The sequence below is a fragment of the Malus domestica genome, chromosome 12 (genome assembly GCF_042453785.1).
Source record: "Malus domestica chromosome 12, GDT2T_hap1".
Lineage (NCBI taxonomy): Eukaryota > Viridiplantae > Streptophyta > Magnoliopsida > Rosales > Rosaceae > Malus > Malus domestica.
The window spans coordinates 13,051,692-13,123,780 of NC_091672.1; the positions used below are offsets into that span (position 1 = coordinate 13,051,692).

At 37.7% G+C, this 72,089-nt stretch overlaps 1 protein-coding gene across 1 annotated transcript; it reads right to left on the reverse strand.

Annotated features, from left to right (window-relative positions):
- Nucleotides 1-14,976: 14,976 nt before the first annotated feature.
- LOC139189819 (uncharacterized) lies at nucleotides 14,977-33,060 on the reverse strand. Its single transcript, XM_070809050.1, has 5 exons — nucleotides 32,941-33,060; nucleotides 32,548-32,704; nucleotides 30,587-31,165; nucleotides 29,265-30,442; nucleotides 14,977-14,997 (listed from the first exon to the last, which is right to left on the reverse strand). The coding sequence occupies exons 1-5, from the start codon at nucleotides 33,058-33,060 to the stop codon at nucleotides 14,977-14,979; spliced, it is 2,055 nt and encodes a 684-aa protein (XP_070665151.1).
- Between the last annotated feature and the right edge of the window lie 39,029 nt (nucleotides 33,061-72,089).

Consider the following 72,089-nt stretch of genomic DNA (forward strand, 5'->3'; position numbering starts at 1 on the left):
TAGGAGACATATTTGTTCGAGCAGCAACTGATGTTGGTTCTCCAAAAGTTCTTCTTGCATCTTTAAACCATGTTAGCTGAATTCAATAAATCATGTTAGTTTAATCCAACAAAGTAATTATTATAATTTAAGTAATTGTGTACCTCATTTCCAAATTGGCCAACTGCTGGTGATGCAGGGTCTAATTTAGAGTATACATTATGTACAGCACGTATAAGGTTACCATCATCTCCAACACCGGGTCTGTATTGGTATTGGGGATTCAAATAATATGTTGTTCAAAGAAACACATACTCTAATAAGAGAAATAATACTTATGCAACTAAAGAAATGAATTGCAAATTATGACATAATTTATACCTACTACATGCAAATTGTGGTATAATGTTTTATACCATCGGTCTTCAATTATCTTTATGACCCATCTTGCACCATGTTTTCTTTCCAATTCATCCTTCACTACACGCATCAACTCATATACTGCCCCCATAGTAGGATACACTTCTGTGTCAACGATCTGTAAAACTTTGTAAAGAGGTTCAAACACTTGGCACACATGTTCTGATTGAGTCCAAAAAGCATGATCAAGCACTATACTTTCCACCATACGACCTGCATTTGAGCGGCTCAAATTGTGGTTGGCCCAATCGTCACTACTGAATAGTTGCTTCAACCCTGCTTTCTTCTTAAGTAGGCTGTCTAATGCAATATAGTTAGTGGCGAATCGAGTGGTAGCTAGACGAATAATTTCTCCTTTGCAAAATTCACGCATCTTTGCCAACAACCAACCGTGATTGTAAATATAATTTGTGATCGTTCTAGCTCTTTTGACCACAGTAGCAACATTCTCTCTCTTCCCCATTGCCTCAAACATGAGATCAATACAATGTGCTGCACATGATGTCCAAAACACATTATGATGCTTCATTAACTTTTTTCCAACTTTGACAAATGCAGGACCGTTGTCGGTCACGACTTGGACAACATTATGCTCTCCCACCTCCATGATTACATCCCTCAATAATTTGTAAATATACTTGTAGTTCTTTATATGGTCTGAAGCATCAACAGACTTCAAAAAGTCTTTCCCTTGGAGTATACCATGAAGTTTATGATGGACAATCTGGTCGGGCCGGTCCATCCGTCACACATGATTATGCAACCATTAGTTTCCCACTTTGACCTTAACTTGTTAACATACTCGCCAATGTCTTTATACTCCATATCCAAATATTTGTTTCATATCTCATAGGGAGTGGGAGGTTGTACTCCAACACCGGCCTATTGACATCCCACTGCCATATTTTTGAAATGATGTGATGATGCCTTCGCAGCAGGGACATTTTCATAGATAAAGAACTTGCTAATTAGACGCCCCATTCCCTCCTTCACATTACCTCCAGTTAAATAACTCCAAACACTCTTTTGACGTGCTTTGGATGACTTATATAAACTTGGGGCTATTGGTGGTGTTGGTTGTGATTCTCTAAGACTGCCTCCCCGTCTCATTTGTGCACCACCACTTGTCCCGGAACCTTGTGCTCTATTTGGAATTTTATGAAGGTGTTCTCTTTCCCAAGCTGACTGTTTGGAGGCACGTAATGCTTGTTTCAAACTGCGTCGTTCTTCAGGTCCCATGTCATCATCACATTCGTCCTCATCGTCATCTTCATCACTGTCAACCGCTTTGCCATAGACTTCTCCCCGTAGCCCAGCTCGAATATTTTCCATTCCCTGTGTTATCTTTTCCTTCTGCTGTTTTTTATTTTTTAATAATGTGTTGATGAATGCCTTCACTTCTAGGGGGACATTATTGCATCGTTGGACATTTTTTGATGGATCTAATCCACTAAGATGGTACTTAAGTCGTGTCACTCCACCACTCTTTATTACCCGACCACAATATTTGCAAATTATGCCATGTTTGTTTCCGTCTATTGGGTCTCCATGTTCCCAAGCTGGATCACGTTTAGTAACTCCACTGGACATCTTAAACGTACCTATATTTACTTTTCATGAAAATTAGACAATTATTTTTTGATAAAATAAGAGAACCTAAATAATAAAGTTATTCTACAGAAGAATTAAATACGAATTAAAGAAAATGATTGTAAAAATTTAAGTAATTATACAAATAATATGGAATAATAAAACCTAATATTAATTAATAATAATCCAATTTGATAAAAAAATAATCCTAATATAAAACATGGTGATGAATAATAATCCAATTTGATAATAATCCAATTTAATGAATAATCCAATTTGATAATAATCCAATTTAATGAATAATAATCCAATTTGATAATAAAAAAACCTAATATTAATGAATAATAATCCAATTTGATAATAAAACCTAATATTAATGAATAATAATCCAATTTGATAAAAAACTAATCCTAATATAAAACATGGTGATGAATAATAATCCAATTTGATAATAATCCAATTTAATGAATAATCCAATTTGATAATAATCCAATTTAATGAATAATAATCCAATTTGATAATAAAAAAAACCTAATATTAATGAATAATAATCCAATTTGATAATAAAACCTAATATTAATGAATAATAATCCAATTTGATAAAAAAATAATCCTAATATAAAACATGGTGATGAATAATAATCCAATTTGATAATAATCCAATTTAATGAATAATCCAATTTGATAATAATCCAATTTATTGAATAATAATCCAATTTGATAATAAAAAAAACCTAATATTAATGAATAATAATCCAATTTGATAAAAAACTAATCCTAATATAAAACATGGTGATGAATAATAATCCAATTTGATAATAATCCAATTTAATGAATAATCCAATTTGATAATAATCCAATTTAATGAATAATAATCCAATTTTATAATAAAAAAAACCTAATATTAATGAATAATAATCCAATTTGATAATAAAAAAAACCTAATATTAATGAATAATAATCCAATTTGATAATAAAACCTAATATTAATGAATAATAATCCAATTTGATAAAAAAATAATCCTAATATAAAACATGGTGATGAATAATAATCCAATTTGATAATAATCCAATTTAATGAATAATAATCCAATTTGATAATAATCCAATTTAATAAATAATAATCCAATTTGATAATAAAAAAAACCTAATATTAATGAATAATAATCCAATTTGATAATAAAACCTAATATTAATAAAATAATAAATAACATTAAACATATTAAAATTATCCTAGGGAATAATTATACAACATTACTTAATTACTTAAAAAAATTAACATGTAATTGTTTACATTACTTAATTACTTACAAAAATTAACATGCAAGTATTAATTACTTAAAAAAATTAACATACGAGTCCACACAAATTTATTTGTTGTTGTATAAATTACAATAATATAAATTTAAGTTTGTAAACTTATCTTAAATATGGAACCCTTTGTGTTCAAGCTTTGGAATAAATCTGGAAGGCTTTGAAAATGGTAAGGGAAATAAAATAATAAATAACATTAAACATATTAAAATTATCCTAGGGAATAATTATACAACATTACTTAATTACTTAAAAAAATTAACATGTAATTGTTAACATTACTTAATTACTTACAAAAATTAACATGCAAGTATTAATTACTTAAAAAAATTAACATACGAGTCCACACAAATTTATTTGTTGTTGTATAAATTACAATAATATAAATTTAAGTTTGTAAACTTACCTTAAATATGGAACCCTTTGTGTTCAAGCTTTGGAATGGATCTGGAATGGCTTTGAAAATGGTAAGGGAAGAAGAAGAAGAAACGAAAATGCAACGATATGCCTCTGATACTCCACCTTTAATAAGGTGAAAGAATATAACAGACAATGACACACTGTTTTGCATGTGAAAGAATCTCACGGACTCACAGTATCACACGATTTCATTATGAAAGCACTATTATTTGTTGTCCCTGGTCTGAAATTGCAAAAAGTTATTTGGATCATTGGATCAGAGAGCTAGAGACATGTTTTGAATTATTTGGATCATTAGATGCTTTTTTTTTCTTACACGCCACTACACACACAGACAGTCAAAGAGTGAGTCACACTCACACTCCACCACACACGCACTTCGAGACCCCCTACACCACACCACACACGCACACAGAGACCCCTTACACCACACCACACACGCACACAGAGACTAAGCTCAGTCTCTCTCTCGATCCTTCCTTCTCTCGATCCTTCATTCTCTCTCTTCTCCTTTCTGAGTCTTCTCCTTTCCTTTTCTCTTCTCAGTCTACTACCTTCCCCCTTCTCCAGTTCTTCCACACACACACACAGACATCATCTCTCGAATCTCGATCCTCCTCGTCCGCGTCTCCCTCTGCTCCTCCCATCTCACCCGCCCTAAACCCAGCCGTCGACACCACTCCATAACCGCCTTGTAAACCACCTTGTTCCATGGAGAAGCCGCGTCGTTAATCCCAGTCGTCGAGTCGTAACTGTCGCGTCATCGCAAATCAATGGTTGTGGAGAAACTGAGCGGAGGCAGCGAACACCGGACGATGGACCGGAACTCATCGTAGTCGTCGGTGAGGAGGACGACGTTGTCCTAGCCGTCTTGGATTCGTGAGGAAGACGATGTTCCCAGGCTCCTACTTCTCTTCTTCTCGACATGTAATTTCATTTTTGTACAGAATTCGAATTTTCTGCATGTAATTTCATTTTTGTATTGAATTCGAATTTAGGGATTTAGGAATTAGGGATTCAGTTAATTTGCTTTGAATTCGAATTTGGGGATTTAGGGATTCAATTAATTTGCTTTGAATTCGAATTTGGGGATTTAGGGATTCGGTTAATTTGCTCCGGCATTCTTCTTCGATTAGCACAGTGCCAAAATATCGCGATATTATCGATATTATCGCGATATTTTGATGAAAATCATTTGGATAGTTAAAAAACTATCGGACCCTTAAAAAACGATAATATCGGCGAAATATCGCCGATATTATCGATTTTTTCTTCCTTGGCTGCAGTGACATATTCTGCCTCCGTCATGGAATCAGCAATTACATCTTGTTTCTTGCTTTTCCAACTAACAGCCCCACCATTTAGAGTGAATACATATCCAGAGTTGGAACTTCTATCATCGACGTCAGATTAGAAATCTGCGTCTGTATAGGCTTCCACTCACAACTCTGTCGCTCCTCCATAAACGAGGAACATGTCCTTAGTTCTTCTCAAGTACTTAAGGACCGTCTTGACAGCTACCCAGTGTTCTGATCCTGGGTTAGATTGATATCGACTAGTAATGCTCACAGCATATACGATATCAGGCCTTGTGCATATCATGGCATACATGAGACTTCCTATGGCGGAAGCATAAGGAATAGCACTCATCTGCCGTATCTCTTCAGGAGTCTTAGGTCTCATGGACTTAGAAAGATGAATTCCATGTCTTACAGGAAGAAAACCTTTCTTAGATTGTTCCATCTGGAACCTACTTAGCACCTTATCTATGTACATAGATTGGGATAATCCAATTAATTTCTGGATCTATCATGATAGAGCTTTATCCCAAGTACATAAGATGCATCTCCCAAATCTTTCATGTGGAAGGTTTTGGAGCCCTTCGTAGAAATATTGCAAAAGCAACTTCGTAGGAGCCCTTCGTAGAAATATTGCAAAAGCAACTCCTCCTTCATCTGATGCTGTAGACAAGAAGCAACAAGTGATTTAAATAGCTCATAATATGTAGGAAAAGACTCACCTTCATCTTGTTGAATTCCACTTATTTTTTTTACGAAGAAGAATGATGCGAGAAGTTGGGAAAAATTTCTCCAAAAACGCCCTCTTCATACTCTCCCAAGATGTGACAGTTCCGGGAGCTAACTCGTACAACCAATCCTTGGCTTTATCCATTAAAGAGAATGGAAAAGCCTTCATCTTCAAAATACTTCCGTCGACGTTAACCGGAGTCATGCTTGAACACACCACTTTAAATTCTTTTAAATGCTTGTTCGGATCCTCCATAGACAGACCATGATATTTTGGAATGTGGTGGAGCAAACTTGACTTCAACGCGAATTCCTCGGTCTTTCCTTGGGCAGCCGCGGGATATTGGATACACAAAGGTGCGGCATTATCTAATCCCGAAGCGGCGAGCTCCTTGAGTGTTCGGTTGTCCATGGCCATGTCTTGCACTACTTCTCCCACTTGTGTCGTGGCCTTCTCTTCAACCTCAACTTCTTGCTCTTCTAATTCAGGCTTGGGACTACGAGGATTAGACTCTTGCAATTTCTTTTTCCTTCTCAAAGTCCTCTCAAAATCACCGTCAAAGTCGGAGATATGCTCACAAACAGGTTGTGAGCTACGGGTCATAAACTAGTACCTGCACACAAGAGCAACAAAGTTAATAACCAACTTAAGAAACTCGGCACAAGTAAGGAATTAAGGTGCCTATACACGGCACACAAACAAAACACACACACACGGTGCAAAATTTAAAAACAAAACAAACAAGAAAAACTAAACAATTTAAACAAGACTCAAGACAAGGGATTAGCAACTTTGCTAATCCCCGGCAACGGCGCCAAAATTTGATGCGTAAAATAACTAAACACACAAATTAAACCCTCTTTTTATCAATTGTAGTAAAGTATGTAAGTAGGGATCGTTCTAGGCCGGGGATTAGGAGGGATTGCTAAATCACTTGGAAACTGACTTGAAAACGTAAAAACAAAGTTTAAAACACTAAACTAGACTCAAAGAATGCAAAACTATACTTTAAAATACTAAGATAAACAAAAAGACTCAAAACAGCCCTTAAACACTCAAAACTACCTTAAAAACACAATCTGGGCAATTTTGGGACTCTCACACAAACTTGGACAAATTTTGGTTTTTCTAATGAAGTAAAACACTTAAAAACATAATCTAAGACAAGTTCTAATTAATATGACTCAAAGAAATAAGATGGGGTTGATTTTTGACGAAAATAATTAAATTAAGACAAGAACAAAGTAAACAAATTCTTAGACAAATTTGGGTGAATCAAAACACTCTAACACACAACCAAAACAGAAATTAAACACTTTGAAACAATAAAGTAAAAGGGGGATTTTGGTTTTAATGAATTTGAAAACAAAACAAACTTTGTAAAACAAAACAGATTGTAAGTGAATTTGAATGAAACTTATGGATGGAAGATTAGCTAGGAGGTTCTTCTCCACATATGTCACACTTGCATACAAAACGATTTCCAGTTGCTTTTCGATAAGCTATGAATACTCAACGCCCCAAATTAACCGTGAATTGCACTAATTAACCCTCAGTTTTTTCCACAAGTTATTAGGTTGGATGATTGCATACGACAACTCAAAACATTCCCTACAAGTTCCCTACATGAATTGCATAATAGAGATACAAGCAAGAATCATTAAGTTCTATGAAAAACATAAGCATTGACGAGGCACTCGTTACTATGATTTGCATGAAACTTATGCCAAGAGTTTACTTAACGTGATTGTGACTAGCAACCTTCACTACTTGTGAATATAAGTTTATAACGATTAGGTGAAACTCCCTTATATTCTAGCGTCAAATTCATGCATGAAAATTAAGCGTGCACTCTTAACCAACATACACAAATTAGTTTTTATATGAACGGATAAGTAAATTGAATTCACAACTTATGAATCACAACTGGATGTAATCAAATCATATTGCAAGTATGAACATAGTTTCGAATCACCCCCTAACTAAGAGGGGTTTAGTTCCTCATACTCACAAAGCAAAGATACATAAAATTAGACATTAAAATCAAAGGAAAGAAAACACCTAAAATGCTCCAACTTGGTAGCAAGTGCATCCAAGATTCCTCCTTTCCCTTGCTTGCGGCAGATTGGGTTATGGACAGATTTTGGGTAGTTTTATGATGTATAATGGATGGGGAATGGTATGGAAGGGTTTAGGGTGAGTGTGGAGGAGTGTTTGATGGTTGGAGGGTGGTGGAGAACTAGGCAAAGAGGGTGGAAGAAGGTGGAGTGGCTGTTATGTTTTCTAGGCACTAGAATGGTGTTTTTTTGGGGTGTTTTGCTTCCTAGGGTGTGTATGGACGAATTTTTGTGATAAAATGATGAATATGGGGGATTGTCCTTTGGCCAAGGGGTGTAAACATGTATTTATAGGCCCCAAAAACCTTAGAAAATCAGGTTAGGTTAAGGATGAAATGCATGGCAATTTGTGTGTGTGGTGTGCAATGGTCCAAGGGTGAAAATGAAGTAATGATGCAAAGTGTGAAGGGTAAAATGGAGTGGTGTTGTAGCTAGGGAGCATGAATGATTGTGTACATTGCATAGAGATGGAAAGGGAGGTGAAATGTGTCAACAAATGGGTCAAAGGTGCAACACATGGCATTGGATTCCAAATGTGAATGATGGAGCATCAATTGGTGCATGTAATGGATGTAAATGTTGTCTAAAATCTAATGAGTGAAGGGAACAAGAGGTATCAAGCAATTGAGTGTAATAATTAAATGAATTGAAGCATGAAATTAGAAATTATGTAGGGGACAAGAGTGATCAAGCATGGCATGGAATCCAAAGGGAATTCTATGTGGTTTGCATGGCAAGGAATGCAAGTTGGGGTGACAGATTTTTGGGCTGTTTTCTTCATCTTTTGGACCATAATTCTTCATATTCTTGGCCTCTTTAGTTCTCAAATTCGTCCATCCACTTGGCCCATGCATTTGCTATCCATTCCAAGCCCGAAACATGCTCCAAAGGCCTCCAAAATGCATCTTCTTGCATACTTTGTACTTAGAGTCTGAAAACACACAAAAATAACTTTGAACACTAAAATAACTAAGGAAATACAACGTAAATGCACAAGAACAAGCTAACTAAGTCGCATAAATATGCTCCTATCAAATTCCCCCACACTTAGCTTTTGCTAGTCCTCGAGCAAACAAAGAAATAAAACGAAACAAAACAAATAAAATACAACCTAAACCTTCCAACATTTGCCTCAGGGATTCCAATGCATATGACATGTTAAAAATCATTATCCCCACAGATTTGAATCATCTTCACACTTAAACATGTACTTAATCATAGTCACTACTTACTTGTTCACAATTAATCAATTAAAACAATGTTTTTGATGTAGTAACATGCCTTAGAGAATTTACTCAATTCCTTTCAAAGTATGCACTCAATTTTCACTCAGATTTTCTAACTACACACCCTATACTAGTTATATGTGAGAAGATTGATGTAGATATGAAAACGAACGCTCACATATATGTATCACAAAGAAAGCAATTTTTGGAGTTAATAAGCAAGTTTAGATATGATCTCATGAATGGAATGCTACTACTTAGATGCGAGAACCAGTGACACCATATGCTCATACCAAATTCAAACTCCACATATTGAAACGCATGACACTCAAGATGAAGTTAAGGGTTGTAACGGGGCTTGGGGTGATGGCTAACAAATGAAGGATAAGGATAACAATCGTTCTTAAAGCAATAGCAAGTAAAGTAATAAAATTGAAACTTAGAATTCACTTAGATTGCAGAAATCAGCTTTTAGACACGAAGGGAAAATTCAAGCAATAATTAGGGCCGAATTCTATGTTTTGGACCCTTTCTTCAACAAGCAGCACTTTAAAACTCTTTTTCGCATATTTTTCAACTCTTTTTTTTTTTTTTTTTTTTTTTTTCAACTCTTCTTTTCTTTTCAACAAGCATAATAACTCACACTTCCCCCACACTTGTTTTCTGCCATACATTAATCAAAAGAAATTCAATTTGAATCAAGTTTTACTATGCTTCAAGAACAAGGGTATGGATGGTCCTAAACTAGGCTAGGTAAGGATAATGTGGTTTAACAAAGAATGTAGGCTATCAAGGCTCAATGGGGTTAACTTAAACATATAACGATATGGGATACATGGCAGTTTGGCTTTGGTGGTGGTAACTACGTAACTTCATCTTGAATATGTTTTATGCAAATCAATAGCATGCTTTGAATGAAATAGGCATGAGTTCTAGCATTTGGAACTAAATGATGAAACGCCTTCTAAGTAATAACCAAGCAAAGAATAATGAGATCATGCAACGACTTTAGAAAACAAGAATGCACAGATTTTAACTCTCCAAATAAACGTTTAAGCTCAAGTCTCACAAGGTTGTAGCGTTAGTTTGAGTTCTTTCCTTCAAGCATGTTACAAAAACTAATTTTTTTTCTTTTATGATTACATGTGATTTCATAAGTTATAACCACAACCACGCATAAATAAAGAGTAAATCAAACTTTCATCCATGTTTATAACTCTCTTTAACAGTCATGCAATTACAAACCGAATCCTCATCATTGTGTTGGAAGGTACCCTAAGACACAAATAAGCGCACAAAAACAACTCTTTTTTTGGATTTTCAAAAACAATTTTTCAAATTTTTATGAATTTTCGGATTTTTATGTCAAAACACACTGAAACACTCCAAAACAGCTTAAAAAATACTTAAAACAACAAGGAACAACACTAGAAGTAATGGGTGATAAATTTCTACGAATTTCATGCAAAACAATGGTTACCCCCCAACACTTAAATCAAACATTGTCCTCAATGTTTCAAGCATATACTCACACCAAAAACAAGCAAATAATAAACGACAAATAAACATGACAAATATGGCAAAGTAAAAACCAGACAAAGTAGAGTTTAAGAACACAAATCTGGTTTTGGAGATAGTTGATCTTGTTGACTTTCCACAGCTTTGATCTTGAACTGGATTGGAATTGTACGGCGAAGCTTTTCTCTTTGGCGATATTGCAATTCTTTATTTGTTCTCCAAGGAGATGTGGCAGCTTCTCTAGTTCTTCATCTCAGACTCCTTCCGCTGGGATGAATGTGCAAGCTGCATTCTTCTCTGCTTGTTTCTTCTGCACGACGGGCAGGCACGAGGTAAAGGTGTTGGTCTGTTTCTTTCTTCAATCTTTCCAAGTGCCCACCTCTTGCTTTCTTTCTCCTTGTTCTTAGTTGAGGATGAATCAGCACGTTGTCTCCACATGCTTCGAGGTATCATCTTCACTTCCCTTATACGTGAGAGACGAAGCGGAAACACAAGATGATGAGTACTCGAGAGCAGGTACTGGCTGGAGAAAGGACAGGGAGAAAGCATGATATAAGATACTCGTGCTCTCAACCTTTATGATATGAAATACTTGTGCTCTGGATGGGTTGTTTGCAGGGGTATCCCAGGGGATGAGAAATACAGAGTGACTCGAGAGGGTTTGTTGGAAAGCCATTTTAGAGAGGATGAAGGGTTAAGTGAGGCTGAAAGTTGGGTGAGACTGCTTCACTTTGAAGTTCAACATTTATAGAATTTTCTTAATGGCTGGGAAGGCATTGTTCCATTACTCGTGTCGGCAAGCCTGGGATAATTTAACAGTAGTTTTCACGTGCATTCCGCTTCTCCAAAAATTTTCGACAGATTGCGCGTGATTTACGCAACGCAGATGTGCAAATTGATAGATGCTGACACGTCTCGATAAAGCAGAGGCCTCTTTAATATCCAGAATTTACGCTTCGAGTTCTGAGCTTCGTTGAGGGCAGAGATTGCATGTGACAAGTGCTGACGAGGCTGAGAGAGACAGATGGTTGGAATCGGTGCTTCGACAGACTGCCCGTGATTTTCGCAAAGCTAAGTTGCGTGTGATGGGTGCTGACGAGGCTGAGACAGTTGACACTCTTCGGTATCTGGAATTGGTGGTTTGTGAGCAAGCCCAACTTTTGAGAAAGCTGGCGCCTCTTCGATCTCCAAATGGCTTCTTCGATTTCTGAGCTCACCTCTTCGATCTCTGAAATCCCATCGCGTGCTGATTTTTATAGAGGTATGCAGGACGTTCAAAGCACTCTTGAATTTCTGCCTGTAAAAACTCCCGTTTTGCACTTTTACGATCTTGACTTGTCCGATCTCCTCTTCTTTAACACCTCTGAAAAATGTCTGGCCATTCCGACCGTCGTTTTGACTTGAACCTTAGTGAAGGTGCAGCCCCTCCTTCTCCAGACAACATATGGCGTCCGTCCTTCATATCCCCTACTGGTCCTCTTACCGTTGGGGATTCGGTGATGAAAAATGACATGACAGCTGCGGTGGTGGCCCGGAACCTTGTCACCCCCAGAGATAATAGAATGCTCGCTAGACGGTCTGATGAATTGGCGGTTAAGGAGTCTCTGGCTCTTAGCGTGCAGTGCGCGGGTTCTGTGTCCAACATGGCCCAACGCCTATTTGCTCGAACCCGTCACGTTGAATCGTTGGTGGCTGAAATACAGAGTCTCAAAGAGGAGATTAGAGGACTCAAGCATGAAAATAAACAATTGCACAAGCTTGCACACAATTATGCCACAAACATGAAGAGGAAAATTGACCAGCTGCAGGAAACTAATGATCAGATTTTACTTGATCACCGGAAGTTTGTGGGTTTGTTCCAACAGCATCTACCTTTGTCTTCTGGGGCGGCACCGCGTAGTGAAGCTCCAACTGACCAACCTCCGATACCTCCTCCTTCCGTGGTCCCACCGACTGCTGAGACTCTGCCGATTACTGCAACTCCGCCGACTACTGCGACCTCTCCCAAGCAGCCTTTGTGAAGGCTCCCTCTTGTATTATGCTATGTTTCTTTATTTCCCAGTTTGCTGTTCATTTCCACAAAGTTTAATGTTAAAATCCTTTGCATATTTGTTAATGTTTCAAAATAGAAAATCACAACCAAAAATAATTAAACAAGTAATAAAATTGACAATCAAGCAGAATAAATGGGTTGCCTCCCTTAAAGCGCTTGCTTTAACGTCTTCCAGCCGGACGATGAACACAATTACTCCCCACTGGAGCCCATGGCATGCAGTGGGATCTCCTCCACAACATGCTCCACAAAGTGCTCGTAGTATGCATCCTTGAACGGAAATGGATAGTGATGTTTGTTGATGAGTGTGTTGTGTTGCCTAAGGTTCACGTTCCTGTGCCCACCGTCAGGGATCTGCTTGGGTATCTGCACCAAAGAAGGGAACCACCTATCAACTTTAATGGGAATTGGATTTGGATTAGGTGGCTTACCTATGTGATGTGATGAAGTGGTAGCAATGTGAACATTCTTCCCCATGGTGCTTTCGGCCAATTTGAGCACTGTGAGGGCAGTGGCCGTATGGTCCTTGTACTCCACTCCAATTCCCTCGTCTTGCATGGTTGTTGATGCATCCTTTGTGCTTGGTGCTGAACGGTCCAGTCCTATCTTTTCAATTTTATCAATGGCACAACAAGAATGAACAACATTAGGAGTCTCAATGGATTCAGAAATTTTAAAACTAATCATGTCACCACCAAATGCCATAGTGACTAATCCTTTGGCCACATCAATCTTCGTTTGAGCCCTTTTCATGAATGGCCTTCCAAGGAGGATGGGCAATGAAGGGGCATGGTCCGATTCATCCATTTCGAGGACATAGAAATCCGCCGGGAAGATTAAATGATCAACCTGCACTAAAACGTCTTCCAAAACTCCCTTTGGATAAGCATTAGATCTATCGGCCAATTGTATGATTACACCATCATTTTTCAATGCTCCTAAGTTCATAGATGCATAAATGGAATATGGCATAACATTTATAGAAGCACCTAAATCAAGCATGGCAGATTTGAAACGGGTATTACCAATGACACACGGAATTGTAAAACTCCCCGGATCTTTGCATTTGGGGGGTAGTTTATGTTGCAAGATGGCGGAGACATTCTCACTTACATGTACCACCTCTTTCTCCCGGACACGTTTCTTTGTTGTACAAAGTTCTTTTAAAAACTTAGCATACCTCGGGACTTGCTTAATCGCATCAAGGAGTGGGATATTGACTTGAACTTTCCGAAAGGTCTCTAGAATGTCCTTCTCGGCTTCTTCCTTCTTTGATTGCCTAAACCTGCCAGGAAAGGGCACATTTAGTGGAATAGAACTAGAAAAAGTCGAATTGGGACTTACCTTGGTGGTTTGGGACGGTTTAGGAGGACTAGATGAATTCGGCAAGGTTTGGTCATCCTTGGCCGTGGGCTTTGCTCCCTTTGCTTCTTCTTGCAGCAACTTGTCCTCCTCGTCTTGACTTGATTTGGATGTATTTGAGTCCGTTCCAACCTGTTTACCACTTCTCAACATGATGGCCTTAGCGGTTTCGAAACCTCCTTTTGGATTTGGAATGGTAGAACTAGGGAGCCTTCCTTGGTCTCTAATCTGCCCAACAACGTAGAAGCCCTTCGTAGAAATATTGCAAAAGCAACTCCTCCTTCATCTGATGCTGTGGACAAGAAGCAACAAGTGATTTAAATCGCTCATAATATGTAGGAAAAGACTCACCTTCATCTTGTTGAATTCCACTTATTTTTTTACGAAGAAGAATGATGCGAGAAGTGGGGAAAAATTTCTCCAAAAACGCCCTCTTCATACTCTCCCAAGATGTGACAGTTCCGGGAGCTAACTCGTACAACCAATCCTTGGCTTTATCCATTAAAGAGAATGGAAAAGCCTTCATCTTCAAAATACTTCCATCGACGTTAACCGGAGTCATGCTTGAACACACCACTTTAAATTCTTTTAAATGCTTGTTCGGATCCTCCATAGACAGACCATGATATTTTGGAATGTGGTGGAGCAAACTTGACTTCAACTCGAATTCCTCGGTCTTTCCTTGGGCAGCCGCGGGATATTGGATACACAAAGGTGCGGCATTATCTAATCCCGAAGCGGCGAGCTCCTTGAGTGTTCGGTTGTCCATGGCCATGTCTTGCACTACTTCTCCCACTTGTGTCATGGCATTCTCTTCAACCTCAACTTCTTGCTCTTCTAATTCAGGCTTGGGATTACGAGGATTAGACTCTTGCAATTTCTTTTTCCTTCTCAAAGTCCTCTCAAAATCACCGTCAAAGTCGGAGAATGCTCACGAACAGGTTGTGAGCTACGGGTCATAAACTAGTACCTGCACACAAGAGCAACAAAGTTAATAACCAACTTAAGAAACTCGGCACAAGTAAGGAATTAAGGTGCCTATACACGGCACACAAACAAAACACACACACACGGTGCAAAATTTAAAAACAAAACAAACAAGAAAAACTAAACAATTTAAACAAGACTCAAGACAAGGGATTAGCGACTTTGCTAATCCCCGGCAACGGCGCCAAAATTTGATGCGTAAAATAACTAAACACACAAATTAAACCCTCTTTTTATCAATTGTAGTAAAGTATGTAAGTAGGGATCGTTCTAGGCCGGGGATTAGGAGGGATTGCTAAATCACTTGGAAACTGACTTGAAAACGTAAAAACAAAGTTTAAAACACTAAACTAGACTCAAAGAATGCAAAACTATACTTTAAAATACTAAGATAAACAAAAAGACTCAAAACAGCCCCTAAACACTCAAAACTACCTTAAAAACACAATCTGGGCAATTTTGGGACTCTCACACAAACTTGGACAAATTTTGGTTTTTCTAATGAAGTAAAACACTTAAAAACATAATCTAAGACAAGTTCTAATTAATATGACTCAAAGAAATAAGATGGGGTTGATTTTTGACGAAAATAATTAAATTAAGACAAGAACAAAGTAAACAAATTCTTAGACAAATTTGGGTGAATCAAAACACTCTAACACACAACCAAAACAGAAATTAAACACTTTGAAACAATAAAGTAAAAGGGGGATTTTGGTTTTAATGAATTTGAAAACAAAACAAACTTTGTAAAACAAAACAGATTGTAAGTGAATTTGAATGAAACTTATGGATGGAAGATTAGCTAGGAGGTTCTTCTCCACATATGTCACACTTGCATACAAAACGATTTCCAGTTGCTTTTCGATAAGCTATGAATACTCAACGCCCCAAATTAACCGTGAATTGCACTAATTAACCCTCAGTTTTTTCCACAAGTTATTAGGTTGGATGATTGCATACGACAACTCAAAACATTCCCTACAAGTTCCCTACATGAATTGCATAATAGAGATACAAGCAAGAATCATTAAGTTCTATGAAAAACATAAGCATTGACGAGGCACTCGTTACTATGATTTGCATGAAACTTATGCCAAGAGTTTACTTAACGTGATTGTGACTAGCAACCTTCACTACTTGTGAATATAAGTTTATAACGATTAGGTGAAACTCCCTTATATTCTAGCGTCAAATTCATGCATGAAAATTAAGCGTGCACTCTTAACCAACATACACAAATTAGTTTTTATATGAACGGATAAGTAAATTGAATTCACAACTTATGAATCACAACTGGATGTAATCAAATCATATTGCAAGTATGAACATAGTTTCGAATCACCCCCTAACTAAGAGGGGTTTAGTTCCTCATACTCACAAAGCAAAGATACATAAAATTAGACATTAAAATCAAAGGAAAGAAAACACCTAAAATGCTCCAACTTGGTAGCAAGTGCATCCAAGATTCCTCCTTTCCCTTGCTTGCGGCAGATTGGGTTATGGACAGATTTTGGGTAGTTTTATGATGTATAATGGATGGGGAATGGTATGGAAGGGTTTAGGGTGAGTGTGGAGGAGTGTTTGATGGTTGGAGGGTGGTGGAGAACTAGGCAAAGAGGGTGGAAGAAGGTGGAGTGGCTGTTATGTTTTCTAGGCACTAGAATGGTGTTTTTTTGGGGTGTTTTGCTTCCTAGGGTGTGTATGGACGAATTTTTGTGATAAAATGATGAATATGGGGGATTGTCCTTTGGCCAAGGGGTGTAAACATGTATTTATAGGCCCCAAAAACCTTAGAAAATCAGGTTAGGTTAAGGATGAAATGCATGGCAATTTGTGTGTGTGGTGTGCAATGGTCCAAGGGTGAAAATGAAGTAATGATGCAAAGTGTGAAGGGTAAAATGGAGTGGTGTTGTAGCTAGGGAGCATGAATGATTGTGTACATTGCATAGAGATGGAAAGGGAGGTGAAATGTGTCAACAAATGGGTCAAAGGTGCAACACATGGCATTGGATTCCAAATGTGAATGATGGAGCATCAATTGGTGCATGTAATGGATGTAAATGTTGTCTAAAATCTAATGAGTGAAGGGAACAAGAGGTATCAAGCAATTGAGTGTAATAATTAAATGAATTGAAGCATGAAATTAGAAATTATGTAGGGGACAAGAGTGATCAAGCATGGCATGGAATCCAAAGGGAATTCTATGTGGTTTGCATGGCAAGGAATGCAAGTTGGGGTGACAGATTTTTGGGCTGTTTTCTTCATCTTTTGGACCATAATTCTTCATATTCTTGGCCTCTTTAGTTCTCAAATTCGTCCATCCACTTGGCCCATGCATTTGCTATCCATTCCAAGCCCGAAACATGCTCCAAAGGCCTCCAAAATGCATCTTCTTGCATACTTTGTACTTAGAGTCTGAAAACACACAAAAATAACTTTGAACACTAAAATAACTAAGGAAATACAACGTAAATGCACAAGAACAAGCTAACTAAGTCGCATAAATATGCTCCTATCACCAAACCGAGAGTGATCGTCGGTGAATGTGATATAGTAGGAGAAGCCTCCTCTCGACGTAGTAGACATAGGTCCACATACGTCAGTGTGGATTAACCCTAGAATTTCAGTGGCACGCTCTCATTTCCTAGTGAATGGAGATTTGGTCATCTTTCCTTTTAAGCAACATACACAAGTACCTATTTGGTCATTACCTAATGGGCGGAAATATCCATCTTTCGACATCTTGCGAATCTTATCAAGGTTCACATGTCCAAGTTTAAGATGTCACATCTTTTCTTGGTTAACTTCTTCTCTAGCCCTTTTGGGTTTTGAGGTATTCCCACTTTCAATACAGTGCATCCCACTACTTGTCTCTAGGTGAAAAAGTCCCTCTATCATATTACCATGAGAGATAATACGACCGTTCAAGTATAAAGTACAACTCATTTTGTCAAACAATATTGAGTGCCCATCTTGTAAAAGCTTAGAGATAGAAATCAAATTCTTTATACTTGAAGGAAAATATAAACAATTTTTAAGTTCCAAGACTTCCCCAGAGGGTAGTTTAAGCATGTAGGTGCCTATTGCTTTTGCAGAGATCTTAGTGCCGTTCCCAACTTGCACAATCATCTCCCCATTGCGCAGTGTCCTGCTCCCTATTAGTCCCTGCAACGAATTGCAAATATGTTGACTAGCGCCTGAATCAAATATCCAGGAATTGGAGCTCACTGTAAAAGCACTCTCTATGACAGAAATAATCCCTTCTAAAGTTCGTGTCATAAGGTTCGCAATGCGCACCCTGTATTTCTTCTTCCAACGTTCATCCTTTCCACAATGAAAGCCTTGGGTCATTTTCCCATCGATGGAAGTTCCTAAACTCTCAAGATCTTGAAAAATCCTTTCCATATTTTGTCCATGTTTGTGAACCAATGTCCCCTTTGCCATTTTGGCATTCAATAGACTACAAACATTTGAGAATCGTACATTACTAGTCTCAATGTCATGCATCTTATGCAAACTTTCACCCATGGCACAAGAAGTGTCCATGTGCTTATGTAGCTTCATAAGCTCCTCACTAAGTGAAGTGAGGATTAAGCATTTAGATTGTAAGTCATCCTCATAGTGTCTATCATAACTTTGACACTCCTCCTTTAAAGCTAGTTTCGTAGGAGGTACATGAGGAGGGGATTGCTTAAGCACATACAATATGTCTTTCACCTTTGAGATGTTCTCAATGTGGCGATACCAAGCAAGGAAACGTTGGCCCCTAAGGCCCCTTTTGTCAAGTATAATGGTGGGTGTAATTTTAGGCATGTCATTAACTACATAACATAACAGAAATCGTATTAGATTGTTGATTTTAAAACTACTTGATTGGGTCTTAAATTAAATAGTACCACCCACTATTTTTGGCAAATTCCACATCCCTCAATGGAATTCGAAAGTTATGCTGAACTCTTAGCGGGGTATGGGAGGCTCACCATTACCAAGCCCACCTCATGATGATACGATGTTGGTTAGCAAAAATAATGATGAGAGAATAACGCTTTAATCATTTACAACTCTTGTAATTACCCATCTAGTTTAGCCTCTAGAGATTGATGCCTCACAATGATATGATGTTGGCACCATTGCACTTAGTTAAGTTATTCCCACCATGCTAGTTCATGTAGGGGTTCAAGAATAGCCTCACAATGATATGATGTCGGCCATCCTCGTTGCCTACCTCACCACATCATGTATGTACATATGGACTCGTCCTGAATGTAAGCACATACTTTGAACTTCCCCATGATAGGGTGAAGTCGGTGCAGGAGTCACAAACGATTGGAGCCCACCATGGTGGAAGGCCTACGAAGAGTTGTTCAAAGCATCTCTCGGTTATCAACTTAATATTCGTTTTGTTGAGGGAGTAGTGTTGGGCTACATCACTTTTATTTTAATCTTATTAAAAGAACTTGGGCCTATCACAACCATTGGTCTAAGTTAATATGAATTAGTAGTATATAATACTCCCACTGTTTTGATGAAACAAGCGAGACTATATGGAACTACTAACGAATGCTTTGCATCCTCATATGGACTATATAGTCATATTAGGTCTTAGGATGTTTATGAACCGTTTGATTTGATCCAACACAAGCCTTGTGTTGGACCTTGGGTCTAAGGTATGTAGTTGTTGATTTTAGTTACGCGTTTAATCTAATTAAACCGTTATTTCCTATTGGGCATTGGACCTAACTATTCCAATTTGCATACAAATAAACAAATAGGAATACTTGAAATAAAGAGAAGGGCTTATGCCCTTTTACAACACATTAGATGGACTTATGTCCATTTACAACAAATTTGAACTAATCAAATTACATTCAAATCTAAACTACTTAACCCAAGCATTCATAATGTAAAGCGGCCAATCACATAGCTCAATTATCGAGGCCTTTGGTTCATAATCACTCTTTTCTTAATCAATCATATTAACTAAGAAAGCAACTTAAACCAATTGGTTTTCGGATTCATAGAATTGATTTAAATGGAACTAAATGAAATGAAAATCCAATTCTCATTCAAAAGACAAAACCATTTTGTTCTCATCATCTTTTGGGCCGAAAAATAATGACCACAACTATTGGGCCATAAATTTAAAATATAAACTTTTGGGGTCACTTTGTAAAAACACAAAAGTCCACAACTTCATGTAATTACAACTAGAACCCAAAAATTTCAACAATAATAAAAAACTTCATTAAAGGAGTAAAACAATTTGTCCTTTAGCGTTTTTGGGCCTTAACGTAAAAACATAAACTTTTGGGTCAAAGTGCAAATACATAAAAGTATCAAAACTTTATGTAATTGCATGAAAGCCCCAAAAGTACCCCCACTAAGGGGTGGCCGGTTTTGGTGGTGAAAAAGGAGGGGGGAAAGGTTTTTGGTGAAAATTTTAAAATTTGAAAGTGTTTTGTGCAAGTGGATAGGTAGGTGAGGAAAAGTTGATTGGGATGGTTTGTAAGAAAAATGTTTTGTCAAACAATAAAGGAATAAATCATCCATCACCAATCAATAATAAACCAAAACTTTATTCAAAGCAACAAACATATTGAATCAAAACACCAAAACTTTTTGTTCTTGGTAAGAACATCAAGAACATTGAAGAACACACATGAAAACTCATAAGAGCTCCATGAATGTTTTCACTCAATAAAACTCAAATTTTCACTACACAAAAGAGGGTTAACATCCTAGGGTACTTAGGGGTTCCAAAAGTCACTTTAAAACTCTTTTAACAAGACAAACATGAACCCAAAAATCCACTCTTTGGATTTGGCCGAATCTCCCCACATACATGGCACCAAATTTTAGTTCCAATATTCATGCTTAAATGAACTACATCTACAACATTTGAGATGCTAAATTTTCAAGCAAAATTTATATTCAAAAGCAAGAACAAAGCTTGTAACATTTACAACATTTAAATCACAAACCATGAAAAACACAAAACCCAAAAGGATTCACCATAAACTAGACCTAGGCTCTTGATACCACTTGAAGAGAAAAATTTTGTCCTAGCTAAGAACATGTGAGAATATTTGAACATATAGGCAAACTATTACCATATTAAAGTAGGCATGCATTCAAAAACAATTCTAAAACCCATGACTTTCAAAGCCTAGTGAATGGTGAACCAAGAGACTCTTCAACAACATTAAAGAGAAGGAAGGATTTAGAGATTCATTACCTTTGAAGTTCATCCTTGTTTACACAAGGGATTCACCCAAGTGGAAGGCCTTCAAGTCACCTCCTAGCTCCTTGGATCTTCCTTGTCATATTCTTCCTTTTGATGCTCCTTTGCTCCTTGAGGATGTGAGGAAAGGATCTCCAAGAACACCAAAGATTTGGTGTCTCTAAGTCTCCACACCAAGGATAAGGTGTGAAGATGAAATGGATGACTTAGAGAACAAAAGATTGCTAGCTATCTCTTCCCTAAGTGGCCGACCTCTTTTAGAGAAAAAGAGAGAAAGTGTTTCTCATTTTTGTCTCAAGAAAACCCTAATGAGGTAAAAGCTATAAAGATGCTTTTATATCTCTTTTCTTAGGTGAGTGGCAAACTTGCAATTAAGCAAAACTTCCCACTTCCCTCACTATGGCCGGCCATCTTAAGTGATTGGGCTATTTGTCCATATTTGTTTTAGTTGCATACAACTTAAACATAATGGACCTAGTGGACCAAACCCTTTTGGACCCCGAAGCCCAAAACTAACTTAAAAGCCCAATACGAACCTTTCGTATAATTAATCAACTAATTAATTAACCTTGACCATTTTCAATTAAACCATTTAATTGCTTATCCATTTCATTTATATTTCTTCACTTTCATCCTTACTCGGTGTACGATCCATTAGGTTCCAATTAGCGAGGCAGTGGGCGATTGTTACTCTTAACAATCAATTGTGAATTGAAACTTCATTTCAATTCTCCCTTTGATTAAGATTAGTGTTTGCTAAACTTCAGGGCTTCCACAAACCATGAGTGACACCTAGCAGCTTGTCATGGTTACCCAAGCTAAATAAAATTGGTTGGAGAACCTATCCAGTTACAATTACAATGCAATACGGTCCTTCTCTAATACAATACTCTTAATCACATTGTTTGAGTGATAGTTTGTTTCATGTCTACTATCCAAAGTAATACTTCTCTATATGATTCAATTGAATATGATTTGGAACATACTTCCTAAGTCATATTCATATGCTTTGGCCAAAGACTCCCGAATCATATCTTAGAGTATTCTCCTTCCACCATGGAAGGTTAGAGATCCCTTGTTGTGCATTCATATGCCTACATGACTAGATAGCTTGACCCCAATAATGTCGTGGACATTCTCGATGGAATGCCTTTGACATGATCAAAGATCAAGGACCTAACTATTAGACATCTATGATGCCTCAGGTCAAATGACTATTTTGCATATTGCAACCAAGGTATTAAATATCGATAATATCGGAAATATCAGTAGTCCGAAAACATGGAAATATCGGGATAATATCGATATCGATAAAAATAATATGGAAACCACGGAAATTGTAAGAAAAACTTGGAAATTTTTATTGAAACTCTGCAGGATGTTTATTTAGTCAATTATCTATTAGTTTATCACAAAAAATTGGAAGGAAATGCATTTCATGATGGATTTAACATTATCAAGTTGATTATATAGCGAGCTGGCAAACATTGTGAGTGTAGAAAATATGTAGTAATTAATGAAAGAAGTTTAAACACACCATAATAATTTATATATAATGAATTAGTACAATATTTTACACTTTATACATTGCATGGTAAGATACATGAGTGACTTAGTACCACATAGAGTTCCTATGAGGTTCAAATTTTTCACTATCTTCATCATCTCTATGTGTAGAGTGAGTGTATTGTGAAGAGTAGTTATCAAATGATAAATCTCCAAAATTGTTTTGCAAGTAATTGTTAATATGCCACCCATATGGATCCGAGATTGGTTGACCTTGTCCATAAGCAAAATCATTTGAAGATTGAGTCTCGGATTGTTTCCATGAGTCACTTGATTCCATCCCATCAGGAATCAGATATGAAGGGTAGGGAAATGGTTGGTTATGATTATAACCATAGTTACTACTTCCCAATCCAACAGAGTCCGAAGTTATAGATAACGAGTCATCTTCTTGACTTGACAAAATCCCCTTGCCTCTTTCTCTATGAGTATAGTCCTTCCCTATGGCACCAATTCCTGGTCCTGCCCGCCTACTGCCATGGTCTTCATCCTGTGTTGCATGCATGAAGTTTGCCTCACCAGTGAAGGGGCTCATAAATCCGGGAAGTGGTTCAACATAGTTTCCATATCCACCACCACTACCTCCAGCTCCTCTATATCCTTCATCATTCCCACCTCCGGTGGTAGGTGAGTCTTCTCCTGATCTTGTACTAGAGCTATCATTAGTATCAGCACGATGTTGTGTTTGTGTAGGATTGGAAGAAGGTTGAATTCCAGTGTTTCTTGGTCTTGGGCGCAAAAGTTCTTCCACAGAGTCAGTGCTGCTAGATCCCACCTCCTCCGCTAATACCCTTTCTACATTTATCCCTTCATTACGTGCTTCTTCAGCAACTCTATGAGCTGGGTTGCCTTCATCATTATCTAAATGAAGAGGTCTAATCCATTGATAAAGTTGGTTACCCTCTGTATCATCATCTTCATTAACAATATCAAACACATCTAATGGGTCACCACGGTCGACATGATCTATTTCTGCTTCCTTATCTCGAATTTGAAGCTTCATGTTGTAGTAGCAATAAACTAATTTTTCCAACCTACTATGAGCCAACCTTTTTCTTTGCTTTGTGTGTATGAGTGCAAATGTGCTCCAATTTCTTTCACAAGCAGATAAGGAAGCTGTTTGTGATAATACTTTGATTGCTAACTTTCTCACAGTTGGTGCATCGGTCTCATACATGATCCACCATTCAGCTACAATGAAAAACAATGTTGATAAGCCTAATAACTCCAACAAATTCTATTATAAACTTATCGTGAAATATGTTTACACTCACTAGGAGACATTTTTGTTCGAGCAACAACTGATGTTGATTCTCCAAAAGTTCTTCTTGCATCTTTAAACCATGTTAGCTGAATTCAATAAATCGTGTTAGTTTAATCCAACAAAGTAATTATTATAATTTAAGTAATTGTGTACCTCATTTCCAAATTGGCCAACTGCTGTTGATGCAGGGTCTAATTTAGAGTATACATTATGTACGTATAAGGGTACCATCATCTCCAACACCGGGTCTGTATTGGTATCGAGGATTCAAATAATATGCTGTTCAAAGAAACACATACTCTAATAAGAGAAATAATACTTATGCAACTAAAGAAATGAATTGCAAATTATGACATAATTTATACCTGCTGCATGCAAATCGTGGTATAATGTTTTATACCATCGGTCTTCAATTATCTTTATGACCCACCTTGCACCATGTTTTCTTTCCAATTCATCCTTCACTACACGCATCAACTCATATATTGCCCCCATAGTAGGATACACTTTTGTGTCAACGATCCGTAAAACTTTGTAAAGAGGTTCAAACACTTGGCACACATGTTCTGATTGAGTCCAAAAAGCATGATCAAGCACTATACTTTCCACCATACGACCTGCATTTGAGCGGCTCAAATTGTGGTTGGCCCAATCGTCACTAGTGAATAGTTGCTTCAACCTTGCTTTCTTCTTAAGTAGGTTGTCTAATGCAATATAGTTGGTGGCGAATCGAGTGGTAGCTGGACGAATAATTTCTCCTTTGCAAAATTCACGCATCTTTGCCAACAACCAACCGTGATTGTAAATATAATTTGTGATCGTTCTAGCTCTTTTTACCACAGTAGCAACATTCTCTCTCTTCCCCATTGCCTCAAACATGAGATCAATACAATGTGCTGCACATGATGTCCAAAACACATTATGATGCTTCATTAACTTTTTTCCAGCTTTGAAAAATGCAGAACCGTTGTCGGTCACGACTTGGACAACATTATGCTCTCCCACCTCCATGATTACATCCCTCAATAATTTGTAAATATACTTGTAGTTCTTTATATGATCTGAAGCATCAACAGACTTCAAAAAAATTGTCTTTCCCTTGGAGTATACCATGAAGTTTATGATAGACAATCTGGTCGGGCCAGTCCATCCGTCACACATGATTGTGCAACCATTAGTTTCCCACTTTGACCTCAACTTGTTAACATACTCGCCAATGTCTTTATACTCCATATCCAAATATTTGTTTCTTATCTCATAGGGAGTGGGAGGTTGTACTCCAACACCGGCCTGTTGACATCCCACTACCATATTTTTGAAATGATGTGATGATGCTTTCTCAGCAGGGACATTTTCATAGAGAAAGAACTTGCTAATTAGATGCTCCATTCCCTCCTTCACATTACCTCCAGTGAAATAACTCCAAACACTCTTTTGACGTGCTTTGGATGACTTATATAAACTTGGGGCTATTGGTAGTGTTGGTTATGATTCTCTAAGACTATCTCCCCGTCTCATTTGTGCACCACCACTTGTCCCGGAACCTTGTGCTCTATTAGGAATTTTATGAATGTGTTCTCTTTCCCATGCTGACTGTTTGGAGGCACGTAATGCTTGTTTCAAACTGCGTCGTTCTTCAGGTCCCATGTTATCATCACATTCGTTCTCATTGTCATCATCATCACTGTCAACCACTTGGCCAATGACTTCTCCTCGTAGCCCAACTCGAATATTTTCCATTCCATGTGTTATCTTTTCCTTCTGCTGTTTTTTATTTTTTAATAATGTGCTAATGAATGCCTTCACTTCTAGGGGGACATTATCGCATCGTTGGACATTTTTTGCTGGATCTAATCCACTAAGATGTACTTAAGTCATGTCACTCCGCCACTCTTCATTACCCGACCACAATATTTGCAAATTGTGCCATGTTTGTTTCCGTCTATTGGGTCTCCATGTTCCCAAGCTGGATCACGTTTAGTAACTCCATTTGACATCTTAAATGTACCTATATTTATTTTTCATGAAAATTAGACAATTATTTTTTGGCCAAAAAATATAGTAGTGATGACGGTTATATAAGAGAACCTAAATAATAAAGTTATTCTACAGAAGAATTAAATACGAAGTAAAGAAAATGATTGTAAAAATTTAAGTAATTATAAAAATAATATGGAATAATAAAACCTAATATTAATGAATAATAATCCAATTTGATAAAAAAAATAATCCTAATATAAAACATAGTGATGAATAATAATCCAATTTGATAATAATCCAATTTAATAATAATCCAATTTAATGAATAATCAAATTTGATTATAATCCAATTTAATGAATAATAATCCAATTTGATAATAAAAAAAACCTAATATTAATGAATAATAATCCAATTTGATAATAAAACCTAATATTAATAAAATAATAAATAACATTAAACATATTAAAATTATCCTAGGGAATAATTATACAACATTACTTAATTACTTAAAAAAAATTAACATGTAATTGTTAACATTACTTAATTACTTACAAAAATTAACATGCAAGTATTAATTACTTAAAAAAATTAACATACGAGTCCACACAAATTTTTTTGTTGTTGTATAAATTACAATAATATAAATATAAGTTTGTAAACTTACTTTAAATATGGAACCCTTTGTGTTCAAGCTCTGGAATGGATCTGGAATGGCTTTGAAAGGGGTAAGGGAAGAAGAAGAAACAAAAATGCTCTGAATGACTCTGATACTCCACCTCTTGAAAGAATATCACAGTGGCACACGGTTTTGAATGAAACCACCATCCATGGTCTAAAATCGTACAAGTTATAATTGTAAAAGTTGTCTGCGCTTTGAATTATTTAGATTCTTTTCAATGAAATCACCATTATTTTTGTCCATGGTCTGAAATTGTCAAAATAATTGTAAAATTTGTCAGAAGTTCCTGAGTGTGTCTTGAGTCCTGACAGGAGGAACCACACACACACACACAACGCACGCAACCACACAACAACGCACGCACACAAACATCACACACGCAGACACTCAGTGACCTCTGTCTCTGTCTCTCTCTCGATCCTTCTCTATTCTCTCCATTCTCCACTCCCACACACACACACAGAGATCTCTCGATCTCTCTTCTCCTTTCTCCCACACACACACCATGGCCTTCTGCTCCTCCCTCTCCTTTCTCTCTGCACCGAGACCCACATACACCTCTCCTTTCTCTCTGCACCGAGACCCACACGCACACCATCGCACCTGCTCCGACGAGTTTCTTCAATTTCCCCGGTTAGGTAAGCTTCGGGTTTTTCTTTTTCTATTCTAGATCGAAGCTTAGATGTGAAATTGAAGTTCTATCTCGTGTTTTTGCAAGGTTTTTGGGATGAAATCGGCTCGGGAATAGGCACACCCATCTCCGGCGAGGCCGTGGGTGTCGACGAACTTTCCAAACACCTCCGACCGTTTCACAACAAACGGACGTTATAAAGATGTTCCTCTCGTCTTCTATTTCATTTTCATACCTAGATCGGAGTCTAAGGGGCTCTTTACAGTCGGCCGGAGCTATAGAAGCTCCAGTGTTCTTCTCCAATTTGCACAGTTCCGAAATTTCGCGATAATATCGACAATATCGCAATATTTTGACGAAAACCAATTGGATAACCATTAAAATATCGGTCTTGCGAAAAATCAATAATATCGGTGAAATATCGCCCATATTATCGGCATTTAAGACACTGATTGAAACTAACGAGTTTTTACATGACATGTATGTTCGAACTCTCTTTTGATCGTTGTTCAGTGTACTCGATTACTCTTTCGAGCACCTATGTGTTTGTCTTAGTGTCCAACACTAAATGACTTGAGACTAGTCATACTCACGTTTGAGTTGACATAACACATACTAACCTTAGCGGATTGTCAATGCCCAATTGGCAATCCTATGGCTAGGAACGGTTTAGGAATGAACATAAGAGAAAGGTCTCGTTAATCTAACTTACTTAGATTACTTCTCTCAGATTAAATACTTTCCTTGGATTCCCTTATTGCTTAAACACATGATACAATAAATAGTGATTAAGAATAAGCTTTGCCCTTCATTAAACATATAATAGTTTAATACAATAAGTATTCCAAAAGCTATTACATCAAATGAGTGGCTTTGTGGGCATACTTCCAACATTCTTCTTGCAGGCTTTGTCTGATAAATCTCTCACTTTCACTTTTCCTTTGTGATGAACTACCTTCTCCTTTTTTAGCTTTCTTTTCTAGTGATTGAAAGTTGCTTTTTTTTTTTTTCTCTGCTCCCCTTTTCAGACCCATTCTCGCAAAAATACTTTGATTTTCCTCCCTTGATTGCTACGACTCAACACTTGTTATATTGCCACTATTATAAATCCGTAGTGGCGCAAGGTTTCTCCCCCCAGCATTTCCTTCTCTGTCTTCTTCAGATGTAGGTATTTGATTTCCCGAGCCGCCCTAATTGTCTTGAATCGTTGGGCTTGGATTGGCCCTTTCATAATCATTCATGTTCTCAATCAGTGGCGGATCCAGGAATCTTACCCCAAGGGGTCGCAGTGTAAAAGTTCAAATAAAAATTTAGGATGGAAAAACATATTGAAAATGAAATCATAGTACTTTCATTCATAATTCATAATGGAAACAATATTACAATATTACAAACTATAATTGTCCACGACAAGGTTTCATATTTTGAAAACGAAGCATTATAGCTTCATTTTCAATACAAGCAAAAATATCTCTCTCAATATAAACAAGCAAGCTATCACTCAACCATTGATCTCCCATTTTGTTCCTAAGTGGACCCTTAACAATATTCATGACAGAAAATGCTCTCTCCACTGAAGCAGTTGCAACTGGTAAAACTAAAGACAATGTAATGAGCAAATATACATAATTGAATACTTGATGCATCCTTGTCTCCACCATTTTTTTTTTGCAAGATCACCAATCCCTTCCAATTGAGAGAAATCACTACTAGAACACACATAATGAATATAAATCTCAAATTGATCTTCAAGTGCCAAACGATCTTCATCCGAAAAGTCTTGAGGATAAAATTGAGCAAGACGAAGTAACTTTGGTTTATCAAAAGCTACAAATGAATCTTTCGGACTCAAACATGCCATACAAATAAGCAACTCGGTATTTACCTCATTAAAGCGATCCTCTAACTCCGTAATTTGCTCATCAATGACATAAATAAAGAGCTCCACACGATAATGATGACGATTTGTCTTTATTGGAGCATAACGCCTTGACCTCCCTGGAAGTATAAATGCCTCTTCCATGTTAGGAACATCAATATGATGTTTTTCACAAAAAGAAGATACTTCATCAACCAATGCATCGAACCCATTATTCCTCATCCAATATAGCTTTTCCTTGCATGATTTCACTAAAGCCATTGCATTCACAATTTCTTGATCTTTCCTTTGCAATGCTTGTGACAAATCATTTGTGAGTCCCAATATGACTTTCATCAAGAAAAGGTGAAACACAAACTCAAAAGTAAGTATCACTCTCATTAACGTATTTGCTTCACCCGCACTTTCATTGGGATTATCATCAATAACCATTTGAAGCACATGAACCACGGATGAAAACATAGAAATGATGCTAATCAAGGTACCATAGTGTGAGTTCCATCGTGTGTCACCGGCACGTTTGAGACTTGTTTCTTGATTTAAGCCTCGCCCCATTATAAGACAATCATTTTCAAAAGCTATCACAAGCTCTTCTTGAAGTTGCCCTCTAAGTGAATCACGTCGCTTACAAGATGCTCCAACATGATTAACCACATTATTAGCCGTTGAAAAAAAAGAGGCAATGTCTATATTATTCTTTGCTACGGCAACAAGAGCTAGTTGAAGTTGATGAGCAAAGCAATGAACATAATATGCACAAGGTTGTTCTCTCAATATCTTTGTTTTAAGGCCACTCAACTCACCTCTCATATTGCTAGCACCATCATAACCTTGTCCTCGTAGCTTGGAAATGCTCAAACCGTAGTGAGAAAACAATGTGTCAATAGCATCCTTTAGTGAACTTGAAGTAGTGTCGGTAACATGTTGGATACCCACAAATCTTTCAATTACATGGCCGTTGTCATCCACATAACGCAACACCATAGCCATTTGCTCTTTCACAGACACATCACGTGCTTCATCCACCAATATTGAAAAGAATCTATCTTTTAGACCATCCATGATAGCATCAAGTGTTTCAAGGGCACATGAATTCACAATTTCTTTTTGAATGGAAGGAGCTAGTAATTTGAGATTCCCCGGAGCATTTTCCATCACAACTTCTCTAACTTTATCATTATTATCTGCAAGGAATTGCAATAACTCCAAGTAATTTCCCCTATTGCTTGAAGTGGCACTTTCATCATGGCCACGAAAAGGAAGACCTTGTCGTAATAAAAACTTAGTGCACTTGATTAAAGCAATCAAGCATGTGCGATAAGCCTAACGAGCTTGGTCAGAGTGTTTGCTCACTGCCGTTTCAATATGTGTAGCTTGATTCATCAAATTTGTAGCAGCTTCTCTAGCCTTATTATGAACACTCCCAACCGGTCCAACATGCATCTTAAATCTTTCTCTCCCTTTCTTCCAATTCTTAAATCCATCTCCAGTGAAAGCTTCACTACCCACTTGTTCAAAATTGGTTTTAAAGAGATAGCAATAGAGACAAAATGCCGCATCTTTAGATACACTATACTCCAACCAATCAAACTCATCAAACCATTGGGGAATGAAGCGTCGATTAATTCCCGACATATTAGTTATTGGGAAATTATGACCTTTAGGTTGACAAGGTCCTTTTTGTAGATATAATCTTCGGACCTCATCTCTCATATTAGCGTCATAATCTATTATTCGAGTTCTTAATCCAGGATCCGCTTGAAGATTACCCAAAACATCATCTAACTGACTTTGTCTTGAACTTGGAGTTCTTGAACTACCAACAGTATTTGAACTATCAACATTATTCGAACTACCCGAACCCGATGATGACTTTCTCTTAAAAAACCGTTCCATAATAATGCTTGCTACATATTCAAAATAAATACTCACAATATAAACAAACCATAAACATAATCAAAATAAATATGAATTGGATTTCAATTAAATTAAATATCTCATCTTGCATTCTACATATACAAAATAATGAAAATAAAAACTCACAATATAAACAAACCATCAATATAATCAAAATAAATATGAATTGAATTTCAATTAAATTAAATATATTCTACATATACAAAATATTCAAAATAAATACTCACAATATAAACAAACCATAAACATAATCAAAATAAATATGAATTGGATTTCAATTAAATTAAATATCTCATCTTGCATTCTACATATACAAAATAATGAAAATAAAAAATCACAATATAAACAAACTATCAATATAAACAAACCATCAATAAAAACAAACCAATAAAAACTCACAATATAAACAAATCATCAATATAAACAAACCATCAATAAAAACTAACAATAAAAACTCACAAAATAAATATGAATTGAATTTCAATTAATTAAATATATTCTACATATACAAAATATTCAAAATAAATACTCACAATATAAACAAAGGGAGGAGATGGAGTTGGAGCCGTCAGCAGAGGAGCAGCAAGGGAGGAGATGGAGTTGACGTTGAGGGTTTGGGGGCAGCAGCAGCAAGGGAGGAGAGGAGTTGAGGGTTTGGGGGAATTGAGTTAGGGTTGGAGGATGAAAAATTGGGGCTTTTGATTGTATAGGAGTCGGGTAGGAATAGGAAGGCTGGGACTGGGGGGGGGACACGGTGGGAATTATATATATATTTTTTTTGTTCGGCCTGGCCCAAAACGACGCCGTTTTGGCCAGGTCATTTAAAAAAAATTCCTGGGCCAAAACGACGCCGTTTTGCCCGTCTGTTTTGAAAAAAAAAAGAAGCAGCGCGCGCTGCTTCTTCTTCCTCTTCCTGCCGAGCTTCGTTCAGGATTTCTGTCGAACACTTGGCGTGCGAGTCCGACCCCGATGACCCCAGCTCCAAGAGGTCGCATATGGGAGCTTCAAGGTTGCTTCCATGGTTTCCAAGGGGTCGTGCGACCCCGACGACCCCACTGTGGATCCGCCCCTGTTCTCAATCATCTCCTCAATGCTTATTACTCATGATTGGGCTAGATGTTGTTACAGCCCATGAACTTGCATTTCTTTGTCCTACCCCAGGCCCACTCCCCATAAATTCTTGCCGAGTCCTTTTCACTCGACCCCCCACCTATCCATTGCACCGCCTTATGGCCCTGCCCACCGTTTCTGTTTGTTTCATGGAATTCTCTAGGGAAAACATTCCTTGTTTTCACTGACAATTGATTATTCTGTTCCCTTACGTGTCCCCCATTGTGCTTACCACGTGAATCACTTTCCTGTTTGCGCGTACCATCCACTTGCCTCCCATGTTCTCCCCTTCTGGCCTCCTCCCTAGTTGTCCCTGCAAGTCTTCTCTCTCCTTGAAAGCTCACCAGTGGTCTACTGTTTTTCTGTATATCTCGAACCGCCGCAGTCTTCATCCATTCCCCATATCCTGCAACTCCATTCTATTTGGTCCGAAAGAACATTCAGAATTTACATGCCCCGTCCTACCACAATTATAACAAAAATATTGAAGTCTTTCTTTCATATCGAAATTCAACCCATGTATCTCTGTCATTAGACCGAGGTAGCCAACAACCTGGAATAAAAGGATTTCTTGTATTCACCATAACTCTAACCCGCATAAATCCCCTGGCTAATGATAGATTTTCCACCTCCACTCCATTAGTTCTCCAATTGCCCTTGCCAGCCTTCTTGCATTTTCTTCTGTGATCAGATACAAAGGTACACCTCTGATTTGGACCCAGAATGGGACCAAATGAAGTTGAATTTCCTCCAAAGCTAGCTCTTGTGCCCACATTTTGACTAAAAAAATTTGCTTCATAACTGCCAATGGTACGCAAGTTTACTAGAGTGTAAGACGTTGAGAGCTGATAAAACTAGGAAGACCATATTGAATTGATTGTAACTAAACTAGAAACGAAGTTTGAATCTTGTTCTAAAAACCGCAAAGAGTATATTAGAGATCTCTCACACCGAAAAGAAACCCACTCACCTTGGAGGAAATACTTTCACTCCCGAGAGAAGACACTAATTTCCAGTGTTTTGTACTCTACATTAAACTATTTATGTGAAGACTTACATAAAAGAAAATTATAATGAGGATTCTTTGGCGATCCTATTACAAAACATGCAAAGTTTAACCTTGGAATTATTATATGGAGAAAATAGTCTGCCGCCATGCTAACTTCTCGGAAGATATGATTGATGTGGTAGAAACTAACGCACAAATTAAATCTCATAAATTATAGTATGAGTAAGTAGGGATCGTTCTATTATGGGGATTAGAAGAGATGCTAATCAACACAAATTAAACTTATAAAATTGAAAACTAAGTTAAACTAACAACAAAACATTGAGGGGGGATTTTGGACGAATTTAATTAAAACAAAAGTAAAGTGCAACAAGTAAATTAAGTTGTGAATGAAATATGGATGAGAGGATAGCTAGAGGATTCTTCTCCACACATGAAACATATGCATACAAATCAATTTCCAATTATTCTTCCTATAAACCATGAATGACAATGACCCAAATTAATTGTGAACATCACTAATTAACTCTCAGATTTTTCCTAAGTTCATTGAATTGGACTCAGTGACGCAACCAAATTATTCTTCTCGAGTTCCCTAACTATGAAAAGCATGATAGAGATACATCTCAAAGATCATTAAGGTCTGTGAAAATCATAAGCATTGACAAAACATTCGTAACTATGAAAAACATGATACTCCTGCTAGGAATTTACTTAACTCAATCATGACTAGTGACTTTTACTACTTGCAAATATAAGTTCATAACGATTAGATGAAATTCCCTTATATTCTAGCATCAAATCCTTGCATGCAAAAGGTGAAATTCCCTTATATTATAGGTTACGTCACACTCTTCCTCTCTCTAATTTGCGGCAATAATGTATATATATAGGGTAAGGGCACATCTGAATCCCAAGAGGAAAAATATTAGGTTCTTTGAATTATTTTAGGACTCTTAGAATCCGATAGGATGAATATGATAAGGATTCATTCTTGCAACTGGAGATAAGATAAGGTAAGATTGGATAAGATAGGATAAGATAAGGTAAGATTGGATAAGATAGGATAAGATAAGGTTCCTCTCCAACTAGGATTCCTCTTTCTTGTGTAATTCCTTGTCTTCCAAGCCTCGACTTTAATCTTACCAGATTTTAGCACATATCTAGCACCATTTAAGCACCAAAAATGTCAGCCCATATGCTATCCAAGCCTGATGTCCAATCCAAGTCCAAAACTGTTCCAAATTGCTCCATTTTGCCATTTATTGTCATCTTTACCAATTGGACCTACAATAATACGAAAATAACATAAATTACCAAAATAAATGGAAATTAATGAAGAAAATGCAAAGAAATAAGATAAAAAAGTTGCATAAATATGCTCCTATCAAATTCCCCCACACTTAGCTTTTGCTAGTCCCCGAGCAAAACAAAGAAAACAAAACAAAACCTAAACCTTCCAACAATTGCCTCAGGGATTTCCAATAAAACATGACATGTTAAAAATCATTACTTACAAAGATTTTAGCAATCCTTACTCTTAAGCTTATACTTAACCACAGTAACCACTCACTAGCTCTCATTTAATCAATTAAAACAACTTTGAAAGTAGTAAACATGCCTTAGAGAATTCACTCATTTCCTAACCGGATATACTCTCTATTTTCACATAGATTTTTTTACTACACTCCCTAAACTAAGTAAGTATATGTAAGAAGATTCATGTAAACATGTAGATTAGCACTCACATATGTTATAACAAAGAAGGCACTTTCAAGAATTATTAACACACACATGTATATGATCTCATGAATAGAATGCCACTACTTAGAAGTGAGAACCAGGGATTCCATATGCTCGTACCAATTTCAAGCTCCACATATTGAACAATCAAGATAAAAGTTTAAAGGTTGTAATGGGGCTAAGGTATTGGTTAACAAAGAATGGTCAAGGATGAACAAAGGTTCTTAAAGTGATAGTAAGCAAAGTAATGAAATCAACACTTAAAATTCAACTTTTGATTGTAGCACCCAACTTTAAACACAAAGGGGATAGTCATACAACTTTAGGGTCAAATTCACATTTTTGGACCCTTCCTTAACAACCAACACTTATGCACTCATTCTCACTTCTTTTCAACCTCTTATTTTTCTTTCCTCAACTTTTTTCTTCTTTTTTCTTTTCTCTTTCTTTTTTTAACGTTTTTTTTTTTTAAACATAAAACATAAGCACTACTTCACTAGATTCAAAAGAACAAATCCTTCCCCCACACTTATTTTTCTGCAAATCATAGATCAAAGGGAATTACCAACAAGTCATGCTCCACTATTCTTTAGAACAAGGGTATGGATATTCCTATACTAGGCTAGGTAGGGATAACGCAAACGAACAAAGAAAATAGGCTAAATAAGGCTCAACGAAGTTAAACCTACAATACATGTGCAAGGGATAAGGCTTTTTGGCTTTAGTGGTAACTAAGCAACTTCATCTTGTTATTTGTTATGCAATCAATTTTATGCTTTGAATGAAACAGGCATGAGTTCTAGTATTTGGAATTAAAATGATGAAAAACCATTCTAACTAGCAACCAAGCAAAGAAATAATGAGATCATGCAACGACTTTAGAAAGCAAGAATATCACAGATTAATAACTCTCCAAACAAAGAATAGGCTTAAGTCTCGCAAGGTTGTAGCGTTAGTTTGAGTTTCTTCCTTCAAGCATGTTACAAAAAATGATTTTTTTTTCTTTGTGATTGCATGTGAATTCGTAAATGACAACTTCAACTAAGCATTAACCAAAGAGCATATCAAACTTCCACCCATGTTTGTAACTTTCTTTAAATGTCATGTAATTAAAAACCAAATCCTCATCATTGTGTTGGAAGGTACCCTAAAACACAAACAAGCAACAAAAACAACTCTTTTTGGTATTTTCTCAAACTTTTTTGATTTTTTTTTTAATTTTGTTTTTATAACACCCAATAAAACACGTTAAAACAGTGAATGACAATATTAGTAGTGATAGGTAGTGAAATTCGAAGTTAAGTCAAGAAAAACAATTTGTTTACCCCCCCCAACACTTAAACCAAACATTGTCCTCAATGTTTCAAAAATAAACTTAACCAAGAAAGCAATAAAAGATAACTAGCAAAAAAGACAATCATAGCAAAGTAAAAACAATAAAGAGAACGGTAAAAGAAAGCAACTCTAGTTGTAGGAGCCGGAAATTCCATTGTCTCTTTATTTGAACACATGGGTTGCCTCCCAAGAAGCGTTAACTTCTCGGAAGATATGATTGATGTGGCAGAAACTAACACACAAATTAAACCCTATAAATTATGCAATCGTAGTATGAGTAATTAGGGATCATTCTATTCTGGGGATTAGAAGGGATGCTAATCAACACTTATAAAACTAAAAACTAAGTAAAACTAACAACAAAACAGTGAGGGGGGATTTTGGACGAATTTAATTAAAACAAAAGTAAAGTGCAAGCAAGTAAATTAAGTTGTGATGAAATATGGGTGAGAGGATGGCTAGAGGATTCTTCTCCACACATGAAACATATGCATACAAATTGATTTCTAGTTATTCTTCCTATAAACCATGATTGACAATGCCCCAAATTAACTATGAACAACACTAATTAACTCTCAAATTTTTCCTAAGTTCATTGAATTGGACTTAGCGATGCAACCAAATTATTCTTCTCAATTTCCCTAACTATGAAAAGCATGATAGAGATACATCTCAAAGATCATTAAATTCTGTGAAAATCATAAGCATTGACAAAACATTCGTAACTATGAAAAGCATGATACTCCTGCTAGGAATTTACTTAACTCAATCATGACTAGCGCCTTTTACTACTTGCAAATATAAGTTCATAACGATTAGGTGAAATTCCCTTATATTCTAGCATCAAATCCCTGCATGCAAACTAAGTGTGCACCCTTAATAAACATACAAGAATAAGTTCTCTATAAACCAGATAAGTAAATCTCATTCATGTTTTATGAAACAATAACTGGATGTAATCAATTTATATAAAACATATGATCATGGCTTTGAATTCACCTCTATCTAAAAAGAAACTTAGTTACGCATGTTCATCATAACTTTAAAATAATCTAAAATAAACATTGAAACTTAAAATAAAGAGAGAAAGAACCCAGAAAACTCCAGTGACTTCAATGAATGATTGCAGGTTACGGCACACTCATCTCCTTTCTAATTTGCGGTAATAATGTATATATAGGGTAAGCGCACAGCTGAATCCCAGGAGGAAAAAGATTAGGTTGTTTCAATTATTTTAGGACTCCTAGAATCAGATAGGAAGAATATGATAAGGATTCCTCCTTGTAGCTGGAGATAAGATAAGGTAAGATTGGATAAGAGAGGATAAGATAAGGTTCCTCTCCAACTAGGATTCCTCTTTCTTGTGTAATTCCTTGTCTTCCAAGCCTTAACTTTAATCTCACCAGATTTTAGCACATATGTAGCACCATTTAAACACCAAAAATGTCAGCCCATATACTATCCAATCCTGCTGTCCAATCCATGTCCAAAACTGCTACAAATTGCTCCATTTTGCCATTTATTGTCATCTTTACAATAATATGAAAATAACATAAATTACCAAAATAAATGAAAATTAACGAAGAAAATGCAAAGAAATAAGATAACAAAGTCGCATAAATATGCTCCTATGAATGATATATTGTATACTTGGAAATTTGATGCAATAGATGCCAAATGTCTTCTTCTTTTTTTTTTGGTGAAACGATAGATTTTATTATATTAGATATTCGATTAGCCACCGGCGGGGTCTGAACCCACGCCGTCATACAAGGGTTCAACATCTTTCCACCACTACGTTAAGGGGCAACTTGCGCCAAATGTCCTTTACATGGACAAAATTTGGGTAGAAACTTAAGTATATTTCTTAATTGTATGTATCGATATATTCAAATCTCCATCAATGTTAATTTTGTAACATATATTCGTTATGTGATGCCTTAGTTATCATTAAATAGTAATACTTGGGTTAGACCTGATAATTTCTTACACGGCACGAAAATGACGCGAAGATAAAAGGTTTCGAATCAACATGATAACAAATCGGGTAATTATCAAGTGATACATTAATGGATATACACGCGGGTAACACTTGGGTAACCTATTTTGACGCGTTAAGAAAAAAAAATGTTTTTATAATTTTTAAGTTTAATTACTAAAAAAACTTATTATAAAATACAACGACCATAATGCAAATATTATATATTAAATATGTATTATTGTAATATTATTCTATATAAGTTAAAAAAAATTGTTTTTATTTATTTATTTTTATTATGAGAGTTTCTTATTATCATTAATAGAATAAATTTTACATAACTAGTATAGTGTTAGTATAGGGAGGACAAACTTACAAGTATGAAAAATGTGAAAGAATATATGAACACTCGTGATTGCATCCTTTGCATCCTTCCTCCACGAGTAGACAATGGTTACACTTACATTGTCGTTAGATTTTTAAAACCTTTAACCCTCATAAATAGTGTTCTTATTTGATTGCAAAATTAATAAAATTCATAACAATTATTACATAAAACTACCTCAACTATAGGTCGAACTACAATCTCATACCTCATGCTTTAAAAATGACAATGTCATACCTCATCTTACGAATTTGTTGCAATGTCATACCTCCGTCGGTTTGTCTGTTAATTACTGATATGGCTTGAGGAGGGGCCCACTCCCTAGCCTAGTAGATAAAAATATTAATTAAATATTAATAAATTAAAGATAAATTAGTTAAAGATTTTTATAAGTAGGACCCACCCTTACAAACCCATCCCCTCACCTTCTTCCCCAAACCACCTGGTGTGAAAATTATGTTGACACTCAAATTAACCCTCTTTTTATCAATTGTAGCAAAGTATGTAAGTAGGGATCGTTCTAAACCGGGGATTAGGAGGGATTGCAAAATCACTTGAAAACTGACTCAAATATGTAAAAACAAGTTTAAAACACTAAACTAGACTCAAAGAATGCAAAACTAAACTTTAAAACACCAAAACAAACCAAAAGACTCAAAACAGCACCAAAACACTCAAAACTGCCTTAAAAACACAATCTGGGCAGTTTTGGACACTAAGCACCAAATTGGACGAATTTGGGTTTTAACTTGAATCAAAACACTTAAAAACACAAAGTAAAACACTTACTAACTAATTTGACACTTTAAAACAAAGGGGGATTGGTTTTGGACGAATTTAAAAACAAAACAAACTTTGTAAATTAGAACAGATTGTAAAAACGAATTTGATTTAAATGGGTGAATGGAAGGCTAGCTAAGGGGTTCATCTCCACACATGTTATACTTGCATACAAAACGATTTCCAATTGCTTTTCAATAAACCATGAATTCTCAATGCCCCAAGTTAATTAGTTCCGCTTAAATTAACCCTCAGATTTTCCTAACGTTATTGAATTGGATGATTGCATACGACAACCCAAAACATTCCCCACAAGTCCCCTACATGATTGCATAATAGAGATACAAGCAAGAATCATTAAGTTCTATGAAAACCATAAGCATTGACGAAGCACTTGTTACTATGATTGCATGAAACTTATGCCAAGAATTTACTTAACGCGATTGAGATCATCAACCTTTACTACTTGTGAATATAATTCCATAACGATTAGGTGAAATTTCCTTATATCCTAGCATTCAATTTATGCATGATAATTAAGCGTGCACTCTCAACCAACACACACAAATCAATGTAATCCACATAGATAAGTAAATTGAATTCACAACTTATGAAACGCAATTAGAAGTAATCAAATCATAATGCAAGCATAAACATGTATTTCGAATCCCCCCCTAGCCAAGGGGGGGTTTAGTTCCTCATACGCACAAAACAAAGAGAATTGAATTTAAACATTGAAATCAAAGGAAAAGAAACACCTAGAAATTCCAGCGACGCGAACTTGAATTGCATGAACTTCCGAGCTTCCTTCTCCTCCTCCTTGGTGCGGCAAAGGGTCTAGGGACTAGTTTAGGACCTTAGGTGTATGGATGCATGGTTATGGATGGATGTAGTAGTGTTTAGGGGAAGAGAATGGTGCGGCAGAGGTGTGGAGAGAGCTTGGACGAATTTCTGGAGTGAATTGTGAATTGTGGAGTGAATTGTGAATTCTCTTTCTTGTTGTACATAGTTCCTTCAAAAACTTGGCGTACCTAGGTACTTGCTTAATTGCGTCAAGGAGAGGTATATTGACTTGCACTTTCCGGAACGTCTCTAGAATGTCCTTTTCAGCTTCTTCTTTCTTTGTTTGCTTGAACCTACTAGGAAAGGGGACATTCAAAGGAAAATCATTAGTAGGAATGGAATTGGACACAATTGTACCTTGATTTGGCAGATTGGATGGCTTAGGAGCCATTGGGACTTGCGGCAAAGGAACATCTTTCCTTGCCGTGGCCAACCCTTGGTCCTCCTCTTCAATTATCACTTCCTCCACCTTGTTTGGGGCTGATTTGGATGGTTGTGGGGCTGTTCCTACTTGTTTCCCACTCCTTAACATGATTGCCTTGGCAGATTCAAAGCCTCCTTTCGGATTTGCAATGGTTGAGCTAGGCAATCTTCCTTGCTCTCGAAACTGCCCCATGAACTCGGCAATTTGCCCTACTTGTTTCTCCAACTCGTCCACCTTTTTGTCCCTATTTTGCATTCCCTGCGCCATAGAAGTTAGTAAATTAAAAATTTGATCATTATCAATAGACGAACCTGATTTTTGGGTGGATTGTGCTTGGGGTTGAGTTGGTGCAAATGGCTTTTGATAGAAACCCGGGGGTTGTTGCCTAAATGTGCTTTGTTGTTGGCCTTGTTGGGATTCTCGCCATTTGAAATTTGGATGATCACGCCAACCGGGATTGTAGGTGTTAGAAAAGGGATCATTCCTTTGTTGGTATTGCTGCCCAAAACCCACGGCATTTAGGGTCTCCCACCCTCCGTTCTCAATCAGTTGTGGGCACTTGTCCGTAGGGTGTCCTTGCATGGAACATACGCCACACGCACTTACATTTTGAACTTTTGGCCCTTCCACAACCTGAGAAAGCAAAGTAGTAAGGTTAGCCATTTGATTTTGAAGTTCGGTTATGGCACTTACCTCATTCACTTGGTGTTGCCGTGTGGTGCCTCTTTGTCCAACACCTTCGTATTGTTGAGCGTTCAACGCTCGATTGGCAATCAAAGTCTTTGCTGCCGTGGGGGTCTTATCTACCAATGCTCCTTCCGCCGAGGCATCTAGCATTTGTCGTTCGATTGGTAGAAGTCCCTCGTAGAAGTATTGCAGAAGAAGCTCCTCTTTCATTTGATGCTGTGGACAAGAAGCAACAAGAGATTTAAAACGTTCATAATATGTAGGAAAAGACTCACCTTCTTCTTGTTGAATTCCACTTATCCTTTTTCGTAGGAGAATGACTCGAGAGGTTGGAAAAAACTTCTCTAAGAAAGCCCGTTTCATGCTCTCCCAAGATGTGACCGTTCCGGGAGCTAATTCATATAACCAATCCTTCGCCTTTTCCATAAGAGAAAAGGGGAAAGCCTTCATCTTCAATATACTCCCGTCCACGTTTACCGGAGTCATGCTTGAGCAAACGACTTCAAACTCCTTCAAGTGCTTGTTTGGATCTTCCATGGACAGCCCATGGTACTTCGGAATGTGATGTAACAAGCTTGACTTCAATTCAAACTCGGCAGTTTTGTCCTGGGCCGCCCTAGGGTATTGGATACATAGAGGTGCGGCATTATCCAATCCCGAAGCGGAAAGCTCCTTGATCGTTCGGTTGTCCACTGCCATGTCTTCCACTTCCTCTTCAAATTCAGAAACAGACTCGGAACTTGCACTTGATTCACTAGGTTCCGGGTTCTTCCTCTTTCGTCTCAACTCACGCTCAAAATCGTCGTCAAAGTCTAAAATATGTTCTTGAACCGGATTAGAACTCCGAGTCATAAACAAGTACCTAAAACAAGAAACAAAATAACATAAGAATCTGATCTAATAAGAAAAACGAAAATAACAATCCAAGGGATTAGCAAAGTTGCTAATCCCCGGCAACGGCGCCAAAATTTGGTGTGAAAATTATGTTGACACTCAAATTAACCCTCTTTTTATCAATTGTAGCAAAGTATGTAAGTAGGGATCGTTCTAAACCGGGGATTAGGAGGGATTGCAAAATCACTTGAAAACTGACTCAAATATGTAAAAACAAGTTTAAAACACTAAACTAGACTCAAAGAATGCAAAACTAAACTTTAAAACACCAAAACAAACCAAAAGACTCAAAACAGCACCAAAACACTCAAAACTGCCTTAAAAACACAATCTGGGCAGTTTTGGACACTAAGCACCAAATTGGACGAATTTGGGTTTTAACTTGAATCAAAACACTTAAAAACACAAAGTAAAACACTTACTAACTAATTTGACACTTTAAAACAAAGGGGGATTGGTTTTGGACGAATTTAAAAACAAAACAAACTTCGTAAATTAGAACAGATTGTAAAAACGAATTTGATTTAAATGGGTGAATGGAAGGCTAGCTAAGGGGTTCATCTCCACACATGTTATACTTGCATACAAAACGATTTCCAATTGCTTTTCAATAAACCATGAATTCTCAATGCCCCAAGTTAATTAGTTCCGCTTAAATTAACCCTCAGATTTTCCTAACGTTATTGAATTGGATGATTGCATACGACAACCCAAAACATTCCCCACAAGTCCCCTACATGATTTCATAATAGAGATACAAGCAAGAATCATTAAGTTCTATGAAAACCATAAGCATTGACGAAGCACTTGTTACTATGATTGCATGAAACTTATGCCAAGAATTTACTTAACGCGATTGAGATCATCAACCTTTACTACTTGTGAATATAATTCCATAACGATTAGGTGAAATTTCCTTATATCCTAGCATTCAATTTATGCATGATAATTAAGCGTGCACTCTCACCCAACACACACAAATCAATGTAATCCACATAGATAAGTAAATTGAATTCACAACTTATGAAACGCAATTAGAAGTAATCAAATCATAATGCAAGCATAAACATGTATTTCGAATCCCCCCCTAGCCAAGGGGGGGTTTAGTTCCTCATACGCACAAAACAAAGAGAATTGAATTTAAACATTGAAATCAAAGGAAAAGAAACACCTAGAAATTCCAGCGACGCGAACTTGAATTGCATGAACTTCCGAGCTTCCTTCTCCTCCTCCTTGGTGCGGCAAAGGGTCTAGGGACTAGTTTAGGACCTTAGGTGTATGGATGCATGGTTATGGATGGATGTAGTAGTGTTTAGGGGAAGAGAATGGTGCGGCAGAGGTGTGGAGAGAGCTTGGACGAATTTCTGGAGTGAATTGTGAATTGTGGTGAGTGGTGATCTGATTTAGGGGTTAATAGGAGTATATATAGGCACTTAAAACCCTAGGGTAATCAGATATGGACTTGGATAACCCAAATCCACAAGGAAATAGGTCTAACAATCAGATTTTGCAAGGGAAAAGGGGTCCTAGGTGCGGCTGGATAGGGATAAGGTGGATAAGGCTTCTAGATGGCCTTGCAAGGCAAGGAAATCAGGTTTCTAGAAGGGATAGGTGCGGCACTTAAAGGATAGGGCAGATTAGGGCTTCTAGAAACCCTCTAATGCAAGGAAAACTCACGGCAAGGATGGATAAGGTTTCTAGAACAAGGATAAGGTATCCTAAATGGATAAGGACTCCTCATTGCATTTGGAAACTTTGCCTATTAGGATTAGGAAACCTTGTCTTTGTCATTCCTTCTTCATTCTGGATTCCTTCTCCTTCTTGGACTTGGAAATCTTCTTTGTAGCTGCAACTTGATGCCATTTGGATTTAACTTTCCTACTTCAAGTAGGAAACCTTGTTTGAGTAGGAATCTTCATCTTCAAGGAATCCTAATTCAACTAGGAAACCCATTTTGACTAGGAATCCTAATTCAACTAGGATTCCATCTTCACTTAGGCACTTTCCTACTTCGACTAGGGAACCTTGTTCAAGTAGGAAACATCATCTTCAAATCTTCAATTTCGTCCATCCTCTTGGCTCCAAGCATATGACATCCATTCCAAGCTCAACTTTGCTCCAAAAGGCTCCAAAATGCATTCTTTTGCATACTTTGCCCTTAGAACCTGAAAACACATAAAACTAGCTTAAAAGACTACTTTACTAAGCAAAAACACTATAAATGCACAAGAACAAGCTAAACTAAGGCGCATAAATATGCTCTTATCAAATTCCCCCACACTTAGCTTTTGCTAGTCCTCGAGCAAAACGAAACGAAACAAAAGAACAAAACGAAATAAAACAAGTAAAACAACCTAAATCTTCCAACAATCGCCTCAGAGATTTCCAATGCACATGACATGTTAAAAATTATCATTCCCACAGATTTTAGCCATCTTTACACTCAAGCCCATACTTAATCATAGTCACTACTTACTAGTTCACATTTAACCAATTAAAACAATGTTTTGAATGTAGTAACATGCCTTAGAGAATCCCTCAATTCCTTACTAGATATGCACTCTATTTTCACTCAGATTTTCTAACTACACACCCTACACTAGTTATATGTGAGAAGATTGATGTAAATATGAAAACGAACGCTCACATATATGTATAACAAAGAAAGCACTTTTCCGGAGTTAATAACATGTTTATAAATATGATCTCATGAATGGAATGCTACTACTTAGATGCGAGAACCAGTGACACCATATGCTCATACCAATTTTAAACTCCACAAATTGAAACACACAACACCCAAGATTAAAGTCAAGGGTTGTAACGGGGCTTAAGGTATTGGCTAACAAAAACGGATATGGAAAACAAACGTTCTTTAAAACAATAGTAAAGCAAAGTATGGAAATCGAAACTTAGAATTCACTTTAGCATGCCGAAATCAAATTCAAAACAGAAGGGAAGACTCAACCAATCAATTAGGGCCGAATGCAACTCTTTGGACCCTTTCTTCAACAAACAACACTTTGGAACTCTTTTTCACATGCATTTCAACTATTTTGCATGTTTTTCACAACTTTTCTTTTTTCTTTCTATTTTTCACGGATTTTTTTCTTTCTTTTCTCATTTTTTTCTCTTCTTTGCCGTGCCTCATTCAAGACTTTGGCACGTCCCTATATTACTAATCCTTCCCCCACACTTGTTTCCCGCACACATTGATCAAAAGGAATTCATCTTGCGTTACGCTTTACTACGTTTTAAGAACAAGGGTGTGGATGGTCCTAATCTAGGCTAGGTGAGGCTAATGTGGTTAACAAGGAAAATAGGCTAAACGAGGCTCAACGGGGTTAACACCTACAAAACATAATGGAATAGGGATATACGGCTTTTGGGCTATGGTGGACACTACACAACTTAATCTTGAATATGTGTTATGCAAATCAATGACATGTTTTGAATGAAATGGGCATGAGTTCTAGTGTTTGGTTCTAAGTGATGAAACGCCTTCTAAGTAGCAACCAAGCAAAGAATAATGAGATCATGCAACGACTTTAGAAAACAAAGAATGCACAGATTTTAACTCTCCAAATAAACGTTTAGGCTCAAGTCTCACAAGGTTGTAGCGTTAGTTTGAGTTACTTCCTTCAAGCATGTTACAAAAACGGATTTTTACTTTATGATTACATGTGAATTCATAAGTTATAACCACAACCAAGCATAAACCAAAGAGTAAATCAAACTTTTATCCATGTTTATAACTCTCTTTAACCGTCATGCAATTACAAACCGAATCCTCATCATTGTGTTGGAAGGTACCCTAAGACACAAACAAACACACAAAAACGACTCTTTTTGGGTTTTTTAAAACAAATTTTTCAAATTTTTATGGGATTTTCGGATTTTTGACTCAACATACATTAAAACACACCAAAACAGCTTAAAAAGGCTTAAAAACAGCAAGAAACAACATTTGAAATTATGAGTGATAAACCCTACGAATTTGCATCAAAACACTTTGGTTACCCCCCCACACTTAAATCAAACATTGTCCTCAATGTTTCAAGCATAGACTCACACAAATAACAAACAAACAAACAAAACAACCTCTAAACAACCTAACATAGCAGAAACGAAGTTAACAACAAAGAGAAGAGTTTAGGAACGCAAATCTGGAATTGGAGTGCTCTCTATGTCCTCCTTTGTTGAATGCATGGGTTGCCTCCCAAGTAGCGCTTGCTTTAACGTCGTACAGCCGGACGAAGACCTCATTCACTCCTTACTAGGGCCCACGGCATCCAAGGGTATGTCATCCACGGCATGCTCCACAAAGGTGTCATAATAGGGCTTCAAACGATGCCCGTTCACCTTGAATTCTTGTCCCGTTTTCAAGCTTTGGATTTGGACTGCACCATGAACAAAAACATTAGTAATAACAAACGGTCCAATCCACTTAGAACGTAACTTACCGGGAAACAAACGTAAACGGGAATTGAACAAGAGCACTTTCTGCCCAATTGAGAATGATTTCCCACGGATCATGTTGTCATGGAAAGCTTTGGTCTTTTGCTTGTAAATGCTTGCATTATCGTACGCCTCGTGCCGTATCTCATCAAGCTCATTCAATTGCAATCTCCTTTGACTTCCCGCTTCATCGAGGTTCATGTTAAACTTCTTGATGGCCCAAAGTGCTTTGTGCTCCAATTCAACGGGAAGATGGCACGCCTTGCCATAGACAAGTCGGAAGAGGGACATCCCAATGGGAGTTTTGTACGCCATACGATACGCCCAAAGTGCATCATCTAACCGTAAGCTCCAATCCTTCCTTGTTGGCCCAACTGTCTTCTCAAGTATTTGCTTGATCTCTCGGTTGGAAACCTCGGCTTGGCCATTCGTTTGAGGATGGTAAGGTGTAGAAACCTTATGGGTGACACTGTATTTCCTCAATAACGCTTCAATGGTCCGATTGCAAAAATGTGACCCTCCATCACTAATGATCACTCGTGGCATTCCAAACCTTGCAAAAATGTTAGTTCTCATAAAATCTGCAACCACTTTAGAATCATTAGTCCGGGTGGCCTTGGCTTCCACCCATTTCGACACATAATCAACCGCAAGCAAAATATACATGAAACCATACGATGAAGGGAAGGGACCCATGAAATCAATACCCCAAACATCAAAAATTTCAACATTTAGGATAGAAACCTGCGGCATTTGGTCCCTAGCACTTATACCACCCATTCGTTGGCATTTATCACATGTTAAGCAAAAAGTTTTAGCATCTTTAAAAATACTAGGCCAATAGAATCCACATTGTAACACCTTGAGGGCTGTGCGTTGTGTGCCAAAGTGCCCTCCACATGCATAAGTGTGACAAAAACTCAAAATTGAATGACATTCAGAATCATGCACACAACGACGTATAATCTGATCGGGGCAAAATTTCCATAAGTACGGATCATCCCACACAAAAAACCGTGCATCATGCCTAAGTTTATCACGTTGGTGCCTAGTGAACTCACTTGGAATACGTTTTGACACCAAAAAATTAACAATATCGGCATACCAAGGTGCACTAACCTTTAGGGACATCAATTGCTCATCCGGGAATGTCTCTGGAATAGGTATGACATCTTCTTCATGCACCAAACGGCTCAAGTGATCAGCCACAACGTTCTCACTTCCTTTCTTGTCTCGGATTTCGATATCGAACTCTTGGAGAAGAAGCATCCATCGAATAAGCCTTGGTTTAGCCTCCTTCTTCGTGAGCAAGTACTTCAACGCTGCATGATCAGTGTAAATTATTACTTTAGTACCAAGTAAATAAGAACGAAACTTATCTAAAGCAAAAACAACGGCAAGGAGTTCTTTTTCCGTTGTGGAGTAGTTCAATTGAGCATCGTTCAAGGTCCGAGAGGCATAATATATGACGTGTGGCTGTTTGTCCTTCCTTTGTCCCAAAACAGCGCCTAGAGCATAATCGGATGCATCGCACATAAGCTCGAAGGGAATGCTCCAATCTGGTGGCCGAATGATGGGGGCCGAAGTTAGCATCTCTTTGAGGTGTTTGAACGCCTTTTCACATTCCTCGTTGAAGTCGAAGGTCACATCCTTTTGGAGAAGTCGGCATAGGGGTGTGGAAATCTTTGAAAAGTCCTTGATGAATCGCCTATAAAATCCTGCATGTCCCAAAAACGAACGAACCTCTCTAACCGAAGTCGGAGAGGGTAAGTAGCGTACAAGATCTATTTTCGATTTATCAACCTCAATTCCCCTTGCAGAAACAATATGCCCTAAAACTATGCCTTGTTTTACCATAAAGTGACACTTTTCCCAATTTAAAACAAGGTTAGTTTCCATGCATCGTTTTAAGATTAATGTGAGATTTTCCAAGCAACCATCAAACGAATCGCCAAAGACACTAAAATCATCCATGAATACCTCAATAATCTTCTCAATAAAATCTGAAAAAATACTTACCATGCATCGTTGGAACGTGGCCGGTGCATTGCATAAACCGAATGGCATGCGGCGGTACGCAAAAGTACCAAATGGGCACGTGAAGGTCGTCTTTTCTTGATCTTCCGGAGCTATGACAATTTGATTATATCCCGAATAACCGTCAAGAAAACAATAAAAAGAATGACCGGCTAACCTTTCTAGCATTTGATCGATGAATGGTAGTGGAAAGTGGTCCTTCCTTGTGGTGTTGTTGAGCTTCCTATAGTCAATGCATACTCTCCAACCTGTTTGAATACGGGTTGGCACAAGCTCATCCTCGGCATTCTTCACCACAGTGACTCCGGACTTCTTTGGGACAACTTGAACCGGTGAGACCCAACGGCTATCCGAGATTGGATAGATCACTCCACAGTCGAGAAGCTTTATAATCTCCTTTTTCACGACTTCCATCATCGGAGGGTTGAGCCGGCGTTGAGCTTCTCGAGTTGGTTTAGCCCCCTCCTCTAGGAAGATGCGATGCATGCATGTTGTAGGGCTAATTCCCTTAATATCGGCCAATGTCCATCCGATGGCTGTTTTGTGCTCTTTCAACACCCGAATCAACTTTTCTTCCTCTAATGCCGTGAGTGATGAAGAGACAATGATGGGCAACGTCTCTTCCTCTCCCAAGAATGCATACTTTAAATGGTCCGGCAACGGTTTAAGCTCAAGAACGGGGGCCTGAATCACAGAAGGTAACAACGTATTAGTGGAAACGGGAATTGGAATTGGGTTAGACGGCTTACCATGATGTTTTGGCAATGATTCCAAGGCAGCCACAAGCTCGGCATGCTCCTCCTTAGGTACGGCCATGTTGGGTTCTGTGCCAAATCCTTGTGCAATTGTTGTTTCGAGTGGATCGTCCTCCAACATATCAAGATAATCCTGCGCCAATTCATCCAATATATCAATAGAAAAACAAGAATGATCATCTTTAGGAAATTTCATAGCTTCAGAAATGTTAAAGTTAATAATCTCCCCATCAAATTCCATTGTCAACGTCCCTTTGAACACATCGATCTTGGTGCGTGCTGTTTTCATGAAAGGCCTCCCAAGTAGAATCGGCAATGGGGTGACATTTGGTGAGTCCTCCATCTCTAAAACGTAGAAATCCGCTGGAAATATCAAGTTATCCACCTGCACCAACACATCTTCCAAAACTCCTTTCGGATATGCATTAGAACGATCGGCTAATTGAATTATAACACCATCGTTTTTAAGCTCTCCTAAGTTCATGGATGCATATATTGAGTATGGCATGACATTAATTGAAGCTCCTAGATCTAACATAGCATGTTCAAATTTAGTATTGCCTATAACACATGGAATTGTAAAACTTCCCGGATCTTTGCATTTAGGAGGTAATTTTCTTTGCAAAACAGCGGAAACATTCTCACTTACCTGGACAACCTCTTTGTTTGAAATTCTCTTTCTTGTTGTACATAGTTCCTTCAAAAACTTGGCGTACCTAGGTACTTGCTTAATTGCGTCAAGGAGAGGTATATTGACTTGCACTTTCCGGAACGTCTCTAGAATGTCCTTTTCAGCTTCTTCTTTCTTTGTTTGCTTGAACCTACTAGGAAAGGGGACATTCAAAGGAAAATCATTAGTAGGAATGGAATTGGACACAATTGTACCTTGATTTGGCAGATTGGATGGCTTAGGAGCCATTGGGACTTGCGGCAAAGGAACATCTTTCCTTGCCGTGGCCAACCCTTGGTCCTCCTCTTCAATTATCACTTCCTCCACCTTGTTTGGGGCTGATTTGGATGGTTGTGGGGCTGTTCCTACTTGTTTCCCACTCCTTAACATGATTGCCTTGGCAGATTCAAAGCCTCCTTTCGGATTTGCAATGGTTGAGCTAGGCAATCTTCCTTGCTCTCGAAACTGCCCCATGAACTCGGCAATTTGCCCTACTTGTTTCTCCAACTCGTCCACCTTTTTGTCCCTATTTTGCATTCCCTGCGCCATAGAAGTTAGTAAATTAAAAATTTGATCATTATCAATAGACGAACCTGATTTTTGGGTGGATTGTGCTTGGGGTTGAGTTGGTGCAAATGGCTTTTGATAGAAACCCGGGGGTTGTTGCCTAAATGTGCTTTGTTGTTGGCCTTGTTGGGATTCTCGCCATTTGAAATTTGGATGATCACGCCAACCGGGATTGTAGGTGTTAGAAAATGGATCATTCCTTTGTTGGTATTGCTGCCCAAAACCCACGGCATTTAGGGTCTCCCACCCTCCGTTCTCAATCAGTTGTGGGCACTTGTCCGTAGGGTGTCCTTGCATGGAACATACGCCACACGCACTTACATTTTGAACTTTTGGCCCTTCCACAACCTGAGAAAGCAAAGTAGTAAGGTTAGCCATTTGATTTTGAAGTTCGGTTATGGCACTTACCTCATTCACTTGGTGTTGCCGTGTGGTGCCTCTTTGTCCAACACCTTCGTATTGTTGAGCGTTCAACGCTCGATTGGCAATCAAAGTCTTTGCTGCCGTGGGGGTCTTATCTACCAATGCTCCTCCCGCCGAGGCATCTAGCATTTGTCGTTCGATTGGTAGAAGTCCCTCGTAGAAGTATTGCAGAAGAAGCTCCTCTTTCATTTGATGCTGTGGACAAGAAGCAACAAGAGATTTAAAACGTTCATAATATGTAGGAAAAGACTCACCTTCTTCTTGTTGAATTCCACTTATCCTTTTTCGTAGGAGAATGACTCGAGAGGTTGGAAAAAACTTCTCTAAGAAAGCCCGTTTCATGCTCTCCCAAGATGTGACCGTTCCGGGAGCTAATTCATATAACCAATCCTTCGCCTTTTCCATAAGAGAAAAGGGGAAAGCCTTCATCTTCAATATACTCCCGTCCACGTTTACCGGAGTCATGCTTGAGCAAACGACTTCAAACTCCTTCAAGTGCTTGTTTGGATCTTCCATGGACAGCCCATGGTACTTCGGAATGTGATGTAACAAGCTTGACTTCAATTCAAACTCGGCAGTTTTGTCCTGGGCCGCCCTAGGGTATTGGATACATAGAGGTGCGGCATTATCCAATCCCGAAGCGGAAAGCTCCTTGATCGTTCGGTTGTCCACTGCCATGTCTTCCACTTCCTCTTCAAATTCAGAAACAGACTCGGAACTTGCACTTGATTCACTAGGTTCCGGGTTCTTCCTCTTTCGTCTCAACTCACGCTCAAAATCGTCGTCAAAGTCTAAAATATGTTCTTGAACCGGATTAGAACTCCGAGTCATAAACAAGTACCTAAAACAAGAAACAAAATAACATAAGAATCTGATCTAATAAGAAAAACAAAAATAACAATCCAAGGGATTAGCAAAGTTGCTAATCCCCGGCAACGGCGCCAAAATTTGGTGTGAAAATTATGTTGACACTCAAATTAACCCTCTTTTTATCAATTGTAGCAAAGTATGTAAGTAGGGATCGTTCTAAACCGGGGATTAGGAGGGATTGCAAAATCACTTGAAAACTGACTCAAATATGTAAAAACAAGTTTAAAACACTAAACTAGACTCAAAGAATGCAAAACTAAACTTTAAAACACCAAAACAAACCAAAAGACTCAAAACAGCACCAAAACACTCAAAACTGCCTTAAAAACACAATCTGGGCAGTTTTGGACACTAAGCACCAAATTGGACGAATTTGGGTTTTAACTTGAATCAAAACACTTAAAAACACAAAGTAAAACACTTACTAACTAATTTGACACTTTAAAACAAAGGGGGATTGGTTTTGGACGAATTTAAAAACAAAACAAACTTTGTAAATTAGAACAGATTGTAAAAACGAATTTGATTTAAATGGGTGAATGGAAGGCTAGCTAAGGGGTTCATCTCCACACATGTTATACTTGCATACAAAACGATTTCCAATTGCTTTTCAATAAACCATGAATTCTCAATGCCCCAAGTTAATTAGTTCCGCTTAAATTAACCCTCAGATTTTCCTAACGTTATTGAATTGGATGATTGCATACGACAACCCAAAACATTCCCCACAAGTCCCCTACATGATTTCATAATAGAGATACAAGCAAGAATCATTAAGTTCTATGAAAACCATAAGCATTGACGAAGCACTTGTTACTATGATTGCATGAAACTTATGCCAAGAATTTACTTAACGCGATTGAGATCATCAACCTTTACTACTTGTGAATATAATTCCATAACGATTAGGTGAAATTTCCTTATATCCTAGCATTCAATTTATGCATGATAATTAAGCGTGCACTCTCAACCAACACACACAAATCAATGTAATCCACATAGATAAGTAAATTGAATTCACAACTTATGAAACGCAATTAGAAGTAATCAAATCATAATGCAAGCATAAACATGTATTTCGAATCCCCCCCTAGCCAAGGGGGGGTTTAGTTCCTCATACGCACAAAACAAAGAGAATTGAATTTAAACATTGAAATCAAAGGAAAAGAAACACCTAGAAATTCCAGCGACGCGAACTTGAATTGCATGAACTTCCGAGCTTCCTTCTCCTCCTCCTTGGTGCGGCAAAGGGTCTAGGGACTAGTTTAGGACCTTAGGTGTATGGATGCATGGTTATGGATGGATGTAGTAGTGTTTAGGGGAAGAGAATGGTGCGGCAGAGGTGTGGAGAGAGCTTGGACGAATTTCTGGAGTGAATTGTGAATTGTGGTGAGTGGTGATCTGATTTAGGGGTTAATAGGAGTATATATAGGCACTTAAAACCCTAGGGTAATCAGATATGGACTTGGATAACCCAAATCCACAAGGAAATAGGTCTAACAATCAGATTTTGCAAGGGAAAAGGGGTCCTAGGTGCGGCTGGATAGGGATAAGGTGGATAAGGCTTCTAGATGGCCTTGCAAGGCAAGGAAATCAGGTTTCTAGAAGGGATAGGTGCGGCACTTAAAGGATAGGGCAGATTAGGGCTTCTAGAAACCCTCTAATGCAAGGAAAACTCACGGCAAGGATGGATAAGGTTTCTAGAACAAGGATAAGGTATCCTAAATGGATAAGGACTCCTCATTGCATTTGGAAACTTTGCCTATTAGGATTAGGAAACCTTATCTTTGTCATTCCTTCTTCATTCTGGATTCCTTCTCCTTCTTGGACTTGGAAATCTTCTTTGTAGCTGCAACTTGATGCCATTTGGATTTAACTTTCCTACTTCAAGTAGGAAACCTTGTTTGAGTAGGAATCTTCATCTTCAAGGAATCCTAATTCAACTAGGAAACCCATTTTGACTAGGAATCCTAATTCAACTAGGATTCCATCTTCACTTAGGCACTTTCCTACTTCGACTAGGGAACCTTGTTCAAGTAGGAAACATCATCTTCAAATCTTCAATTTCGTCCATCCTCTTGGCTCCAAGCATATGACATCCATTCCAAGCTCAACTTTGCTCCAAAAGGCTCCAAAATGCATTCTTTTGCATACTTTGCCCTTAGAACCTGAAAACACATAAAACTAGCTTAAAAGACTACTTTACTAAGCAAAAACACTATAAATGCACAAGAACAAGCTAAACTAAGGCGCATAAATATGCTCCTATCACCACCCTTCCCCCACCTCCTTCCTTCACCACCAAAACCAGAACCACTCCCTTACCATCATCATTTCCTCTTCCATCTCCGCCACCAAGTTATATGACTCTGTAGCGTAAATGGTGTCTGTATTTGGTCTTTTAAGCACACATACTTAATTTCAACGCTAGAACAATTTGAATGGCTTGGTTATTTTCCTTGAGAGACTTCCTCATTTACATTGCATGCATACCTGTTGAAGTTCCTTTCGAGTGCAGATATAAGGATAGTATAGCGGCACAAGTAACGGCATCGAACCATAGGGACTGAGAAACAACTTAGTAAGACCTTTGACTCTTACAAATTAGCATTAGTTAAAGACTCCTATGACTTAAAATGGGGGGTTTGAGTAATCCTGGAAAAGAAATAAAGACATAAAGAAAAGGGAAAAATTAGAACTATCTAAAAACAAACCTAAGACGTTTTTAGGACATAAATCTGACTTCAAATAAACAAAGGCCTTCCCCTAAACATTCCTGAATCAAAGATATGATCTTTTAACTTATCCCTTTCAAATGCACAACTAAGATGTTTACATATCTAACATGGCATATAACTAGCTTGTATGAATCCTCTCTTACTTTGCATGTTATATGCATGGCATATACATAAAACTTATATTTGTAAGTGCAACCTAGCATGGCAATACATAAAACTTATATTTGTAAGTTCAACCTAGCATGGCATATACTCAGATTTAGCACCTAGAAACTCATTAAGAATGAAGAGGATTATGAACATCACATGAACCCTAGAACATGGCATTTATCCTAGAACTTCATGGAATCAATTTACATGATTAGTTTTGAACCTAACCACATGTTGCTAATGAATGAAAGAAGATATGGCAGTCATCCTTATCATTCTCAACAGAAACCAAACATAAATAAGGTAGCTAAGCTTGAAAATATGTGCTTGAAATGATTGAAACAGAAAACTGATTCTAGCTTGCAAATGAAATTGATAAACTAAAACTGCATCACAACATTAATTCAATCATGTCTAAGGCTTCAAAGCAACCCTAAGTATCCATTAACTAAATTAAAAACATAACAAAATACATAAAAGTTAGGAAAGCTAGAACCTAGAAACTGCTCAAGGATGAAGACTCATGCTTTCTCCAGATTTTGTGTTTTTCTCCTTTTTTTTTTCTTTTCTGATTCTGTGTATTTTTCTTCTATTAAAAGGCTTAGGATTTTTCTAACATCTAACACATTTACATCCTTAAATTGACTGTTAGTTATAGCTCATTACAATCAGCTTTTAGTATAGGAGTAACAGAAAACTAGCTGTTTTCAGAATTTATAACTGCACAGCTCCTCTTTATTCTGTCATAACTTCTTGTCAAAACCTCCAAATCACAAGATGTAAAGACCATCAGAAAGAAGACTTCCAGGGCTTTCCAACCATTTATGGCTCATTTTCTAATTCGATCTGAGTACTTCAGGGCAAAGCTCGAAAGTTGGTCGATCTGGAAGGGCCTTTTTCTGGTAGATCTTGGGTCACTTGTGGGTTATGGTATGTTCTTGGGTGAGTTGGGCTTCGAACTATCCATTCTAGGCTCTTAAAATATTCAAAATAAGATGATTTCTTCAAGCCCTTACTTTCATCTTGAAATACAATACAAACAACAAAATACTTGGTGATGCATAGAGATTTTAAGTCAAAAACCTAAGTACAAGAGGGCATATAAATATAACTTTATGCACTCAACAATACGTATGTTTTCGACATGCATGGTTTTTTTTTTATTAAAAAATGAGAGCAACTTCACCCCTCCCTTAAATTAACTGAGTAATAATCCATTTTCCTCCTAGGCAACCCCCCCCACCACCAAAAAAACCCCTCTCCATCCCATCCAATCAGCTGGGCTTCAATGGAGGCAAGCATCATGGCCATTATGTAATAGACTGACCTAAGACTCGGCCTACTTGATGCCAAGCTGGCATCAGCCATGTGAATTAATTTTTTTACGGTTGGCGCATACGAAACACGCGTGTGTCGGTGTGATAACTCATATATTTCATGCATTTATACCATCCATTTCTAGTCTCTTTGTGATGTTTTTGAGTTAAACTGGTTGCATTTTACCCTATTTTGTGTTAGTGTGTAGTTACATGTACTTTAGGATTCATTTGAGGGCAAAAGAAGTGAAAACATGCCCTTTTTGGAGCTGATCCTTATTCAAACGTGGAGACAAGTTTAATGGCCTGTTTTGGAGCCCAAATAAAGTTGTTACTTGTTTTGAAGTCCAAATAACAAAGCTGGCTTGTTAGAAGATCAGGAATAGAACGGGAAAGGAATTGGGATATCTAGCTTGATTTGGAGATGCCAAATAAGACAAAAACGTGCAAAATAAAGGCTAAGTTGCTGGGATTACTTTGGAATATCTTCCAGCCTTTTTTACCCAATAAAAACTTTCCTTTTAGCCACTTTTACATACCCTTTTTATTCTTGGCAAATTACACAATTCGGATAACCTATTTTTTTTCCTCTTTTTCATTCACTCTTAAGAAAACCCTAGCCGTTCCATACAGTTTCACCACTACTGAAGACTCATCGCAGAAGGCTATTCTTGGAGAAGTTCTACATTAGAATTGCTTCAAGGGTTTCCTCTCCTAAATTTATTTGCACTCATGTTGTTTATTTTTGTTTTAATTTCTGTGAACATGATGTGTAACTAAGTTCATAGCTAGGGATTTCGATGTAGCCTTGCAAAATTGATCCATGTTTTTAAGTTAAAGTATTCAGTTCATCAATCTGTTTCTTGTTTCATTCACTGAATCTATTGTTAAATTTGTTTGTTGACTTTAATGTTTGATCACCATTAGGGTTAACTACAGATCATTTAATCAAGATTATAGTAAACATCATGCTTAATATTGGTAGACATGTGAATGAATGAAGGGAATGCTATGCAAACATCCTGCCATGTATTTTCTTTGGTTCTTTAACGTTTTCTTGCATGCTAAAGACTCTTAATTAGGAACCCAAGTTGAACATCCCAATTAGGTTGCAGATTAGGAGACTTTGATCAAAACCACACATCATATGACTGATCATATATATGTAAAATGAACTCAAGAAACAGGTTGGTAGTTGAATACGACATAACTTTATAAACATGAAATTGGTTTTGTAATGGTGAATTCGAATCCTTGGCCTCATCTCCATTGCTTCTACATCAATATATTATTCACTGCTACATTGTTTCATTTTAATGTAATTAAGTTTAGGCGATTACTAGAGTGATTGTTCCGATTTTGTAGCCAGGTAGCAGACTTAATAGAAAAGTTCCCATTATTGGTTAAACCCCAAATTAACTTGTCCTTCGACTCTTGTAGAGGGAGGGGGATGCGAAAATTTTTTCTAATGATGTCACAATCAACTACAATCGCTAATTTAATGCTATCCCAACTATTATGAACTATAAAGTTGCTTACTCTAAGATTCCAATCAATATTATTTCTATCATTCACTGGAATTAAATGAAAATAGGGTAAGGAAAAACCCATTGATGGGTTCAGAAGAATATGTCTTCATCATTACTCACAATTTATCTCATTCACTCATGGATGATGTTTCTATTAGAAAGAATGCCTTTCCAAGCGAGTAGTTTTGTTTAATCTTCGAATTTAAAAAATCGGACTTACGTAAGTATTTACTTTTGACTATTTCAACCCACCAATTTTCTTTGTTGGTTAAAACTTTCCAACCTAAATTGGCTAAACAAGCATTGTTAAAATGATCAATATGTTTGATTCCTAAACCACCCTGATTCTTCAGAGAACAAACCTTCTTCCAGGCCATTAGTCTAAGTTTAGAATTTCTCCCCCAAAAGAAATCTCTGCATTCTTTATCAATTTTAGTTGTTACCCTATTGGGGCACTTAAAACAAGACATTACATGATTCGGCATCCCGGTGAGATTAGAATTAATAAGAGTTAGTCTCCTGGCTTAGGAAAGGGTTTGCCATTTCCAACTGGCAAGTTTTTGCTTCACCCGTTTAATTAATTCTATCTTGTTAACCGGATCCTTCCAGAAAACTATATTATGGATCCCTAAGTACTTCCTAATAGTGGTTTTATGTTGAATGCTCAAGATATTCACAATATTATTCCTATCCTGGTCGATATATTATTCGAAAAATAAATACAAGATTTATGAAAATTTACCCGTTGACCTGCAACCGCTGCAAACATCTCAAAGGTTTGTAGGACATTTCTAGCTTTAGGGGTAGCTCAGGAAAAAAAGTAGACAATCATCTGCAAAAACTAGGTTCAAAATTCTGAAATCCCCCAAGGAATGATAGGATTCCCACATGGGATTTAGGAGTAGAAGCCAAACAATTAAAATGTCTAATAAGCGGTTCCATACATAAAATGAAAATGTAAGGTGATAAAGGGTAACCCTATCGTATGCCACGTTTAGGATAGAAATAACCATGCGGAGAGCCATTAATTAAAATGGAGAAAGAAGTTGAAGTAATGCATTCCATTATTAAGTTGATTCATTTGTCATTAAAACCAAAGCGAATTTGAGCATACCTTATGTAATCCCAAATTAAGAGGTCATAGGCCTTTTCCAAGTCCATTTTAACACCCATGGTCCCTGTTTTGTCTTTCTTTACCTTGAAGCTAGAAAATAACTCATGGGAAATTAAGATATTATCATGAATGGAACTCCTTGGAGTAAAGGCACCTTGATTAGCAGAAATGCATAGGTCAACCAAAGGCTTAAGCCTTTCAATAATAATTTTTGTTATAATTTTATAACTAACATTACAAAGGCCAATGGGTCTATAATTGGACATAGTTTTAGGATTATCCGATTAAGGCAATATTTGTGTGATTAATAAACCTGATAGGAGCATATTCATGCTACTTAATTGGCTTGTTCTCGTGCATTTAGGTTGTGTTTACTTAGCTATTTTAGTGTTTAAAGTCACTTTTGTGTGTTTTCAGGTTCTAAGGTCAAAGTGTGCCAAAAGAAGCAAATTGGAGCCTTTTGGAGCAAAAGGAATGGATGAATTGAACTCTTGAAGAAAGTTGGTTTCCTAATCCAAGAAGGATTCCTAATCAACAAAGGATTCCTAATTGAAGAAGGATTCCTACTCATTTGACGATTCCTAGAAGAACAAGGATTCCTACTCCAACAAGGATTCCTACTTAAAGTAGGAAAGTTAAGCCAATGTTTCCTATTTTGGTTGACCTTCCCTATTCCTAAATGTCCTTTATTTCCAGCCATTTTGAATACCTTTTAAGCACTTTGGGACACCAAACAAAGGCCCTAAACCACTCTAGGACCTTTGCCGCACCTTTCCCTTAATCCCCCTTCCTTGCCGTGCAAGGGATCCTCTTTCCCATCAGTTTTAGGTCACTTAGACCTTTCCCAAACCCTTGCCGCACAAGTAGACCTATTTCCCTTTAGTTTTAGGACATGTTTCCTTTCTTAAGACATGAGCCGCACCTCCCTCATCCTTTCCTCTTCCTTGCCGTGCAAGGGGGAGGGTTTCTTTCCCAAAATCTGACTTAAAACACATTCCTTTTGTGTTTTAAGTAATTGCCGCAACTTTTGGTGGGTTTCCTTTAAGTTTCTGATTTTATTTCCTAATTCTAGAATCCTTAGACTTAATTTCTGATTTCCTAATCAACCTAGGGTTTTAATTTCTGTTTTCCTTTAAATAAACCTCTTGGTTGCAGCCACAAAACATTCCACACACATCCATACAACTCCATTCACGCCATAAACCTTTCCCTCACCTTTGCCGTGCCCAACCTTCACCCAAATCCATATTTTCTGACCCTCAAACCTTCCTAGCCGTGCCATACACCCATCCTAGACACCTTCCCACCATTCTCCATCATCCAAAACCCATCCAAACCATCTCCATACCTTGTGCCGCAGCAAGAAGGAAGAAGGAGTGCTCTTGAATGTGCTTGCTAGTCTATTGCAGATTGCTGGAACTTTTAGGTGTAATCTTTCTTATGTTTTCAATGTTTCAATTCAATAAACTTTGTGTTGTGAGTATGAGGAACTAAACCCCCTTAGTTGGGGGGTGATTCGAAACCATGTTCATGCTTGCAATATGATTTGATTACATTCAGTTGTCATTTCATAAGTTTTGGATTCAATTCGTTCATCTACTTGATTGATAACTTATTTGTGTATGTTGATTGAGAGTGCACGCTTAGTTTTCATGCATGAATATGATGCTAGATTATGAGGGAGTTTCACCTAATAGTTACAATCTTATAATCACAAGTAGTGAAGGTCGCTTGAAAACGATCGCGTTGAATGAATTCTTGGCACGAGTTTCATGCTCATCATAGTAACGAATGCTTCGTCAACACTTATAGTTCTCATCGTGCTTCATGATTCTTGAATGTATCTTTATTGTGCTCATCACGTAAGGAACCTTTGAGGAATGCTTTGAATTGTTGTATGCGTTTTCCCATCCAATTCATTAACTTAAGGAGAACTTGAAGGTTAATTTAAGCGTATCTAATTAACTTGGGGTGTTGAGTTTCATAATTTATTGGAAGAACAACTGAAAATCGTTTTGTTTGCAAGTGTGACATGTGTGGAGAAGAACCTCCTAACTAGCCTTTTATCCATCCTTTTCATCCAAAAACGTTTTACAATCTGTTTTGTTTTAAAGTTTCTGTTTTGTTTTCAATTTTCGTCCAAAACAAATCCCCCTTTATTTTGAAGTCTTAGATTAGTTAGAAAGTGTTTTGATTTGTGTTTTTAAGTGTTTTGATCCAAGTTTTGATCCAACTTCGTCCAAGTTCTTGTTAGGTTCTCAAAACTGCCCAGAAAGTGGTTTTAGGCAGTTTTGAGTCATTAGGTTGCTGTTTTGAGTTTTATGTTTGTTTAAGTGTTTTAACTTTTAATTTTACATTCTTTGAGTCTAGTTTAGTGTTTTAAACTTTGTTTTTACATTATTAAGTTAGTTTTCAAGAGTTTAGCAATCCCTACTTACATCTTTACTACAATTTGACAAAAGAGGGTTTAATTTGTGTGCTTATCTATTTACGCATCAAATTTTTGGCGCCGTTGCCGGGGATTAGCAAATTTGCTAATCCCTTGGATTGTCTTTTGTTTCTGTTTCTTTTATTTCACTTTGTTTCTGATTTTGTTTAAGTTCCTGACCTAATTTTGTTTCTTGTTTCTTAGGTACTAGTTTATGACTAGAAGCTCTCAAACGGTTCGTGCAAACATCTTGGACTTTGACGACGACTTTGAGAGGAATTTGAGAAGAGCGAGAAATCAGCAAGAACACAATTCACCCAATTCCGAATCTGACCTTGAAGAAAACGTACAAGAAGAGGAGGAGGCCACGGCAGGGATATTTGAAGAAGTCCAAGGCATGGCGGTGGACAACCGTACACTCAAAGAGCTCTCAGCCTCGGGATTGGATAATGCCGCACCCTTGTGCATCCAATACCCCACGGCTGCCCAAGGTAAGACGGAAGAGTTTGAATTAAAGTCAAGTTTGCTTCATCATATTCCTAAATACCATGGCTTGTCCATGGAAGATCCTAACAAACATTTGAAAGAATTTGAAGTAGTTTGTTCTAGTATGACTCCCGTTAACGTTGACGGAAGTATTTTGAAGATGAAGGCTTTTCCATTCTCTTTGATGGATAAAGCCAAGGATTGGTTATACGAGTTAGCTCCCGGCACTGTCACTTCTTGGGAGAGTATGAAGAGAGCGTTCTTGGAGAAGTTCTTTCCAACTTCTCGCATCATCCTCTTACGCAAAAAGATAAATGGAATTCAGCAAGAAGAAGGTGAGTATTTTCCTACATATTATGAACGATTTAAATCACTTGTTGCTTCTTGTCCACAGCATCAGATGAAGGAGGAGTTGCTTTTGCAATACTTCTACGAGGGTCTCCTACCTCTAGAACGTCAAATGCTTGATGCTTCGGCGGGGGGAGCATTGGTGGACAAAACACCCATGGCTGCCAAGATCTTGATCTCTAATCGAGCGTTGAACGCTCAACAATACGAAGGAGTAGGCCAAAGGGGACCCCCACGGCACCAAGTACATGAGGTAAGTTCAACTTCCGATCTTCATTCACAATTGGCTAATCTTACTTCTATTGTGTCTCAGATGGCCGAGGGCATGAAGATGTAAGGACCAATTGTATGTGGCGTATGTTCCATCCAAGGACATGTCTCTGAAAAGTGTCCACAGTTGATTGAAAATGGTGAATGGGAAAGCGCCCATGCAATTAGGTTTCAAGGTCAAAACCAACCAAGGAATGATCCTTATTCAAATACATACAATCCCGGTTGGAGAGACCACCCAAATTTCAAGTGGAGGGAGCCCCAACAACCTCAAAGCCAAGGAGGCTTTAGGCAACAACCCTCGGGGTTCTTTCCCAAAACTTACGGCCAAAATCAAGCCCAATCCGGCCTAAGTGCCTCAGGTACGTCTCTTGACAATGATGCACTTCTTAAGATACTAACTAAGTTGTCTAATAGGCAGGAAGATCAAGCTAAAGCTATGCAAAACCAAGACAAAAGGGTGGATCAACTTGAGAAACAAATAGGGCAGATTGCCGAGTTTGTAGGTAAGTTTCGAGATCCCGGACAACTCCCTAGTTCCACCATTCCAAATCCGAATGGAGGTTTCGAAAGTGCAAAGGCAATACTTTTGAGAAGTGGAAAAGAGATTGGGGCAGGTTCTACACCATCACAAACAGGTCCCAAAAGTGATGTAAATGTGCAACTTGAAGAGGAGGAATCAAGCATGCCCACGGCAAAGGAGGTTCCACCTTTGCCGCAAGTCCCTAAGGCCCCCAATCTGTCCAATTCGGCCAATAAGGCTAAGAATGTGTCCCATTCAGTTCATACTAATGTTTTCCCTTTAAATGTGCCCTTTCCTAGTAGGTTCATGAAAACAAAGAAAGAAGAGGCAGAAAAGGATATCCTTGAAACTTTTAGGAAAGTTCAAGTTAACATACCTTTGTTAGATGCAATCAAGCAAGTCCCAAGGTATGCTAAGTTCTTGAAGGAGTTGTGTACCACTAGGAAGAGGATGTCGACTAAGGAAGTGGTAAAGGTAGGTGAGAATGTGTCCGCCATCTTGCAACGCAAACTACCTCCCAAATGCAAAGATCCGGGTAGTTTTACCATTCCTTGTGTCATTGGTAACACTAGATTTGAATCTGCCATGCTTGATTTAGGTGCTTCTATAAACGTTATGCCATATTCCATTTATGCATCTATGAACTTAGGAGTAATGAAAAATGATGGTGTTATCATACAATTGGCCGATAGATCTAATGCCTATCCAAAGGGAGTTTTGGAAGACGTTTTGGTGCAGGTTAACCATTTGATCTTTCCGGCGGATTTCTATGTTCTTGAGATGGATGAATCGGATCATGCACCCTCGCTGCCCATTCTACTTGGAAGGCCATTCATGAAGACGGCCCGGACTAAAATTGATGTGTTTCATGGAACTTTGTCCATGGAATTTGATGGGGAAGTTGTTAACTTCAATCTTTCTGATTCTATTAAATATCCTTGTGAAGATCATTCATGTTTCTCTATTGATATTGTTGACTCTTTGGCGCAGGGATATCTTGAAGATTTGAACGAGGATGTGCTTGAAAAAGTCATTACACAAGGCGTGGAAGGCAAAAACAAAGGGGCAGCTTTCATGCAAACCCACGGCATGAATGACAACATTCTTGCCGTGCCCCCTAGTGAAGAACTAATTGAAGTTGTGGCTGCCCTTGAGTCCTCACCTAAGCTTGATGGTAAGTATATTAACCGTGAGTCCATTCCAATTTCGACTAACAAGTTGCTTCCATCCATCGTTCAGGCACCCATACTTGATCTCAAACCCTTACCAAGCCATTTGAAGTACATCTTTTTAGGGGAAAACGAGACACTACCTGCCATTATCTCTTCATCCCTCACGGCACAAGAGGAAGAGAAGCTAGTGCGTGTGTTGAAGGAGTTCAAATCTGCCCTAGGTTGGACATTGGCCGATATTAAAGGTATACGCCCTACGACTTGTATGCATCACATATTTCTTGAGGAGGGGGCCAAACCAACTAGAGAGGCTCAACGCCGTCTTAACCCTCCAATGATGGAAGTGGTGAAAAAGGAGATAATCAAACTTCTAGATTGTGGGGTGATTTACCCCATCTCCGATAGTCGTTGGGTTTCACCTATCCAATGTGTGCCTAAGAAATCCGGAGTGACAGTTGTGGAAAATGCCGAGAATGAGCTTGTACCCATAAGGATTCAAACCGGTTGGCGTGTGTGCATTGATTATAGGAAGATAAACGCCACCACAAGGAAGGATCACTTCCCTTTGCCGTTTCTAGACCAAATGTTGGAAAGGTTAGTCGGTCATTCCTTTTATTGTTTTCTTGATGGATATTCAGGTTATAACCAAATTGTCATTGCCCCGGATGATCAAGAAAAGACCACTTTTACTTGTCCCTTTGGAACGTTTGCATATCGACGCATGCCATTTGGCTTGTGCAATGCTCCTGCCACGTTTCAAAGGTGTATGGTAAGCATATTTTCTGATTATGTTGAAAAGATTATTGAGATATTCATGGATGATTTTAGTGTGTTTGGTGACTCATTTGACAAATGCTTGGATAATCTCACTTTAATCTTGAAACGTTGTGTTGAAACAAACCTTGTGTTGAATTGGGAAAAGTGTCACTTTATGGTTAAACAAGGTATTGTTTTGGGTCATATAATTTCTGAAAAAGGAATTGAAGTTGATAAGTCTAAAGTAGATCTTGTACGTTACTTACCCTCTCCTACTTCGGTTAGAGAGGTTCGTTCGTTTCTTGGTCATGCAGGATTCTATAGAAGATTTATCAAAGACTTTTCCAAGATTGCACAACCCCTATGCCGCCTCCTCCAAAAGGATGTGTCTTTTGAGTTCAACGAGGCATGTGAGAAGGCATTCAAGCATCTCAAGGAGCTACTTACCACGGCACCCATCATCACTCCTCCGGATTGGTCCATTCCATTTGAATTGATGTGTGATGCCTCGGATTATGCACTTGGGGCTGTTTTGGGTCAAAGAAAAAATAAACATTCCCATGTTATTTATTATGCTTCACGCACTCTAAATGATGCTCAATTGAATTATTCTACAACCGAAAAAGAACTTTTGGCGGTTGTATTTGCTTTAGATAAATTTAGATCATATCTAATTGGTACTAAAGTAATTGTTTTCACTGACCATGCAGCCTTGAAGTATCTTTTCACCAAAAAGGAGGCTAAACCAAGGCTCATTCGTTGGATGCTCCTACTTCAAAAGTTCGATATTGAAATTAGGGACAAGAAAGGTTGTGAAAACGTGGTCGCTAACCACTTGAGCAGATTGGTGCGTGAAGAAGAGTCCCTCCCCATTTCTGAGACGTTTCCGGATGAAGAACTTCTGTCCATTAAGGTAAGTACCCCTTGGTATGCCGATTTGGTCAATTTCTTGGTATCTAAGCAAGTTCCTAACACCCTAAGCAAGGCCCAACGTGATAAACTTAGAAAGGAGGCACGGTTTTATGTGTGGGATGACCCATATTTGTGGAAAATCTGTCCGGATCAGATTGTGCATCGTTGTGTGATTGAATCTGAATTTCATTCCATTTTGAGTTTTTGCCATTCATATGCATGTGGTGGACACTTTGGCACACAACGCACAGCGCATAAGGTTCTTGAATGTGGTTTTTATTGGCCTACATTGTTTAAAGATGCTAGGATGTTTTGCTTGACGTGTGATAGATGTCAAAGAACGGGAAATTTGGGCCAAAGGGACCAAATGCCGCAAACCCCTATTCTTGTTGTTGAAATCTTTGATGTGTGGGGTATTGATTTTATGGGTCCTTTTCCTACATCTTTTGGCTTTACTTACATATTACTTGCTGTTGATTATGTGTCGAAGTGGGTGGTAGCTAAAGCCACCCGAACTAACGATTCTAGAGTTGTTGCAGATTTCGTTAAATCTAACATTTTCTCTAGATTTGGGATGCCTAGAGTGCTTATAAGTGATGGTGGATCTCACTTTTGCAACCGCACAATTGAGGCATTGTTGAGGAAGTATAATGTGATGCATAAGGTTTCCACACCTTATCACCCCCAAACAAGTGGCCAAGCCGAGGTTTCCAATCGAGAAATCAAACAAATCTTGGAGAAGACCGTTGGGCCAAATAGAAAAGATTGGAGCTTGCGTTTGGAGGATGCATTGTGGGCGTATAGAACAGCCTACAAGACACCCATAGGTATGTCCCCATTTCGGCTAGTGTATGGCAAGCCATGCCATCTCCCCGTGGAGCTTGAGCACAAGGCACATTGGGCGGTCAAAACCTTCAATAGGAAGCTCCAATTGAATGAGCTTGAGGAGATTAGGCATGATGCTTATGAGAATGCCCGGATTTACAAGGAGAAGACCAAGGCGTTCCATGACAAGATGATTAGAGGCAAAACATTCTCCATAGGGCAGAAAGTGTTGCTATTTAACTCCCGTCTTCGTCTATTTCCCGATAAGTTACGTTCTAAGTGGGTTGGCCCATTTGTTATCACTAATGTTTTTGTGCATGGTGCAGTCCAAATACAAAGTTTGAAAACCGGCCAAGAATTCAAGGTGAATGGACATAGATTGAAGCCCTACTACGAGAACTTTGTTGAGCATGTTGTGGAAGAAATCCCACTAGATGCCGTGGGCTCCAATGGGGCATGATCATGTTCTTCGTCCGGCTGCAAGACGTTAAAGAAAGCGCTACTTGGGAGGCAACCCATGCAATTCAACAAAGGAAGCCCTAGGAATCACTCCAATTCCAGATTTGCGTTCCTAAAACCCTTCACTTTGTTGCTTGTTTCTAATCTGCCCAGTTTTGTTATTTACTTGCTGTTTGTGTGTTTCTTTTTGTTTAGTGTGGTTTTATGATTGAAACATTGAGGACAATGTTTGATTTAAGTGTGGGGGGGTAACTAAGTGTTTTAGATGCAAATTCGTGGGATTTTATCACCCTTAACTTGGAGACTTGTTCCTTGCTGTTTTTAAGTGTTTTTGAGCAGTTTTGGTGTGTTTTAGTGTGTTTTGATGCAAAAATCCGAAAATCACATAAACATTTGAAAATTTTGTTTTAAAAACCCAAAAAGAGTTGTTTTTGTGCGTTTGTTTGTGTCTTAGGGTACCTTCCAACACAATGATGAGGATTCGGGTTGTAATTACATGGCTGTTAAAGAGAGTGATCAACATGGATGAAAGTTTGATTTACCCTTTGTTTATGCTTAGTTGTGGTTATAACTCATGAATTCACATGCAATCATAAAGGAAAAATCAGTTTTTGTAACATGCTTGAAGGAAGGAACTCAAACTAACGATACAACCTTGTGAGACTTGAGCCTAAACGTTTATTTGGAGAGTTAAATTCTGTGCATTCTTTGTTTTCTAAGTCGTTGCATGATCTCATTATTCCTTGCTTGATTGCTACTTAGAAGGCGTTTCATCATTTAGTTCCAAATACTAGAACTCATGCCCATTTCATTCAAAGCATGTCATTGAATTGCATAACACATATTCAAGATGAAGTTGTGTAGTGACCACCACCTTAGCCAAAAAGCCGTGTGCCCTACTCCATTATATGTTTAAGTTTAACCCCGTTGAGCCTTGTTTAGCCTTTTCTTTGTTAACCCACATTACCCTCACCTAGCCTAGATTAGGACCATCCTTACCCTTGTTCTTGAAGCATAGTAAAGCATGATTCAAATTGAATTCCTTTTGATTTATGTTGGCAGAAAATAAGTGTGGGGGAAGTGTTTTTCATGAGGAATTGTGTGCCATGGGCACGGCAAAGAAAAGAAAATAAAAAATAAAAAAAATTTCGTGGAAAAAGAAAAATTGAAGAAAAAAATATGAAAAGTTTGAAAAAAGAGTTGAAAGGTTGAGAAAAAGAGTTCCAAAGTATGGTTTGTTGAAGTAAGGGTCCAAAACAATGAATTCGGCCCTAAGGAGTTGTTTAAGTCTTCCCCTTGTGTTTTAAAGTTAATTTCTGCAATCTAAGTGAATTCTAAGTCTCAATTTCATTGCTTTGCTTACTATTGCTTGAAGAACGTTTGTTTTCCCTATCCTTTCCTTGTTAACCAACACCCCAAGCCCCATTACAACCCTTAACTTCTATCTTGAGTGTTATGTGTTTCAATTTGTGGAGTTTGAATTTGGTATGAGCATATGGTGTCACTGGTTCTTGCATCTAAGTAGTAGCATTCCATTCATGAGATCATATCTAAATATGCTTCTTAACTCTAGAAATTGCGTTCTTTGTGATACATATATGTGAGCATTCGTTTTCATATCTACATCAATCTTCTCACATATGACTAGTGTAGGGTGTGTAGTTAGAAAATCTGAGTGAAAATAGAGTGTATATCTTGTAAGGAATTGAGGGAATTCTCTAAGGCATGTTACTACATTCAAAGCATTGTTTTAATTGATTACTTGTGAACTAGTAAGTAGTGGCTTTAATTAAGTATGTGCTTATGAGTGAAGAGAACTCAAATCTGTGGGGATAACAATCTTTAACATGTCATGTGCATTGGAAATCCCTGAGGCAAACGTTGGAAGGTGTAGGTTTTGTTTTGGTTAGTTTGTTTCGTTTTGTTTCCTTTCTTTTGTTTGTTTTGCTCGAGGACTAGGAAAAGCTAAGTGTGGGGGAATTTGATAGGAGCATATTCATGCTACTTAATTGGCTTGTTCTCGTGCATTTAGGTTGTGTTTACTTAGCTATTTTAGTGTTTAAAGTCACTTTTGTGTGTTTTCAGGTTCTAAGGTCAAAGTGTGCAAAAAGAAGCAAATTGGAGCCTTTTGGAGCAAAAGGAATGGATGAATTGAAGTCTTGAAGAAAGTTGGTTTCCTAATGCAAGAAGGATTCCTAATCAACAAAGGATTCCTAATTGAAGAAGGATTCCTACTCATTTGAGGATTCCTAGAAGAACAAGGATTCCTACTCCAACAAGGATTCCTACTTAAAGTAGGAAAGTTAAGCCAAGGTTTCCTATTTTGGTTGACCTTCCCTATTCCTAAATGTCCTTAATTTCCAGCCATTTTGAATACCTTTTAAGCACTTTGGGACACCAAACAAAGGCCCTAAACCACTCTAGGACCTTTGCCGCACCTTTCCCTTAATCCCCCTTCCTTGCCATGCAAGGGATCCTCTTTCCCATCAGTTTTAGGTGACTTAGACCTTTCCCAAACCCTTGCCGCACAAGTAGACCTATTTCCCTTTAGTTTTAGGACATGTTTCCTTTCTTAAGACATGAGCCGCACCTCCCTCATCCTTTCCTCTTCCTTGCCGTGCAAGGGGGAGGGTTTCTTTCCCAAAATCTGACTTAAAACACATTCCTTTTGTGTTTTAAGTAATTGCCGCAACTTTTGGTGGGTTTCCTTTAAGTTTCTGATTTTATTTCCTAATTCTAGAATCCTTAGACTTAATTTCTGATTTCCTAATCAACCTAGGGTTTTAATTTCTGTTTTCCTTTAAATAAACCTCTTGGTTGCAGCCACAAAACATTCCACACACATCCATACAACTCCATTCACGCCAGAAACCTTTCCCTCACCTTTGCCGTGCCCAACCTTCACCCAAATCCATATTTTCTGACCCCAAACCTTCCTAGCCGTGCCATACACCCATCCTAGACACCTTCCCACCATTCTCCATCATCCAAAACCCATCCAAACCATCTCCATACCTTGTGCCGCAGCAAGAAAGAAGAAGGAGTGCTCTTGAATGTGCTTGCTAGTCTATTGCAGATTGCTGGAACTTTTAGGTGTAATCTTTCTTATGTTTTCAATGTTTCAATTCAATAAACTTTGTGTTGTGAGTATGAGGAACTAAACCCCCTTAGTTGGGGGGTGATTCGAAACCATGTTCATGCTTGCAATATGATTTGATTACATTCAGTTGTTATTTCATAAGTTTTGGATTCAATTCGTTCATCTACTTGATTGATAACTTATTTGTGTATGTTGATTGAGAGTGCACGCTTAGTTTTCATACATGAATATGATGCTAGATTATGAGGGAGTTTCACCTAATAGTTACAATCTTATAATCACAAGTAGTGAAGGTCGCTTGAAAACGATCGCGTTGAATGAATTCTTGGCACGAGTTTCATGCTCATCATAGTAACGAATGCTTCGTCAACACTTATAGTTCTCATCGTGCTTCATGATTCTTGACTGTATCTTTATTGTGCTCATCACGTAAGGAACCTTTGAGGAATGCTTTGAATTGTTGTATGCGTTTTCCCATCCAATTCATTAACTTAAGGAGAACTTGAAGGTTAATTTAAGCGTATCTAATTAACTTGGGGTGTTGAGTTTCATAATTTATTGGAAGAACAACTGAAAATCGTTTTGTTTGCAAGTGTGACATGTGTGGAGAAGAACCTCCTAACTAGCCTTTTATCCATCCTTTTCATCCAAAAACGTTTTACAATCTGTTTTGTTTTAAAGTTTCTGTTTTGTTTTCAATTTTCGTCCAAAACAAATCCCCCTTTATTTTGAAGTCTTAGATTAGTTAGAAAGTGTTTTGATTTGTGTTTTTAAGTGTTTTGATCCAAGTTTTGATCCAACTTCGTCCAAGTTCTTGTTAGGTTCTCAAAACTGCCCAGAAAGTGATTTTTAGGCAGTTTTGAGTCATTAGGTTGCTGTTTTGAGTTTTATGTTTGTTTAAGTGTTTTAACTTTTAATTTTACATTCTTTGAGTCTAGTTTAGTGTTTTAAACTTTGTTTTTACATTATTGAGTTAGTTTTCAAGAGTTTAGCAATCCCTCCTAATCCCCGGTTTAGAACGATCCCTACTTACATCTTTACTACAATTTGACAAAAGAGGGTTTAATTTGTGTGCTTATCTATATACGCATCAAAACCTTAGGCTTGAATTATTTTGAAAGAAATCTTTAATCATAGGAATAATAGTATCTTTAACCTCTTCCCAACAACCTTGGTAAAAAGCAGCACAAAGACCATCAAGTCCGGGTGCTTTTAACACACCAATGCTATTCATCGCTTCCCAAATTTCCTCATCTAAAATACATTCAAGTAGTTGCATATTATGTGTATGATCAATGCAAGGAGTTATGATATCAACCATTGTAGCTAATGTCTCCTGAGAAGGGGAATTATCACAAGAAAAACGCAATTTAAATTCCTGCACAAAAACTTGCTATAGATTTTCCCCATAATTCCACTAGAAACCATTACTGTCTTTAGTAGATTTTATATCATTTCTTTTCTTACGGATAGAAGCCACCGTTTGAAAATATTTAGTATCTTTATCTCCCAATTGAAGCCACACTTAACCTTAGCTTTTTGAGCCCACATAATTTCCTCTTCCTATAAAACTCTGTTAAGCTCACTTCTAATTTTAACCTCGTCATGCATGCTTATAGAGTTATCTTGATCCCTCATAATTTTTTTTTGAATATCACTGAGAGAGGTTAAAAGCTTATCTTTACGATCTTTGACATTACCAAAGGTCTCTTTGTTCCACTTCCTTACCAAATACTTGAATGTCCCTGCACAAGCAACAAACTTTTCTTATAGCCTTGAAGTATTTGTACAAGTCCAAGCACTTTCGACAAAATTCCTAA

Excerpts from the sequence above, each read along its gene's own strand:
- LOC139189819 (XM_070809050.1), bottom strand. The coding sequence starts at position 33,060 with ATGTGGGCACAAGAGCTAGCTTTGGAGGAAATTCAACTTCATTTGGTC. Across the intron at positions 32,705-32,940 it reads ATGCAAGAAGGCTGGCAAGG|AATGGAGTTGCAGGATATGG; the intron begins GCAATTGGAGAA and ends CGGACCAAATAG. Across the intron at positions 30,443-30,586 it reads CAAACACTCTGACCAAGCTC|ATAATAATGATAAAGTTAGA; the intron begins GTTAGGCTTATC and ends AATTCCTTGCAG.